This window comes from Thermobia domestica, chromosome 17 (genome assembly GCF_964235325.1).
Source record: "Thermobia domestica chromosome 17, izTheDome1.hap1.1, whole genome shotgun sequence".
NCBI classification, from domain to species: domain Eukaryota; kingdom Metazoa; phylum Arthropoda; class Insecta; order Zygentoma; family Lepismatidae; genus Thermobia; species Thermobia domestica.
The window spans coordinates 141,399,770-141,471,858 of NC_137470.1; the positions used below are offsets into that span (position 1 = coordinate 141,399,770).

Below are 72,089 nucleotides of genomic sequence, written 5' to 3' on the forward strand. Positions count from 1 at the left end.
TGCAAAGACCTCTTCAATCATGTTTGAAAAGAGGAAGAAAGTTTTCAACAGAGAATATGAAACAGACAATTAATCATACTTTTATTTCTTCATTTTCAAGCGCAGTAAACGCCAAAAATTATCTCGTAGGTTATTGGCATCAGGAAATGTTTTTCTGAATCAAACATTTAATACAAGGGATAACGCAAGCAGTTTTGTTTATATAGCATATTATTCTTTTAAGTAATTAAAAGCCACAGCATTAGCACACAATGTTGATCATTAAATCATTTTTCTTTAATTCTTAAGTACAGGGTATATAAGGAGAATTATCATTTCGAGATAGAAAATAGTTTCTTTGCAAAAACCACGTTATCGATTCAATGGCTCATATATATATATAAAAAAAAACACTACATCCTCTGTGAAGTCACAGTCGTTGCTTTCCTTCTAGTTCGGAGGGAAAAGAGAGCACAGAGAACCTACCGTTCATGAAATATAGTGGTGACAGGTATACAAATATAATATTGATGGCGTAGCCGATAATTTTGGAGATATGCTACTCGTGAACCATTAGTGATTATACACTGCCAAACTTATTTTATTCCATTTCACTACGTCGTTTCTTTCCCTCGAACGAAGAGCAACGAAACAACGTTCTTTGAACGTACATGGTTCAATAATGTCCTTAAATCCAGGGCCAGCCCTAGGCAATTTGCCGCCCTGTGCAATGGCATCATTTGCAGCCTCCTTCTCTAAACAGGACAAATCTTAAAAGTCACTATTTCAAATATGCCACCCCATCATGAACAATGAAGGGAAGGGTGAGTGCAATCGCACTCAGAAGGGTCTGAACACTACAAGTACAATTTCGTGTCTGTTTTTTTTTTCTTTTAAATAATGATCTATTATGTTAGTGAAAGATAAAGCAAACACACCTGCAGAGGAAAGATGGTAATCCTTTTTATAGAATTCAATATTGAGCTTCAATCTCAATATATCAGTTTGCAATTTCAATACAACTAGCTCTTTTAGCTTTATTTCTTGACTAGCAGCGTTCACCCCGCTTCGCTGCGGTCACCCCGGAACGCAATAAACTTTGTTACTTAGATAATTTTTACTTTTTCGCTTTCAAATTGCAGTAAATGTTAAAATTATAGCGCCTGTCATTTATGTTAACCCGCCGAGTCACATGGTCATGCGGGTTGCATATAAATACGTTTATTTTTACCTATGATGAACTAATAACAAAGGATTTGTACGTATGGACATTTGAATGGTCAATTATCTCAAGACACTGGTAATTAAAAATTAAAGTGATATGATAAAAACCATCTAGGGTCCAAATCCTAATAACCCCCCAAAAATGAAAGAAATTGGTTCAGCCGTATTAGCGTGATGAGTTCACAAAGGATTTGTGCGTTCTCTTTTATATATATAGATTTTCCTTCTACATCTCTTGAAAAAAAACTTGTTTCCACATTCAATGATAAAAATCTTGTTTGTGTCAAAGAAAATACTAGTTTTCATACTAAAACTGTGATAATTAACTAAATGGAACAGGTGTTTGAGAATAGAGTTCTGGGTATTTGACAGCAATCAAGCAATTCCTGCTGGGTTTTTTTGACCATTTGCTTTAGCACTAGTGACCAATGTGGTAACTTCGTGGCTGCCCGATGTTCCACTTTTGACAGTCCCGTTACCTTCACTACTTTCAGACGTCGTATCTTCAGCATTTTTCAAACTTCAATCATAGAAGCTGGTAATTAGTCTCATGATACATTGGGTCATTTTGACGTAATTTTAATCTCACTAGCTACAATATTTAGATACAAGTGCAAAACATATTAAACCAAAACCTGTATATATTATCTTCTAGTAATACCAATATACAGGTAAAATTAAAGATATTTTGATTAATATTATTTTAAAAATACAGTTAAATTACTATAAATTCAAAATAAAAATAATAAAGTTAGTTTCAAAGAGAACAAAAGTATGGTGATCAGTAAAATATTTTGACTGAAAAAAGTTTTCCACACTTAAAAATTTTAAGAAACACTGACGTATAAAAAACACAGGCCTTTAAAGTTGTGCGTATTACTTATTTTCCTCCTTCCGAAGTTATTGAATAAGGAAAGCATATACAGAGGTTGATTCAGTTATATTGAACAGTACTCAATGTTGAACTGTACCATGCATGCGCAACCCATCGTCGTGAGTTTGCCACGAGGCAAGCAACAGGACCTTGTTAGTCATTCAGTAAACCACTATCGTCGAGCGTAGTCTGAGGATGCCGAAACTGAAAAAGATTCTCGTAGACAAATGCTGTACATCGCAGGCAACAACCAGCCACGCCATTAACAGTGACTTAACCTTTTATCGCACCATTTTTATCCGATCAGACTGATTTTTTCTTTTAATTTGAAATGGTTTCGGTGTAGGAAACACCGGAATTGTTTCAAAAACTACTAGTGCAAGTATTATGGGGTCTATGGGATATTTTACGGTGTTTGCATATAGTGTCTATTCCAAGTTGAGCGTTGACATCTGCAAAGTGCACTAAAACCAGATAGAACCAAGAAAACTCGACGAATGTCAGCGTACTTACACTTTTGCACTCATTTCACGTCTGTATCACACAGAAAAAAATCAACAGTCCAAAACATGTCCACCACCTAAACAAGCAAAGAAAGTTCAAAGTTGACAAGATGACAACTCCGCGTGCAAAAAGTAATACCAAGAGACGAACGCTGCCTTACTACGACATCTAGCGGAAAATTAAGAACTTCATTCGTGAAAGGACATCTTAGCTGATACGCAAAGCTGCTTTTCTATGCCCGGATTAGAAAGTACATGGTACAATACAAATTCAAAGTAAACTTTGCATATATGCAAAGCTGCTCGCTAAAGGATTAATCTTCACTGTCGTTAGCAAGAGCAGTGTGCACGCTCTAAGACAGTGTCATTTGGTTGAGTGAAGAAAGATCTTTAGGAGGCTGTATGAAAGTCTCCTCGTGGGTGATCAGTGGAAGCTTGCTGTTACCCTGCATAATACTTGGACTTATCTCACAGACCGTGGTAAAAAAGTTCGTGCCATTATATACAGAGAAAGTTTCCCAAAAGGGTTCATGATTGTCATGATTCTCATACAGGGATAAACTGTGTCTCCGAAAGGTGAAGCAAAATATCAAAATCTATGCTAAATAGTACCAGGCAATGTCCTGACTGATATGTATCAATATGAAATCCCAGCATTGTACAAGATTGAACTGTATCGAAACAAGAAATCCAGTCACAGCCGTAAACATCGCTGGAATTTTATCACTGTACGAAACAGGAGACTGGAATTGCGGCAATTCCCTTCTCAGCCGTTTCTGTCAGGAGTCTAGATGCCAGATGAATAGACTATTGTGCTTTCGTATTTCTCAAACAGCGTTTGTTCCGTTGTCGAGTCCGTAGCGTTTTCAGCCTGTGGAACGTCTGTAAAGAGGAATTGGATGCAATTTTCATGCTTCAGCTGGAAACGCAGTTTTCTGCCATGGAAATTCCGATGCCTGGCAACGGTGGTAGAAACATGGCGTTTACTATAGTACTCGCGCCGAGTCGTGAAGCTTGACCTAGATTACCGATTTCACCACCGAATAGGACGCGAGGGAGTGTTCCAGTCGTCAACCCCCACCCATCAGATTTTGTCAGTGTCTTCTCTCGCGCTACACGGAAAACATCTCCCGAGAGAGATTGTTACTATTTGAGAAAACGTGTTGTCGGATTGGCGTCAAATTCCGTTTTGTTAATTCTTTTTTGTTGCATTATATTTTCGTTGTTACTATTTGTGCTATTGTTACAATTTTAGAATAGTTGTTACAGTAGTTATTGTTGTGCAGTGTTATTATTGGTAATTTTTAAATGCCTTTTTTTATATACTCGTTTACTATGTCTTCAAAGTTTGGCAACACTATTGGTGAATTTCAGCTGTTCGACATTTCCCCAAGTGTGCGCTCGGGAAGCGGCTCCACGAATTGTACCGAAGTTTTCCGATGTGTTGGAGTTCAAGCAAAATATTTCTATGATTGGTTTAGAGCCCAAGCTTCACGACTGGGCGCGAGTACTATAGGTGAGTGGAACATTCAAATTCGGCTCAATATAACTGAATCAACCTCAGTAGCACGTAGCCTATTATGGATATTAAACTGCATGTGCCCAGCCTGCTGACTGCACTTCATCGGCTACAGTATAGTTCTTCGTGGACTAATACTGGAAAGGCTTATTTGTTCTATGTACTCTTGCTTGCTACTGTACCAGATCTCTTCGGCTACTACCATTGCTAGAAAAAAACAATCCCGAGCATCCATCTTCATTTTTCATCGCAGATGTCTGTCGATTACTGGAGTACCAGAGGAGAGTTTGTTGACATTCCCTGTTGACGAGTTATTTCTGTCTTTTTCTTTCATCATCTTCGAACACGTCAGGAAGCGGAAGAGAGACCATCATTTTTTTTATATATATATCTTTACTTTCCTTTTTTAAATCATAAGGCTGAAGTTGATAGAATAAAAATACTATAAATTGCAAAGACTGTTAAAAGAAAGAAAAAAATGAATAAAAGTAAATGGTGTTAACGAAAAATCAATACACCCTGTCTCCATTGTTCTAAGAGTTTCCAACAGTAATACCAGTTAAAAAGTCAATATAATATTTTGGCGCCAATGATCTTTAATTATAATTTCATTTCTCCTACGAGAGTGAAAATTCATTTATGGTTTTTCTTTTATTTTCTTCTGGTTTGTTTCATATTCCTCGATATTTTTTAGTATTCTTTCTATAGAAAGTTTCATTTTATTTTAGGGGTAGAAAGTTTCATTCTATTTTCGCAGATACTTATAAGCTGAATATTCAGTGTCATTAAACGAAAATCGAAACTAATTCATAGCACTGAAAAAAAAATTGAAAAAGAATTACGGTAAAGATTTTGATGCAGGAGTTGAGGAGATATTTAGGACTTCAGTAATTACAAAAGCAAAGCGTAATGAAAATATTGCAAGTGTGAGTTAATCACCATAATTATAGATATTCTGCCACTAATGACAGGTCATTTGCTGCTACTGGTGAGCCTACATACTCCACGGTCTTCAACTTACCTCTGAACTGTGGAGACACGGTGGCGCAGTGTTAGAGCGTTCACCTCTGGTGCTTGGGGTCCCGGGATCGATTGCAGCCCCGCCAAGTGAACCTTGTGGTGGACAAACACCGTGAGCGTGGGTTTCCTCGGGGTTCTGCCGTTTCCTAACAAATTCTTCATTGCACCATTTCATTCATTTCTCATCATCACCGTTTCCTTTAGCCTAGTCGGCATAATCGTTGGACGTAAAACTCAAAGATTTCATTTCATTTTTTTTTTAATTTTTACCTCTAAACCCTCGAGAGGACGAGCTATCGAAGTTACGAGAACGGTAAAGTGGAGGGGATCTAAGTGAGTCCAATCTATTTATTAAATTTTAAACACATTTATTGCAATATCTTTTTAGAAATACGCAATATTGACATATTTTAAAATTATTTCAATATTTTAAGTCCAAAAAACTTTTGATAATCTTATAACGCAAAGCTTAGGTTAGGCTAGTTATTTTTTTGGCATGCTTGTAGGCCCAATTATTTCCTTTTTCATTCTTCTTTTTTTACATTCAAGGCACTTGATGAATTTTGCGCATTTTCATTCTTTTCTTCACAAACTCAGTTTGGCCGCAACTCACATTTCACTTTGGACTTCTTGTCTTCTTTCCTTGTGCAGAGGAGAAACACCTTCCTTGTTTGGCATTCCAAGCCTAATTTTAACCCGAAGTCACCCATTCTTCTGTTCCTTTGACAACGCATCGGGGAAAGCTTTCTCACTGTCAGTATCTTTCTGGTTATCCTTCTGCAAATTTTGTGTCATTTGTATGCGACAGACCACTGAGGGAAGTGTCAATTCTTTGCATAACTCTCGAATGAATACATTTCTTCTGTCAGATTTTCCCTACCTCCAGTCTGTGAGTGTTTGGTTGTGTAAACGATATAGGTATTTAGAGCTGCAATGTCTATAAGTTCCATAAAAAGGCGAAGGCTCCGTGTTGTTCTTGTACTCTTGTGTCATTTTGTCACCAACGTCAACACTGTCTTTCGTGGAATTGTAGTGCAACACTATGTTTAGTTTTTGTCACTTGTGTCTGAAATTTCATCTGATGTATGTTGTAGAGACCTGCACAGGCCGGGCTCGGCCCGAGGCCCGAGGCCCGAAGCCCGACCCTGCCTCGGGCCGGGCTTGGGCGGGTCGACACTGGTTTCTCTTAATTGAAATTATTTAATAATTATTGACTTTCGTTAAACAATAATTAGAAAAAAGGCAAACGTGAAGAAGTGTGCCCGTGAAAAATGTTACAAAATAAAACTTTTAAAATTTATCGGGCCCGGGCAGGACTTGGGCCAAGAATTTTAAAAAACCTTATTGTTCCGGGCCGGGCCGAACAATATTTTTTGAACATATTTTTTTTTTTAATCTTACATTATTATTCTAAAAAATATTGAGACATATTTAGAAGGAACGAATTTCTGCTAGAAGTTTATAAATTAAGTTGAAATGTTTGGGGGACCTTACATTTAGTGCTCTTACTTATTATGAGGACTCAGAAGTTGAAGAACAAAAAATTGCCTAAAATGACCTATAAAAAAACTAAAATATCTTAAAAATAGACCTAAAAACTGGAAAAAAAGTACGTAAAAATAAGATCCAATTTAATCAGAATTACATATTTAATGAATATAATGCTCAAGAAATACAAGCTTCTGTTAACGGTCTGTCCTTCTTCCATAAACTGAAGTACAAACTAAAATAACAAAACTTCCCCACTCTTATTCCCCCTTGCTGAAAGACATTGTTACGCCTCCTTGTCTGATTTGTGATTGTTGCAGATCTGATCTTATCAGTCCAGTCATTGAAGAATGTCTTATCTTTTGAATTTTCTTTACTAAAGAAAATATGTTTAGGGGGTGATGAAAAAAGGTGCAAAAAAAGACATTAAGACCTATGAAAAGCTTAAAAAAGACCAAACAAACAAAAACGCTGAAAAAGGCAAAAAATAAATAAATAAAATCCACAATTTTCTCGCCTATAATGACACATGTTAAGCCTCGTAATAAAGATGATTTTTCTTCAACTTTCAGGCCCTACTTATTATGAATGAAAAATGTTGGTATCATTAACGTGAAGAACGGGGGACCTAAAGTACCCAAATACGGTTTAAATGTTATTTTGCCGTTAAATGTCGCAGTCCAAACTAAGCACAAGGCTTCCAAGGCTGGAAGATCAATATTTTTCAACATATTTTGTTAGAGTGAATAACGAGAAAGCAGCTGGTGGGGGACCTAAAGTTCTTTGCTTGGCCGTCCGAGGGTTAATTTCCAAGCACAATTTTATTTTTAATATCGTCCGCTAACTATAGATTCTTTCGCCTCTAATTCTTTTTCCTGCCACCATGTTGTCTAGTCCGTCCTTCGTCGCACAGTTCCTTTTCAGCTAACATCCCAAACATTTTTTTTTCTTATTTTTCAATTACATCTAAATTCATTGTTCTCTCCCTCACTATATATATCAGTTACTGATTTGTTTTCTGTTCGACCTAGCAAATTATTTACACTCTTCTTCAGACCCACATTTCGAAAACTTCTGGTCATTTGTTCATTGCTTTTGCGTAATGTTCATATTTCTGTCCCACACAGTGCAATACTCCAAACGAAACATTTTACAAGTCTGCTTTTCATTTATACTCTTCAATCAAGAATCAGAAAAGAAAAATAACGTTTCTTCTTCCAAAATTTTTCTTTCGACATTCATATTTTTCTGTTTATTTTACGTTTTTACTTAATAATATTTCCAGTAATAATGGTGTCACTAATAATAATTTAAAAATAGTCACTTACTTAATTCCAGTCAAGATGTTTTTTTTCTTTTTAAAGTTTATTTTCACCTCATATCTTTCACAGCCCTCCCTTAAGTTTTCTTATATATTTTATTATTTCTTTCTTAAGATTCCACAACAAGTACACATGGAAAAGAAAGTATTTGACAGTTGACAAATTTTCTTTTGCCAATAGCTCGGGAACAAATGAATTAATTTGAATCTTTTTGTTGTTATTCATAGGATAGTTATAATTTGATAACTTACCAAAATCGATACTTTAATTGGTTAATTTATTGTTGAGTTATTAAGAAAATAATTTTGTCAACTGAAGAATACTTTCTTTCGTAACTGTACCAAATCATCAGCAAACTGTATACACTATTCTACCTCCTACGAAACACCCGGGAGCTCAATGGCTCAGTGGTAGAGCGCTTACCTCTGATGTATGGGGTCCCTGGTTCGATCCCTGCGAAGTAAGTTTGTGGTGGACAACATCATGTCCGTGGGTTTTCTCGGGATACTCCCGTTTCCTCCCACTTTCTCATTCAACCAATTCTTCCATCATTATTCACTTGCCTTAAACATCGTCTCCCTCAGCCAAGAAGAGCATAATCGTGTCACTTTAAATTGAAATATTTTATTTTCCTACCGAAACACCGTCTTCAGTATGGCTTAAAAATGAAGTTATATGAAACTATTACAATATGTTGTAGATGTATATACATGTAGAACAATACATTAAGCATATATCTTAGCATGTAGCACAGAGATAAATGAATTGCAATCATATACAGTGTGTCAAAGTTCCCTGGCATAGGGTAACTCTGTTATTATCAGAGTTACAACAAAATGTAAGAGGGGAAACCGTCTGCAAATACGATGTTTTCAATCTAAAATGAAGGATTTTTTTTTAATCGGAAGAACAGTTTGGGCTGTACACTCTTTATGTTAAATATTATGTCCAATGTTAAATGAAAATTCAACATTGTCATTTGCCTGGACCCACAACATAAGTGAATGAAGTTACTATCTTTTACGTTAATGTGTCGATGGCCAGCCCCTATTTCAAACAGTAACTTCATTCACTTATGTTGTGAATCTAAGTAAATGGCAACGTTGCATTTTCATTTGACATTGGGCACATAATGAGTGTCCAAACGGCTCGTCTGATTTAAAAAAGAAAGTTCCTTCACTTTAGATTGAAAACATCATATTTGGAGACGGTTTTCCATCTTACATTTTGTTGTAACTCTGATAATAACAGTTACTTTATGTCAGGGAACTTTTGAGTTACCCTTTATGTACACTATAGAAAACTATTAACAGGTGTACATCTGTCGTGTTCAATATACAATAAATAAATAATAAGTGTTTTAAGTATTTTCGTTAAAAACAGCAAAAATATACAATTATTTATTTTATAGTTATGTTTATTTTTTTATCATATAAACAAACGTACAATTCATATAACAGCTTTGGCAATCTGAGTTGTACACATGGTTTATATCAAAACGTAATACAAACAAGATAACATACGTACATTGAAAGTAGGAACTCTTAACACTCTTCAAATATAACACAAAATGGCAGCTGTGAGAACATACTAATTACAACTACAGTTTCAGTCTTAATGAGTAAATGAGAATTCTTTTACAACTTTATACAGTGGCGGCGAAACTAACTTTGCCTCTAAAAGAATCTCCGTGGGAAAGTAAAATTCGTAGTTTTAAATTGAACCTAGTGATGCTGCATGCTGAATCAAGCTTCCTATATCCTTTCTTTTTTTTTTCAATAATACAAATATGTTTCTCTTTTACAGTGGATAGTCAAATGGACAGCGCGATGATTGGCTACTTTCTCGCATAAACACATACAACAGCTCTGCTTGCATGCTGATGTTTAAAACAGAATTCCAGGTGTTATCCTTACTTCAAATCTGATGTTGCGGCCTGATCCGGACAGAAATCTTTGAACGTTTGTGTTGCCAACCATTATTCGGTACTGAATGAGGAAAATTGATCGTTAAACTCAACATAAACAGGCTGCTCTATGAACAATGAAGGGTGATTCGAGATGGAAAAATTGAAAAAAAGGGATAGATGAAATAGGAAAAATTCGGTATAACTGTACCTTTTGAAATTAATCACTTGAGGGGTCTACTAAAATTAGAAGGTCCCTTACACCACACAGGCTGTGGGGCCGTTATCACCGCCACTGGCTTCACATCATAAATTGAAAGCTACTAAAATATTCTATTAACAAACGACAAGCATACATACATGATTGTTTCCATGAATGACAGATATAATTCCAGTAAAAACAAACAGGTTTAATTTTCACACAAACCGATACAAATTGTACGGAAATTAAATTTGTTTCTTTGACAATGCTAAAAATATATTTAATTAATTTGTTTTTTATAAGATTAAATTAATTGAGAAAATGTGTCAATCACTTCTCTGCTCCAAAAGAAAACTAATTTTGTAATATATTTCTTAAGGTATCTTACCTTTCATGGATAGCAATTTGAAGGTGAGAAACATCAACTCCTGTTTTTAATGTCCTAATAATACTAATAATCAAACTAACTTTTTTGGTGATTTTTCTTGCTGTTCCCGCTCTTTTATCTTCTTCCAGCGAAGCAGAAACCAATTTTACCAGAACCTATTGCCTCATAAATAGTAAGCGTTTGTGGACTATGACGATTAAAACTGTCCTGACATGAGGATGGAATTTGTAAATATAAATTGTTATTACTATTTAGTTTGTGCCTTGATATATTATTAAGTAGATTTTTTTTTTTAAAAAAAAAGAACACTTGATATAAATTTATTTTCTTTAGAAATAGGACATATTTTATCCCCGAAACAAAGAAAAGTTTTCAGTGAAAAAAAAAATAAGAAAGGAAATCGAAATAATTCCTTAACTTGTTAAGTTTCCCAATGAAGATAAGAAGTGGATTACAAATTCTTATAGTTTTGTAAAGGTTTTCTATACTAACGCGTCAAATATGATATTAGATTAAATTAATTACCCAGATAAATTCCATAAAAATAATTTTGATGTGGCTCACAGGGGTGTGATTACTTATATCGTTTTTTTTTTTTTTTTTTTTTTTGTCGAAAATTTTACGTATTAAAAGAGATTATAAGAACACTGCTCAGTCAATTGTTAGTCCTTGATCTGAACATTTCAATAAAATATTTTCGGAAATCTGCCTCAGAAATTTTAACAATATCCAAGTGAACAAGTTATTTTCATTTTTTTAAAAAAAAGTTTCATTTCATATTTTAAAACTGCAGCATACTTTCAAATTAAACGGATCTAAAAATGACAGAAAACTGGTGGCACATAATGGAGTTACTTTTTTAAGTGTTAAATACATATTAAAAACGCATTGCCGTTTCTTACAGTTTTGTCCTCTTAGCTGCCAGTAGACATAAGGACGGACACATTTGTAAGACTTTACATAGTTTGAAAGTCTAAAACATACATAACATTGTTGGAATACAAAAATATTTTGTTTAATTCTACCGTAATACAGAATGATCAAAACTTCACGCAACCTGTGGCACAAATGACTAATATTTGTTTTTTTTTCTGTTGAATGTGTAAAATAGTAATAATATTTAAGGCAAGGCACTTCCAATATAGTACCGCAGCAAGTACTTTATTGCAAAGTACCCGGCCTCATTTTGTCATTTTTTTTTCTTATGGAAATACCTGAAGATATCAGCTTACACAACCCATCCGCATGCTATAGAAGAACTAAATACCAACATTCAACAAACTGTGGACAACATTTCACGTGCTAGAATACTTCCGAAGGTGTTCAGGATTGGAAGGTTGTACACGTGTGAAGCAGTAAATGGTGATCATTTTCAACATCTTTTGTAGTACCCTCATTTGTTCCGTGACTTTCTGATCATTCTTTACAACACTACAAATATTTTAAAATGTTTATATAAATGCTGCTCCCTGAAGTTATACAGACTAGAAACACTTCTTAAACATAGACATTTAGTAAACACATTTTTCTCTTAACGTGACTTTTCTTTCGGTATTTCGCTTAATGTATCTACTAAATTCGAAACACAAATATAACGCTTATATAAACTGAAGCAAAGTTCAAATAATACTGATATGAAACATAGATCGTTTACAAAGGAAAATAACAAAAACATTTAAACCATGTTTGAGCATTTAGACAATAGAGGTACATAATGACATACAATATTTGTTGGATGTTTAAAGTAAGGAATGGTCCTCAGCATGTTTTGTATTGCTATCAAAGTTTATTTGTACATTTTTTTCACTGAATTATACGCTGCATAAGTTCAATATATGTTTTCTTAATATCTTTTAAATCTGTTGTGAATGCCAAATGCATTAGACTTTCTTTTTTTCACAGTTCATCCGCATGTTTTCATATAAACATATTTACTTCGATAAAAGCTTAACTTAGGTTTCGGGTTACATGACTTCCTGAGTTGTTTTTGAATGATGTCAATATCTTGGCATTGCAATTGTGTTCTAATTGTTGTGGAATTCTTCTATTTGTCCTGATGACACAACTAACATACCAGTGACAATCTTTATAAGTATTTGCAGACTATTATAAACTCACTGTTTTTTTTATTTTATTTTCACCAACTTAATAGGGTATTGTTTCATGTATCTGAAAATACAAAACAAGTCAGAATTAGGAATTATGAATGCATGATATGTTATGTTAAGGAATTATACACATTACATTACAAGCTATTCGGAAAAAAATACTTGGGAAATGAATCCTGAGGAAAAAAAATCTTTTAGAAAAATAAAACGAGTACAGTGGCGGATCCAGCCCAGGGCCGTGGGACTTAACCCCAGTTTTGTGAGTGACAAAAATAATTTAAGCTATTATTTATATATTTTTGAAAGTTTATAGTAAACTCATGATATACCTTTCATAGTCTGAGTGCTGGCTGCCCCCCCCAGTTTTTACATTCTAGATCCGCCACTGGATGGGTAGAAAATGCTGCATTTTGGAGCTCTGTCGCCCCCCCCCGAAAACAATGAAATTAAAGCTCATAACTAGATAACAAAATATTGGTTCGAGGTAAGATGAAAGAATGTACTGATTATTTTGAGCCTAGATTTCATTATAATGGCAGTGTGCAACAGTTCCCATAGGCGGGTTCCAAGACGAAGATTCAGCACTTAACCCTTATCTGGGCAAGACATTTTTGTAACGTAAAGGGGCAACCGGGGCCTGTGAGGCCCAGTATATATTTTAAGTGCAGAATACACAAAATCAATGCCTATTGTCACTCACTGTTCAGACTAGTCTAGAATGTACCGGTATATATTTTTGTCAAGTAGCGAAACTTCGTGTCATGCTTTTGTAAGCCGACCAAGCAGAATAGCAAATCCGGTTCAGACATTTTTGTAACGTAAACGGGCAGCCGGGGCCTGTCAGGCTCAGTATATATTTTAAGTGCAGAACACTGAAAATTCAATGTCTGTTGCCGCATACTGTTCCGACTAAAGGTTACAATAGTCACGCGTTCAATATATAATTATGTGACAATTTGATCTAATATTTGACAGGAATTTCACTAAAGTTATACGGGCCCTCCTAGGCCCCGGTTGCCCGGTTACGTCAGGAAAAGATTTTCAAATTTTTAAAAAAAAAGCTTTACCAACTCGATATGTTCATGATTTTAACTTCGACGAACGATAGAATATTTCAGTATTTTATGTCTTCGAAATATGTATGGTTATTGAGAAATTTTAGAAAAATGAAGCTACTGGGCCTGGGAGGCCCCGGTTGGCCAGATAAGGGTTAAGATTATCTGGGAGCCATAATTCTTCATTACAAATGATACAATTAAACAATAGAATGCGGGCAGAAAAGTACAATTGGAGAGCAGAATAGTATATTTCGGCGGGGAAATTCTAAATTAAGGGCAATAATTGTAAATTTGAGGGTAAGAGTTGCGTACAAGCTTGGTAACATAAGTACCAGCGACGGATCTAGCCCACTTAAAAATAATGTAAACTATTTATATATTTTTGAAAGTTTAAAATAAGCTCACGATATACCTATCATAGTCTGGGGTCTGGCTGACTCCCAGTTTTTACCTTGTAGATCCGCCTCTGATGGGTACCTCTGTCAGTCTAAATAGAAAGTGCACACACGCCCACACGCGCATATTCGCTCCTTTAATGGAAAAGTAACACAACTTAAAAATGACCCTTATCGATATAATGTTGAAAATGGTCCTAAAGGTTAGAAAAATTGTGCGTAAAAACATTGCAGGTGAAGGAGCACATTCTTCTCCCCGGGAACAACTGTGTCATATGTCCGCCCTTGTTAACTGCAGTTGTAAATACTCAAATAGTTCTCCTGAAAATTTGACGATTTTGAGTTGGGTTAGTTTTATCCCGGTCAAGCTTGAATCCAGTTTGATTAGAAAACGTGCTAGCATGCCGCAAGCTGGATTCCAGTAACGAAGCAACTTTGGATTCAATGTTCCATTCAAGCTTGAGGCAAACGTTTTGCAAGTCAAATCAAGTCAATAGTCAATGAACGGCCAGTGCTGCTATGACGATCTGCGAAGGGTATACATCATCGCTTGCAAGTACAACAAAAAAAAACAGATTGTATGAAAGCATGCGTTTCAAGTGCAAGCGTAGAAAGCCAAAAGCCAAGCACGCTCCAACTAGCCGAAAACTTTCTTGCTACTAGGGATGTTAAACTAGCAGAATGGCCTTCTTCGCACGGGGAGAATACGTTTCATTTTGGACATAAAGGGTACCAAAACTGTCACCAATTAACTTAGAGCCCCAAAAACTATTAATTGGTGATAATTATGTTTACATGCCACTATCCCCTCCAAAGAGCAATGATGGGGGCTGAATTTGAATTTAAACGGTATAAGAAGTGTCACTGTTCATCTTAGCGACTCCGAAAACTATGAATTCGATAGTACTATAGATCATTATCGATCATTTTATATATCTCCACCACCCTCCCCTACGTTGAAAATTTGATTGAGATAGGGAGGGTGGTTAGTTATTAAGTCATATACAGATAGTTACAGACATATAGATGAGCGATACATATCAAGCATTGCGTAGCAATTACCAGAGGTCAGAAGTATGAGACTGGAAGCCAATGTACTGACTATATGTCACGGGCTAAGACGTGTGGCATATGACAAGATAGTCCTTCCCATGTTCTTATGAAGCGAAGTTCCATATTTTCAGTAAACAGAAATGAAATGAATTGCGAGAGGCAGATATTAAACAGAGCAGATTATAGAGGCAGATACGTTCTTTTCAGTTTCATTTAGTTATTTAGTATAAGAACTTATGGAATTAACTATGATATACAAAGAAATACTAAATTAAAATCCTTGGCTCTATAGTCCATGAACGGTTACGACCGGTCAAATGGCGCAAGTTCAACTAGGTTATACTTCAAGCCGATATTTCTTGCTTTCTGAACCGGAATTCACTACCTCTTTACTGTTTGCAGACTAACTGGTTTACCCAGCAGACAGAAGATTTCAGTTTCTTTTAATTCGTAACAAAAAAAAAAAAAAAACCTCGGTTAGGTTATTATTATTATTTTAAAGAGATATTTAAAAACTACAAAGCTTGCATAAAAATGTAAAACAATGAGAAGGTTATGTCCGTTCCCCGTCTTGTTGTACGTTAGTTCCAGAGGGACGAAGCCTAGTAATCATCCGAATGTGTTATTTCAAGTACCTCTAAAATTGTGGTCAAATATCGGAAAATTTTAGAGCTCCCACTGGGAACAGAACCAGGAACCATACACATGGAAATAACACTCTCAAATAATTCGCCCAAGTAAGAGCTCAAATAAATAAATAAATAAATAAATAAATAAATAAATATATATATATATATATATATATATATATATATATATATATATATATATATATATATATATATATATATATATATATATATTGAATATCCACTTTCATTTTAATACCTATTCGCCGCCACAGGTGATGCATTTCATGTTTTTAATAATGTTAAAGAAATGAAATCTATCAGTTTAACATCCCACGACTATGCCCTTTAGACTAAGGAAGACGGATCCGTACTAGCAAGAAAGCTTGCATCCAGTTGGCACGTGTTTGGCTTTTGGCTTTCTACGCTTGCACTTGAAACGCAAGCTGTCATACAACCTGTCTTTTGTTGTATTGCAAGCGATACTATTGACCCTTCGCAGAGTGTCATAGCATCACTGGTCGTTCATTGGCTATTGGCTTGACTTGACTTGTAAGACGCTTGCATCAAGCCTGAACGAAACACTGAATGCAAGGTTGCCCTCATGTAACTTCGTTACTGGAATCCAGTTTGTCGCATGCTCAGGGCCGGATTTAGCATTTTGGCGCCCGTAGACCCAATAATTTTTTTCCGGCCCCTAGTCTGGTTAAAGTTACTTTCCTACAACCTTTATTAAAATAATATATCAGGCCTATATGTTAATTGTTTAAACGCCACTCCACGATGCAATTTTATCATTGCAAGTTTTTTGAGGAATTTACTTGGTTCTGGGCTTAACAAAATACCGTTAATGTATTAACAAAAGTTTGGTGAATAACTGGTTTTGTTCAATTTAGCCATTTGGGCAAATAAATAAATAAAAAAACTCTGTAATACATTATAAAATAGTTTTCATCTCAGAAACACAGCTTACATGAAGTATTTTGATAACGTGACACAAAAACTTCAAAATCAGAATGCTTTATTAGCCTGATTTTTTTAAATCAATTCAAAAAATATGTTAAGTTGTGGCTATTTATTTTTATTTCCAGATATTTTTTTTATTTTTTTCTCTCGGCCGTGTGCCCCCTGGGAGCTTGCGCCCATAGGCCCGGGTTCACCGGGCCTATTGAGAAATCCGGCCCTGGGCATGCTGGGCACGTTTTCCAATGAAGCTGAATGTAAGGTTTGCATTAAGCGGTTTGCAAGTTGTCTCTCCTAATAGGGATTGCTTTCGTTCAAGAATTATTGCGTAAAGTAACAACCGGGTGTACCAACAGTACAATATCATAATTTCGAACACGTGTTCCCAATAAACTGTAGTAGAACTAAAGAAAGTAGAAAGAATTACGTAAAATGCATATATTTCCACGCATGGGATATGGATAGGAACAGTTAACGTCACCGTTACGCATGAAGATTTTAATGTATTGACTCCATTAATGAAATCGGTCGAGAAAATGGTTCTATAAATCTATTCAAAAAAGAAAAGAAAACAGATAGATAAATAACGTAATTTTAAAAAAGATCGATATTGTTCAAAAGTTATCTTGTGGAGTAACGGACGGACGAACATTACAATCTTGTAAGGTCTACTACCATGATCATAATAAAACACTTGGTTAAACTTTTACTAATTATTATGTGAATTGCTGCACTCATGTATCCAAATGAACCGCAAGAGGAGCACAGTGGTTCAGTTGTAGAGCGCTTATCTTTGGTGAGAAAAATCCCTGGTTCGATCTCTTGCCAAGTAACTTTGTGGTGGACAACATCGTGTCTGTGAGTTTTCCGAGGTACTCCCGTTTCCTCCCACTTTCTCATTCCACCAATTCTTCCATCATCATTCACTTGCTTTAGTCATCGTCTCTCTAGACTAAAGACAATAAAAGTGGGACGTTAAACTAAAATATTTCGTTTCATTTTCTAAATGAACCGCGGATGTCACTAAGTCCTCGTGGTATAGTGGATAACGAAATGGAAGGAAGGTTAGTGTTCCAATCCCTACTTCATATCTTTTCCTACTAGTTTATCAAACTGCAGTCAATTTTGCGTGCTGAGACGCATTGCCTATTAATTATTCAAAATTATTATAGATCTTTGCCGACTATGGACGGCAAACTGTCTCCGACCGCTCACTGGATATTACTTGGTCATATTCACTGAATATTCCATAAATAGTATCTGGAAGCCCAAACTGATGAACTTGAAACAGATTCCGAAAATTGGATTCTAATGATCAGTGACCATTCAAAGAAAACTACTACGCTGTCTTAGGATTACCACTGCAGTTTGTAAACTAGTTACTAAATTTTCTCTATGGACTAGTGGCTAGTCTTTGATGCATGTGGTCCTGGTTCGATCTCCGCTGGGAGGAGATTCAACGCAGGGTAGTGGTTACGATTCTACGATATAATATAGGCCTACGTCTTAAATAGTCTATGTGCTGAAACAAATTATAAATTTCATAAAATAGACAAAAGCAATTACTGGGGATGTCATTTCGTATCGATCTATGCAAATTTGGTCAGATGCTAAGCAACACAAAATATATAATAAAAATTATAACTGCTATAGTAATTGTCCAAAACCTAAAATGTAATTTTTCCTTTCCGTTACGGAAAGCGGTACAGAATTAGGGCCTCTGAAACCAATTTAACCTCCTCAGACCCGAGAAAAAAGACTTGTAAATTTGGATTTCATTTGAAGATTCTCGTTGCTATACATGCAAATGAAGTTATATTGTTCAATTTTGGTCAACTGTGGACATCCTTGACCAGCAGTGGATAGGTCGCTATAACGACCACTAGGCCTCAGAGGTGTCAACTTCCGGAAACAGATGGTCGCTTCAGCGACCACAAATCAAGGCCAGGTCTGAGGAGGTCCGTTTCAAAACAGAATTCAATGTGATTTTGGTTTTTCGTTTCGTGAACAGAACCGATAAGTTATGCTAAAATGTACATTGATTCTTCGAAGCACACCAAATTAAAATGTTTATTTTGATACCTGAATCGTAATGCATAATACTTTCGGTTGCATTACAATTAATAATTATAATTAATAGCAATCTTAAAGTTGTTGTGCGTCAATTTTGTGGTTTCGAAACATTCACAGCCAATCTTTATTATCGAGGGGTTTCTATTTTGCCATGGACGTCCGTAGGATTGGTTTGCTGAAGGAGTCAAGTTTATAGTCCTTTCTTATATTTTAATTATTTTTTTGAAAATAATTATCGGCTCTTGGAAAGTAAAGTTCACCTAGGGATAAGCGAAGAAAGAAGACGAGGAAAGGAGGCGCCCAGATGCTCGTCCTGGTATTCACGGTATAGTTTCAGCAAAAATATATATATATATATATATATATATATATATATATATATATATATATATATATATATATATATATATATATATATATATATATATATATACCTTTCAGTTTAACGTCCCACGATTATACCTTTAGGTTAAGGGATATTATGAATGAGGTAAGTGAATAATGATGGAACAGTTGGAGGAGCGAGAAGGTAGAGGAAACGGGAGTACCCAAAGAAAACCCACAAATAGGATGTTGTCCAGCACAAACTTTTTTGAGCGAGGATCGAACCAGGGACCCCATGCACCATAGGTAATCACTCTACCGCTGAGCTATGGTGTCCCTCTGGTAAAGAGACAAATTTTTGGTCAGCACCTACTATCAAAAGTGGTAGTTTTACAATAGAAGTTCGAAATAAGCTTTCTCGTGGTTACATGTTTTGCATACATGTTTTCGGCGCGGAAGGCCTGGGTTCGATTCACGGTGAAAGTTCTTATATTACGAACCCCGTATTAAGCTGTAGATCAACGTCACATATACCCTCGGTGCTGAGAAGGACGCTAAACTCAAATTCAACAACAACAGGCTACAAACGTAAAGAAGTGAAGAAAGTATTAAAGCATTAAATTCAGAAAACACTACCATAATGCCCGTTCCTCGCTCGGGAAGAATAAGTTTCAATTTTAACATAAGGGGCAACAATCAACTTAGGGACCTCAAAAACTTTGAATTCGACACTAGTATAGGTCATTTTAAATTGTTTTTACGTATCACGATCCCCCCCTTAAAACTAGTAATGGGAGCTGAATTTGGATTCGGACATATATCTCTTACCCTCCCCAAAGTTACAGGACGGAATTTGGATTTAAACTGCATCCGAGATGTCACTGTTCAGCTCAGCGAACCTGAAAACTACGGATTCGACACTAATATCGGTCGTTTTGGATCATATATATATATATATATATATATATATATATATATATATACCCACTCCCCTAAGTTGCACCATCAAACTGATATGATGAAAAACATTCCAGGCCCGAACCTCATCTGTGTGTAAAATCTGATCAACATTCAAGATCGTGGTTCAAGAATTATTAAGTTTTATTTATTTCCTCCTCCTCCCATTCCCGCACTTTGTACCGTCAAAGTAAAATGGTAAAAAACATTGCAGACCCGATTGTCATCTACGTTGACAATTTGATTGAGATTGGTCGGGTGGTTAGAGAGGGGTATGAAACCACAAACACAGTCACTTTATCTCTCTCTCTCTCTCTCTCTCTCTCTCTCTCTCTATATATATATATATATATATATATATATATATATATATATATATATATATATATATATATATGGGTCTTTTCATGTAAAGTGGACCAATTTTGAAAAAAAAAGTTCCCACTCCAATATCTCCGATTTTTTTTTTTCAAATTTTGCACAAATTTTACTTGATACCAACAATGAAGAATGGGTGAATTTGAGTTGAAACTCTGTATTGGTTGCGGTAGTAGGGCGTTTCCAAAATGGTTCCTATCTCAGAAACGACGAATAGCAATCGTCTTCTCCTATTTTTAAGTGATTGCCATTTTGAACTGGAAGCTCTGATAACCTTCAAAATTTGTTTCCTAGGAGAACTTTTACAGTAGATGAAGATCCGTTGGTCACAAATTCCCTTGTGGCTTCAGAATTTGTAAATAAATTGAAAAGGCGGCCAAAATGTGTGTGCACGTTTCATGTGTGCCATATTTAGACCTCCCCCCATAAAGTTGGATGAAGTCAAGTCAGTAGATTGATATTTGAAAGAGAGAAATCATGACATACATACTTTAGAATAGACAAACTATTTAGCCTTTAGCGCATCTGGTTTAAGGGATATCTGGACTTAGAAATGGGAAAAAATAAAGTATGCGAAAAATGGACCCTTTTGGTACCCAAAAATGGCCATGTTGCCAACCCTGCACCAACTTGTCAACATAACCACTGCAAAGAGAATGTCTTGATATAGTTAGGAATGAATTTTGGTGTTCTTGCCTTGTTTGGTCTTTGCATGGTTGTAATTTATGTTCTAGGTCAGTTCAAAAATCACCACACTGAGAAAAATCCATTATCCGGACAGCGGTATATTGTACAAATACAAGGATTCGTTATGTTTACTAAGGAAATCTGTACGGAGCGTACTTTATCCATATACTACATAGGTACTGCCTTTTACCCGCTTAGATATTACATCATGTCGCTGCAGGATGTCTGATATCTAACAATCTTCCGTATTTTACATACGTATACGTATGTTAAATACTTCAGCTATATGTTAAATACGTCCATCTGTGTGTGAGATCCAGGCCGCCTATAGACACCTCTTTCTTTCGCCATGGCTGACGTCATTGAACTACCGTCTTTTGCTTGCGAAACGAGGTTGTTTACAAACTGAAAAGAAGAGAGGAAGGAAACAAGTGCTTGGGTAAGTACACTAGTTAACTATTACTTTAGTTAAATATTCCATTAATTATATATTCTTTTAGTGTAACTTGCTTTAATATAGTACTAAGTAAGTAATGTAGTTTATGACTACAATTCTTACTATTGTAACTCGTAAATGATTGAGGAGAATGGAATGGGTGAATCTGAATTTTGAAAAAACTTTGAATATTAATGTTTTGAAACATATTATGTTTCAAGGTAGCAAAATGAATGTTATGTGTTTATTCATTCCATTTTATATGTGACGATTTATTACTTGGTGCAGATTTACTACAGGACTGCTTAACATAATTGCTAATAAACCGTTTTCAGCGCGGAAATTTCCTTGTGTAGTGAAGATTTAGGATTTAGATTTCTGGGCTTTCGGCATCAATGGCCTTGTTACCCCATATGAGGGATGACTTTCCTCGGCGAGTACACTATCCGGGGAAAGGAAGGGAAGAAAGGATTGGGGAAGGAAGAAAACGGCCTGGGACCTATATGTTAGGTACCACTCCGGCATTTGCCTGCTGTGAATGAGGAAAACCCAAGGAAACCTCATTCAGGATGGCTGGACTTAAAATCTTTTGATACTTTTTCGACCGAGTTCTCCCCCGGGATCGAACCCGGAACCGTTCGCACCGAAGGCGAGAGCGCTAGCGACTACCCTACGCGGGGCCACTTGTGTAGTCTAGAAAACTCATTTTTACTTGGATATTTGCAATTTTTTTTTTTTTTTTTTTTTTTGCTTTTAATTTAACGCCCCATGATTGTACATCAATGTAAGAGAGAAGGTGACAATGAGATACATGATAATGGTGGAATCAAGAAAATGTAAGGAAACTGGAAAGTCTTAAGAATAACCACACCTACAGTGTTCACCAAAAGGCTATTTGTCGGGAGCAGGAATCGAACCAGGGACCTAACGCGTCAGAGGTAAGCGCTCTACTACAAAGCTTTCTTTTGTTTAAAGAACTTGTTTACATTGAAATATATATATTTTACGAAGATACTGACATATTTTACAGCCTCACTGAAAAAAAAAAGTAGTCAGGGAGAGTTTACTTGTCAGATTTTTATTTTTTAATTTAATTTATTTTTATTTTTATTTATTTTTGCTTTGTTATGTTCCCTAGTTAATTAATGTTTGGGTTACTGAAAATTAAAACCTTTTTAGTATTATTGTTATGTCATCACTTTGGAACCAAAAAAGTTAGATTTTTTTTTCTTGTGTTTTCATATAGGAAGTTGGTAAGTTTGTGCCTTAGCATTGGTTTGGTTTCTAGAACGTAATTGAAGGTCATGTTGAGTTGAGTCTTGGCGGGTTTAGAGTTCGTGAAGTGTCAGGCACTGCTTGTGCCCCTGTCTTCTGTCTGTGATGTTTCCTGGCTTTGGGCTGTGAGGTATTTATGTTGAGGAGTACCAACGCAGGCCGCGTGATATACAGGTAGCTTCAACAGCTACGAGTGCCAGGTGTTCATCTTTCGTTACGGCGTGACTAATGCAGTATAGTACTAGGTTCAAATTCTATGGGTGGTAAAAATGGTCGTGGTGTGGTAAGAAATACAACGTAATTGTTATTAGTTTATTAGTGTTTCTTCATAGTATAGTTTCACTATTTCTAGAAGGAATTAAGTATTAACGAAGTAATAAATAAGCAAAAGCACACTTTGATTGGCGTTAACTATTTCTCATACTCCATTGAGAATGTTTTGATCCTCAGTTGCGCAAACATCCAGTGTGCGTTTTTTTGTTTGTTTACACTGCCTTATAGATGAGCTCCCTCGTGGCTAAGTGGTTAGTGAACACGCCTTTGGCGTGGGACACCCGGGTTCGATTCCCGGCCGGGGGCCGCGGTGGCTCAGTGGTAGAAGGTTCACCTCTGGTGCTTGGGGTCCCGGGTTCGATCCCAGCCCCGCCAAGTGAACCTTGTGGTGGACAAACACCGTGTGCGTGGGTTTTCTCGGGGTTCTCCCGTTTCCTCCCACTTTCTTCATTCCACTATTTAATTCATTACTCATCACCGTCTCCATTAGCCTAACCGGCATAACCGTAGGACATAAAACTCAAAGATTTCATTTCATTTTTTCGATTCCCGGCCGGAGCTTATGTGGTTCGGATTCCACGTTAATCTGTAGGTCCACGTCTCATACAGCCTTGCTGCTGAAAGGAACGTTAAAATCAAATCAGCACTGTTTTACAGATGCAATTGTTCGATTCCGAGTTCGAATGAAGCTTTTTACGGGCAGGGGGCGACTTTTATATATACAATCCAAGGATTTTAGTTATTAGTCAGTGATGCAATATATAGACCTATATATATTACAAAATTGAAAGTGACTATGTTTGTGACTCTTAATCTCTTAAGAGCTGCGGTGGCTCAGTGGTAGAGCGTTCACCTCCGGTACTTGGGGTCCCGGGTTCGATCCCAGCCCCCGTCAAATGAACTTTGTGATGGACAAACACCTTGTGCGTGGGTTTCCTCGGGGTTCTCCCGTTTCCTTCCACTTTCTTCATTCCACCATTTCATTCATTGCTTATCATCAGCGTCTCCTTTAGCCTAACCGGCATAACTGTGGGACGTAAAACTCAAAGGTTTCATTTCATTTTTTCTTAATCTCTTTGGAATCTTGTACTTAGGTTCACAGCGGAAGCGACGAAATAACTCGACTCATCCATTGTAGCTCTCTTCGCAACCAGTTTCCAAAATGTTGGCAATAAGTTTGCGAAACGGGATATGACGACTCCAATTTTGGGTGAAAAGTCGCTATAAAAAATAATAGAGAAATTCATTGTCTATAAGCATTGTTTTAAAGTTGTAGATGTAAACTAAACAATATGTTCTACTCACTGGCGCAAATTCGTGGGGGGGGGATGACGGATACATGTCCCCTCCAATCTTGGAACTGAGGGGGACTTCTCCCCAATAATCCGATTTGAAATGTGTTTTTTGGGAGAAATTTGATTATTTTTGTCCGATTGCTACAAAGGAACGTGAGATAAAATAGATGTCCCCCAGAATAAGCCTCAAATCTGCAGCCTCCCAACGCTGAAGACAACTCTGATCCTCCACAACATTGTTTTTCAACTTCATAAGTATTTTGGACATCGCCAAAAATAGTATGGTAACGGTCTTACCCCCCCCCCCTTCCCCCAATGTTGAAGACAGATTTGCGCCGCTGGTTCTACTCACATCTTTGTAAATAGGGCGCAACCAATCCTTTAATTCAGGGATCATTTCAGGTTGTTTCGGGTACTTTTGTTCATATTGTGGTCAAAATAGTTCCGAAATAATTAACACTACAGTACTTACGTTAAGCAATTTTTTTGTAAAAGAAAAAGTGCAGAATAATTAAAAGACCCCAAAGGACAAATATAACAAACATCTTCTTCGCCTTTATTCACGCAATCTATAGCTAATCTTGTTGCTATCGGTAATGATGTATTACGTGTGTTTCTCAACGGAAACTCTGCGAACTAAAGGACATCAAGTTTGTAGTTGTTCTTCGTTAGAGGGCAAGGGTAACATAACAATGCAGGATTGTGGGGCAGTGAGTATGCTGTATTTCCAAACTCTTCATCAGTTGCGCTGATTAAAACAAACAAACAGAAAAAAAGAACGTAAAAACTGTTTTGAACTAATAATGCTTCTCTACAGATGAACATTTTGTTTGGAGCAAAAAGTCGCTAAATGTGTAAGTAGGTAAATCGTCATTTAAAAATCACCCAAAAAAGTCTCCAATCGGAAAAAAAATATTTTTTGTCGCTATCGTAGGGCGACCATACGTCCCGTTTTGACCGGGACAGTCCCGTTTTAGTGGCGTGTCCCGGCCGTCCCGTCAGTAGATGGAAAAAGTAGTATTCGTCCCGTTCTATGTAAATGAAAGAAGTAAATAACAAACCCAGTATCTTTACTCCTTTTAAAAGTATTAATAATTAATAATAACAAAGAGGCAAAAATTGAACTGAAATTCCCTATATTAAACATACTCTATAGTTCGCAGTACTGCTCGAAAGGCAGCAGAGGTTTTAGCAGTTGGTTGTGTGTTGAACAAATTTCAACGTGTCTTTCCTTTTTCATAAGTACCCGCTCTGTAACAAAGAGAGAGAGGAGGAAATCTGATATCAAGGCACAGATAAGAACAAAGGTAGATCTAAAAGTCTAGGGTTGCAAGAACCTGTCCCGTTTTTAACTGAAAATTTTATGGTCAACCTACGCTATCGTTGAGGTCGAATTCCCCTTATTTAGCGACTTTACCCAAAATTGGCAACATTGACCCCCACCGAACAACCAGGGTTGAATTCAGGGGGTAGCCCGGGGGGGAATCTCCCCCCCGAAGAAAATTCATTCCCCCCCGGAGAAACTCCCAAAATTTCAGTCACAAAATGTAGAAATTACTTCACCCAATTATTTGCTTTTCTTTCCGTGTACGTGCAGACGAAATCCGATCTCTCAATATACATATAAATGACGCAGACCCATTCTATATAAATGTTAACATGTAACATCTAAGATAGAATACCAAATAGTGAATAAAACTTGTATTTCTTAACGCTATGACTGAGTTTGGCAGAACATGAAATTGTTAACTGTTGAAGAAAGGTTTGTATTTTAGTAGGTACTATACTCTCGCCCTATATTATATATTAGTAGGTAGCACTAGCACAGGTTGAGATACGAAAGGAAAGATAGGGAAGATCTTTCGATCATTCCATATAATCTCTCATGTCAGCAGACTTCAGTTCTTGAAAATATACAGTTCCTACATTATTTGAAATAGGGCGCCTAAATCCCATTTCTCGCATCGGAAGTAACAGACGTAAATGTGTTTTACGATTGTTAAAGTAAACACATCTTTCTTTAATTAAAAATAATTCAGTTAAAGGGTGAGATTCAGTGGGCGTCATTTAGAGGGATCAGGGAGGAACAGTTATCCCTCCTTGATTAGAGACTTATATAGAATTTATCAATATGATAATAGTATATAAGTGAAAGATTGCTATTGAAGGTGGCCAAGATCCTGCTCAGTGCCGTTCCATGGGGGAGGGGCAAGCGGGGCGACGGCCCCGGGCGCCGAAGTAAGGGGTGAAAAATTCGGGAGGGAAAAAGAAAAGAAAAGAAGGAAAGAAAAACAGAGGAATGAAATACATGTGGACATATATAAAATGAAAGGAAAAAAGTAATGAAAAGTGCTCAAAATCAAGGAAAAGCAGGGTTTACTTTTTAAAATTTTCCCACCTTTGGCGGCTGGTCTGTCGACCTCACTCATATATACGGGGATGCCGTCGTATACTCTCGCGCCAAGCGCTGATTTTCCACGACACGGCACTAATCCTACTGAAGATTTCGTCAACTAAACTATTGATGTATATGCAGTGAAGAAACCAAGGCTAATATGTTTGATTTAGAATCAGAAGTGTGAGAAAGAATGATAACTTTTTATTAAGATATTCCTAAGTATGTTTGTTTTAGGAGAAAAAATATTTCAGTTAATTTAAATCTTTTTAAAAATTTTTATATTAGTAACAAACAGTAATTACTGAATATAGGAAATAATAAAAATAGTTACTGTAAATAGCAGTTAAAGTTTAGTGTAAACTATTTTTGCCAGTCTTTATTTAATGTTTTAGATGAAATCAAACGATTGTTTTCTTAAAATTATAATCTCATTGAATATTTATCAGCAATTAGTCTCAATATTAGGTAAGATGTGTATGTGAATGGAATTGTTAAATATGCTGCTTTCTTGAAAAAAATACAGAAAAATAACCCTCCCCCGAGCAGTTGACATTCCCCCCCCCGGGTGTAAATGTCTGAATTCAACACTGCGAACAACACCCCGTTATCTTTAGCCTAGCCAGCATAATAGTGGGACGTAAAACTTAAAGATTTCATTTCGAACAACACTCCCAGAAACCTATTGTTATACCATTCCCAAAACACCCTTTTGTACAGTTCTCCCTATTCGAAAAAAAAATTGTAAATAGCAGTGTTCATACATAAATATGGAACTCAATTTCCCTGAATTTTCCAGGTTTTCCAGGTATTAATTTTTCAATTTCCAGGTCTAGTGGAAGAAACTAATAGTACGAGAACACATAAATTTTAAGAATACTATATTTATATATTTGAGAATGGCCACCCTTCTCCCCAATGAACGATTGCAATTAAATATTGAGTCACAAGAAAATAAATAATTAAAATAAATAAAATTTAAGTTGAAAAATATGAAGTTGAGAAACCTACTAAGGGAATTATATAATACTTTTGTTCCATACTTGAATACATTCAAAATATACAAAAATATTGGCTTGGGGAAGAAAAAAGGGCCCGCGAGATTTTAACCGATTCTTATAGTACTCGACAACAGAAATAAATTACTGAAAGAATTTTCAAAATCGGCGCAGGTAAACATGCAGAAAATCGCATTTTCATGTACCGGTTCAAAATGGGGAAGAAAAGACGACCGCGAGATTTTAATTGATTCTTGTACACGACGAGAGAAATCGATTAGTGAAGGAATTTTCAAAATCGGCGCAGGCAAACATGGAGAAAATGGCATTTTCATGTACCGGTTCAAAATGGGGAAGGAAAAAGGTTCCGCGAGATTTTAACTGATTCTTGTAGTACTCGTCGAGAGAAATCGATTAGTGAAGGAATTTTCAAAATCGGCGCAGGCAAACATAGAAAAAATCTCATTTTCATGTTCCGGTTCAAAGTGGGGAAGAAAAAAGGGCCGCAAGATTTTAACTGATTCTTGTAATACTCGACGAGAGAAATCGACTAGTGAAGGAATTGTCAAAATCGGCGCAGGCAAGCATGAAGAAAATCGCATTTTCATGTATCAGTTCAAAATGGGGAAGCAAAAAGGGCCCGCGAGATTTTAACTGTTTCTTGTAGTACTCGACGAGAGAAATCGACTAGTGAAGGAATTTTCAAAATCGGCGCAGGCAAACATGGAGAAAATGGCATTTTCATGTACCGGTTCAAAATGGGGAAGGAAAAAGGTTCCGCGAGATTTTAACTGATTCTTGTAGTACTCGTCGAGAGAAATCGATTAGTGAAGGAATTTTCAAAATCGGCGCAGGCAAACATGGAGAAAATGGCATTTTCATGTACCGGTTCAAAATGGAGAAGGAAAAAGGTTCCGCGAGATTTTAACTGATTCTTGTAGTACTCGTCGAGAGAAATCGATTAGTGAAGGAATTTTCAAAATCGGCGCAGGCAAACATAGAGAAAATCGCATTTTCATGTACCAGTTCAAAATGGGGAATGAAAAAGAACCGCGAGATTTTAACTGATTCTTGTAGTACTCGACGAGAGAAATCGACTAGTGAAGAATTGTCAAAATCGGCGCAGGCAAGCATGAAGAAAATCGCATTTTCATGTATCAGTTCAAAATGGGGAAGAAAAAAGGGCCCGCGAGATTTTAACTGTTTCTTGTAGTACTCGACGAGAGAAATCGATTAGTGAAGGAATTTTCAAAATCGGCGCAGGCAAACATGGAGAAAATGGCATTTTCATGTACCGGTTCAAAATGGGGAAGGAAAAAGGTTCCGCGAGTTTGAACCGCTACGATGTATGTTCACGAATGTCCCCGTCTTCTCAAATTTAGTTAATTACTGTGACACTGAAACATGTGACACAGAGTCACATTGTGGATGACTGCAATCGGCAACCACTGCACATATACTCCTCCCGCCCCACAGTTTGATTATTTCGATCCATTCCTCACGTGCTAACGGCATGGTTCAACATCTGCAAGAAAGAGGTAAATGTAACGTTCAATTGGCAATAGCTTTTCACCAAATTAAGCTGCATGAAATCTGATTGCATATTTGACATACTGAGAAAATTCTAGTCCGTGGCCATATGTATCACATATCCCATCAATTCATAAAAATTTTGAACACAAAATTACGGTCGTCCGTGTGACGTACTCCCAAAAGGCCTAATGTGTATCACCCACCTCACATTCAATGAAACCACATCCGTGTAGAATTTAGAAAGGAACTTCTTATGATGTATACAGGATGTCTCAAACGTTCCCTGACATAGGATAACTCTGTTATTATCAGAGTTACAACAAAATGTAAGAGGAAAACATTTCGAAATATGACGTTTTCAATCTAAAGTGAACACTTTTTAAAAAAAATCGGACGAGATGTTTGTGCTGTATACTCTTTATGCACCCAATTTTAAATGAAAATGCAACGTTGTCATTTACCTGGACCCACAACATAAGTGAATGAAGTTACTGTTTGAAACGGGGGCTGGCCATCGACATGTTAGCGTAAAAGACAGTAACTTCACTCACTTACGTTGTGGGTCCAGGTAAATGGCAATGTTATATTTTCATTTCACATTGGACGCATAGCGAGTGTACAGCGCAAACGGGTCATCCGATTTTAAAAATTCCTTCACTTTAGAATGAAAACATTATATTTGGAGACGCTTTCCAAAGTAGTATAATTTAGTTTGTTTAAATTTACAATTTAATACAAGTAGATTCGGATTTATATGCGTAGGATTTTGTATGCATCTAACTAATGAATTCTTTATTTTCTTGCTTAACTTAGTGACTTGGCTTTGAACTGCAACTGATTATTGTAACCCATTATTGCTTGAGAAGAAACAAGATATCCGAATCTTCATTTGGAGAAATCAAACGTCTATTGGAAAGCTGGGGATTTCAATCATTAATTTCTACATTTCAAGGTGTGTAAATTATATATTCTGTGTTTGTTGTTAAATTACTATTACTATTATTGGGTTTAGAATCAATCAAGCACTTCATGATATTTTATGAGGATCAAGATGGGTGCCGGATAGATAAGTATTTGAGCGTCAGGCTCTTATTTCTTTTCAATTTAATATTTAATCAATGATTATTTTTCTCCCTCATTATTCCACCAAATCGTATTCCAAGATCATATATCCATTTTTGATCGATATATCCATATTTTTGATCTCTTTCATATTTCTATATTTTCGATTTTTGATATTGTTTATATTTCGATATTGCTGTATTTTTCGATATTTCGAACAAGTTTCGATAGTTTGTCAATATCGATTATCTATAACTAAATTCGGATATCCCAAAGCCCTATCGAACCCCCTCCGAAATGAAGTTTTTGGCTATGGACCTGATTAGGGATGCGCACGAGACAAGACGAGACAGAATTTTTGTTACGAAATTCGAGACGAGATAGAGCTCTTCCAATAGAAACGGATCCATTTTTCGAGACGAGACATAACTTTCGCGGCACCTTTTCGAGAGGAGACAATCTCAAATCTTTTCTCTTGCGCATCCCTACACTTGATCATGAGGTATCAAAAAAAAAAAATTAATGAGAAATACCGGTAACATGTAAATACAATATAGGTAGCTAAAACATTTTTGTTTTCATTCTTCAATAATGCATTATTATTAATCTCAGGGGGGCGCGGTGGCTCAGTGGTAGAGTGTTAACCTCCGGTGTTTGGGGTCCCTGGTTCGATCCCAACTCGCGCCGTGTGGACTTTGTAGTGGACAAACACCGTGCTCGTGGGTTTTCTCGGGGTTCTCCCGTTTCCTCCCACTTTCTTCATTCCACCATTTCACTCATTTCTCATTATCTCCGTCTCCTGTAGCCTAACCGGCATAATCGTGGGACGTTGAACTTAAAGATTTCATTTTTTATTAATCTCTGTATTTTATAGTGTATTCTCAAGCTTAAGGTGATGTATAATTAAATTTTGAATTCAGTTAACTTATTTTGTTTCTCAGATTGTTTTTAAAATGTATGTACACCTTGTCTCAAAAAGGTTGAGCGCATTCTTTATTGGTGTTTTGAGGCAAAAATTTTCTAAGTCCAGCTTCGGGTATCTTCGGGAAAAAGTAAGCCAGGTTCGAACCTCCAAGCCAGCCTTTGCAATCGGGAAAAAGTTTGCAGATGTGTTTTTCTTCTTTTAAATATAATAAGACTTGTTACCAAGTGTTTAAAAAAGCAACATTGATTGAAATACTTAATGATACAATATTTCGAAACCTTTTTTTTTTTAATGTTAGCACATGCTTGTTTGTCATTTAGCTCTCCATACGTAATGGAACATTTAAATACGTTAAGGAATCTTTCCATATGTAAAAGAATGCTCAAAGTTAAGAAACAGAACATAATTATCGCCTGAGTACTAAAATAAAAGTCAAAGTAGAACAGAAACAGCGTTTGTAATGGATATGAATGTCAAAATTATCTTGAGATCCGTTATACATCGCTAGAAGGTTGTGTTAGCTCATTGGTAAGCTGTCGGATTTCAAATCATAAGGTTGAGGGTTCGAATTCCGTCTAGGCTAATCCTTTTTTTAAAATTATATTTTCCGCAATGCATGAAAAATTATATAAAATAATTACATTAGAATACATAAGTTGTGTATATAAACATAATCATTGCAGAACATAGTAATTATTATGTTTAAAATATAACATCTGGGATAATTTTCACAGTAGGTCGGTATTATATATGAGGATGTAAATACAAGTTAAGAAAATCATTTAATAGCAATAAATAAGTTATGTAGTTTATTTATTTGCATCTATTTGTCATACAGATGTAACTTCTCAATATTCTCATTACAGCATGTCATTTACATTCGTGAAATACAATATATTCCTACGGATATAGAAAGTGTATAAACAGAGTATCCAAAGTCGTATCCTGCTTCAAGACACATAACTTTTCCCGATCCCCTTAACGTCACGGGAAGAAACACAAATTCTCTTTAGAACGGAATGTCGTTACTTAGAGTCTCATTCGAATACGTTGAATATGCTTTTGTATATTCATCTCTCTCTCTCTTTCGCTTTGTTTATGTGTGTGTGTGTGTGTGTGTGTGTGTGTTGCGGAATATCCCAAGTTGAATACAACATTTGCCAAGTATATGAGCATCATCGTCATCGAATACCAGAAATTGAAAATCGTGTTTCTTCAGATTGGGTTTGTGTGTTCATGTTAGCTCACTGGTAGAGTACGGACTTGCCAATAAAGAGGTCTTGAGTTCAAAACCTACAGCTAATTATCATTCTTTTGTTGGTAGGATTGCACAGAAATCGGATACAAGGAGTGGTTTACTTCTAGAAATATTTTCAGAAGCGTTTAGGTAGCCCTGAAAAGGGCTGTTTTCGGGAGTTAAGGCGGGGACATTAATATTGTGTCCAAGACCCTTCTGAATTTATTACACGCTCCATTCTTCTGGGCATGGAATCTATTACATGGGTGACAAATCTATCTCCTTCCCCTACCTCCAGCCATGCTTCGGAAACAAGATGCCACAGGTCATCCTGAGTTCTTGGTGGATCTGCCTCAGGCCAACTTTCCCTTAGAGTACGCTTCACTTCTGCCCACATATTTTCCATGAGATTGAGGTCTGCTCCACGAGCGGCCAGTCGATTAAATCAATCTCAGGGTGCCCTGCGAACCATTCCTGAATCACACGGGAAGTATGTATTGGCGACTGGTATAGCTGGAACTGAATTACACCATCAGGCTGAAATACTCGTACAGATAGCACCATGATATTATTGATAATGTCTAAGTACTGAGCATTGTCCAGATGTCCTTCAATTCTATGAAGCTGTCCTGCTCCGCGACTGGAAATCCAACCCCAACATAAAATAGATACATGGCCACTGCGATTGCAAGCAGCCACATATCCATGGTCATATCGGGTGCCTCTCGGACGATACACAAAACTGCGTCCCTCCTTTGATGTGAATATGGATTAATCTGAGAAAACTACGTTTTCCCAATTGAGACCCACATTCGCCTGTGCAAACGCGAGACGGTAAATTTTGTGGTCGCCGGAGAGTTTTTCCTTCACGGCAGCAACACGGCCACGTAACCCAGCATGACGAAGCCTTCGCAGAGCTGTATGCTTACTACCAGGAAAGAGAGGAACCTCCCTTAGCTGTCTAGACGTCCTTAGTGGGTCTAACCGGGCTTCGTTTACTAATCTCGCATCTTGGGCTTCGGTTGACACATGCGGACGACCAGGAGATCGTAAATTATCAGTCTGACCTGTAGCACCATATTTCCGAATCCATCGCCTTCCTGTAGAGGCCGGGACACCTACTCGCCTGCTAGCTGCAGTTGCAGAATAACCTTCCAACTCCCATAAAGTAATTACTGCTGTACGTCTATCCATAGTTACCAATGTTCTGAGCTGTGAGAAGGAAGCAATAGGTAAAAGCTAGTACCTGACGTGTGATTGGTTACTTGCACGACACGCCTATTGTGGGGAACAGCGTTGCCAGATCTAGCATAATGATGCTAGATCTAGCATAATTTGCATGTCTCTAGCATCTAGCATCTTGCTTTTAGCATCCTGCCCAAATCTAGCACAATTTCAGCAAGTTTGTCAAAAAGCCGTAAAACCTGGAGATGAGAAAGAAGTTGGTCGTGGGAAGAAAAAGAACGGCAGAAATGTATCCTCTTCCATTGATTCATACAGTCGGTAAACCATACAGGCAGTCTTATTTTTCGAAGTAAGTTCGAAACGTCTTTGGGCTTTTTTGTGGCTCCACCCAGGGTTTTCTAATCCTTTAACTCCGACGCATGGGCGGAGCTATGGGGGCCATTCTCCCCCCAACTTTTTGACAACTTCACCATCTTTATTTCTGACTTCATGATCATATTTATTCCTGAAATGACAGCTCCGAGACCGACCAAAAATCTGCCCCCCCCCCCAGCAGACGATTCCCAACTCCGCTTATGCTGCGAAGTAATTTTCTTTCAAAATATGTAAACAAAAACTTTGCATTCATTTATACGACATATACGCCATTGAATCTGGCAACGACTGCATTAATTTAGTTGAGTTAAAATTTTGGTGCGTGAAGTATTGACTTCTATCCATGCATTCTTGCTCTCTGTGTATTTTAAGTTACGTTATCGTATCTCAACTTCGTTTTTTTAAACTCCTGAATTAGTAATTATGAGGATCTAGCATAATTTGACCGAATCTGGCATAAGTTCGATCAGGTTTTGGAATAATTCCGAGCTGTGAGTCTGGCAACGCTGGTGGGGAACGACTTGGTCAACGACTCGCGAAAGAAATCTGAAAATGGTGCGCCGTAATAATAATATTAAAAACAGTTTTTATAAAGGAATATTAATACATACGAAAAGCTGTTTAAAGAATGAATTGTTATACTGACTTTACACGTATAAAAACATATACCATATACCAAACAGATTGAGCGATATGATGATAGCTGTTTTGAGACAAACACTTTCGAAGTCCAACTTCGGGTATCTTCGGAAAACAGTAAACTAAAGCTGCTGGTTCGAACCTCCAAAGCCAACCTTAGTAATCCGGAAACGATGTACAGATATGTTTTTCCTTCTGTTAAATATAATAAGACATGTTGAAATGGTATTAAGTGTAGAAAAAAGTAACATTGAAATACTTAATGATACAATATTTCGAGACTATGTATTCACACTCTCGTTTCGTCATTGTGATTTCCATACGGAAAAGAGCATTTACGTATGAGCTCAGTTATATTTCAGAAGCAGCTTCCGAAAAGCGGTCATATTAGCTCAGTGGTACACCACCGAGCGCTTAAATCGTGAGTTCGATACCCGTTCAGGTGAAATTCTTTTATGATATTCTACTTTCCTCAATGCATGAAAATTATGTAAAATAGTTACATTACAATTCATCAGTTGTATATATCAGTTGAATATATATATTCATATCATCAGTTGTATATATCAGTTGAATATATATATTCATATCATTTCACGACATAAGTAATTCTTATCTTTAAAATATAACATCTGAGGTATTGACAGAACGTCGGTGTGTTATGTGTGAATATTGAATACAAATTTAAAAAATCGTGTAATAGCAATAAATAAGTTATGTAATGTATTTATTTGCAGCTACTTTCATCGCAGATAACTTCTCAATATTCGCATTACAGCATTTAGGTAGAGCATATCGAAAATCGGATCGTGGTCCAAGGCAAAAAACTAGCTAGCCCCAAACTGTCACGCAAGAAATTCGCGAATCGCAAAAGTAAAGTGAAGAGATTGAGAGCGGCAATTCCTTAATCGCTCTCTCTCAACTCTCTCTTATCTGCATTTATACACATAAAAGTGTATGTATGTATGTTCCAAAATAACTCATGTATGCCTAGAGCAGGGTTTCTCAACCTGGGAGTCGCGGCCCCTAGGGGATCGCGAAGATAGGCGGAAGAGATAAATATAGTTAGAATCTAATACCAGAAATTATTTTTAAATATTATTTTTAATTTTGTTCTGATAAGCATACTTTTATTTTTTATACACATTGTAAAGAACAATAAAAAAATAAGTCTACTGAACATTTTCAAAGGGTGTAGAATTCGTGTTACTATTCGGTTCAAAGTCTCTTGTCGTCGCGAATTCTGTCGAGAAATTTGAAGCTTAAAATATACAAAACGATAATCATGCCTGTTGTTCTGTATGGTTGCGAAACATGGTCGCTTACTCTGAGGGAAGAACATAGACTGAAAGTATTTGAGAACAAGATCCTTAGACGAATATTCGGACCCAAGAGGAACGGGAATGGGGAATGGCGGAAACTTCATAACGAGGAACTACATAATTTATACGGTTTACCCAACATTGTTAGGGTCGTCAAGTCTAGAAGGCTTAGGTGGGCAGGTCATGTAGCTACAATGGAAGAAAGTAGAAACGCTTTCAAAATCTTGACTGGAAGACCGATCGGAAAACGACCATTAGGAAGACCTAGGTGCAGATGGGAGGACAATATTAAGATGGATCTCGCTGAGATAAGAATACAAAGTAAAAACTGGATCCAATTGGCTAAGGATAGAAATCAGTGTAGAGCTTTTGTGAACGCGGCATTGAACCTCCGGGTTCCATAGGCCATAGAGTTAGTTAGTTAGTAGAGTTGTTTAAAAATGAATTTAAATCAAAGAGGTATGATATAAAACTAATGAGAGCTGTATATAGAAATACTAGAAAAATACACATGCAACAAAACCTGCACATTGAAATACAATTAAAATTAAAACCTAATGAGATACCTAAGCATGGTGTAATTTCACTAGTTCAGCAATGTCCGGTTCAATCTTCATGACGAACATTATCAAACCATTTTCAACTGATAAGCGATTTCTTATCTTTGTTTTAATGTTTACCATAAAAAAAAACACTTTCGCACAAGTACGATATAGCAAATGGAATTATTACTTTTAAAGCAGCAATCCCCAGACCAGGATATTCTTCTCTCCTTATCAGGCAGAACTTGTCCAAGTCTTCGTTACAAAAAAAACAGTTGCAAAGACTTGTCGCATGATCATTCTATTATTTGGTCAAGAAGTTGTGGGCTTAGATCGAATACGTTAATGGCCTCTTCAATGAAGGAGTTTAACATCCATCTTGAACCAGCACCTTCGTCATTGGGAATATAGATATTACAGTTACTGTATCCACTGTCAGTGCCGGGCGCCGAGAAAAGGGGCCACACATTTCGGAGGAAGTGTGTTACTCATGTTAGGAAAGTACATGTGCACATGTGTAAAATAGAAGGAAAAACGTAATAAAATGTGCTGAAAATTAAGGAAAGGTAGGGTTTATTTTGAAAATGTTATTGAGCTTCGTGCCAACCATGGTGGCGCTTCGTAGCTAGTCTGTCGACGTCACTCATATATACGGTGACATCGTACTATACTCTCGCTCCGGGCACTGATTTTCCATGGCACTGTTCACTATAAACAAAAAAATGGATTCTACTATTATAGAAATAGGTATGTTAAAAATCCCACACAAGCTTATTATAAAACAAATTATAAAACGGTCGCTGGCAAGAGAGTGTGATAAAAGGGGATCGTGACAGAATTAGATTGAGAACCACTGGTCTAGAGTAATTTTAACCACGTTTCTTATAGTTTCAAAAAGATTGCTGTCGGGTTACCTATGGTGAATGGGAGGGGGATACATATAAAAGATTGCTAGAAAATGATCGATATTAGATTCATAGTTTTCGGGGTCGCTTAGATTAATAGTGAGACTTTCAATTTCGCTTAACTCCGATTAAGCTCTCATTAGTAGGGATGGGCACGAACGACTTTTCTTTGAAACTCGACTCGACTCGAAACAGACATCTTTGAGGTCTACTCTTGGACTCGGCGCGAAAAATATCTTCCAACTCGACTCGGATTAGAGTCAAGTCGAACCAAAACGAGCCAAATCCTGTGTGTAGTCCTACCTAGACAATACATAGACAATAATTATTCTATCATCAATTATACTACTATTACTACAAATAATAATAATAATAATAATAATAATAATAATAATAATAATAATAATAATAATAATAATAATAATAATAATAATAATTATTATTATTATTATTATTATTATTATTATTATTATTATTATTATTATTATTATTATGACAACACCGTGTACAAACATGAACAATAGATGGTTAGTAAAGGAATACTAAAAGCTAGTTGACTGCTGACGTCGGTAGTCATGAACTCTACAAGGCAAAGACATCGTTCATTACTCTAAGCTGTAAGCGTCGGTGGACTACAGATGGTCAACTATTGACCTCTCGCCAGAAATTGGTGGCCCCGCAGCGACGATCCGTGGTGGCCCAAGTTCCATTTTGAAAACTTTACCACCAGCAGCAGAGACGCGATGAAACGCCAACGAACCACAAAATTACTCTCCCAAAATATGTCCAAATGCTTATATGTGTGATTTGTTTATATTTAGGTGAATCAAAAAAACACAAAACAAATACCCGGGGTGGACGCAAACTATCAATATTACGATTACTAGGCACGTGTTCTCCTGACTTCCCCACGGAAACGATCATAAAAAGCTTGGTTGTTGAAGGATAAATCATTGACGTCTTAATTTAGCCAACCAGAGAAACCCCTACATCTCGAGTTCTAGAAGGTGATACCGCGAACCGTTTCAGATTTATTGCTTCCTGGTGGAGTACTATCCATGAGCAAAATTTGAGCATAATAGCCGACATGCATCTTCGGTGCCTCTTATCTTTAGTACAATTTTAACCAGAGATGGTGTGGGTCAATGAAAATTTGATCCACAACCCACCATGACCCACTATCACCCACCACCCAAATGCCCCATTGGCCCACTCTGACCCATCAACCATCGTGATCCACTCTGACCCACCACCAACTATGAACCACTCTGAACCATTGCGACCAACTCCGACCCACCAAAACCCATCGACATCAACTCTGACCGATGGCCCACGTCCTCCCCTCCATTGACTAAAGAGGTTACACTTGTAATAAAACAAGACTGTGAAATTATCACTTATCGGAGTTTGAATTTCTACCGTCAATGGCTCAAGCACCTCTCTGTTACAATACTGGTGGGTCTGACCTTTACGATATATAATGGCAAAGTGTTTCTCATCTTCCAAATTAAAATGAATTTAAATTTATCATATATAATTATTTCTTTGTTGCCTTACAGACACATTTCAGTAGAAAATAGGGTGAAATTTGAAAGTTTCAAATCAAGGAAAAGTAGACCAACGTAAAAAAAAAAAAAAAAAAAAAGAGAGAGAGAGAGAGAGAGAGAGAGAGAAACTAATTTTCTATTTAATTAAGCATGCCGTACTAATTGAAAATGCCCATGTAATTAAGTTTAGAATACAAATTTTATGGCCGTTTTTCTCTAACTTTATGGCTTGATTGCCTTATGCTCGGAACGCTCCATACATTAAACACCAGCTTCAGCAATTATAAATAGAAAGCAGTGGGTATAAAATTAAAAAAGAACTTTAGTTTGCATTACTCAATTTTTTTCTCAACTAATATCAATCGTTTTCGATTATTTTTACAAATCAACCCACTACCAATTTCCAATATATAGAAAATGCACCCCCGTCCCCCCGCTCATAAAAGATAATTTTAAAAAATGCCAGGACATATTTTCTTTATTTTTAATAAAGAGTTATATGTTGAATTTCAGCTCTCAGTTGAACGGCTTGTAAGATACTAAATTTTTCGCAAAAATTCGGACTTCTACTCCCCCTAAGGATATGTATTATAATGAAAGTGACAAGCGTATGGTAACTTCCCAGTTGGGAATGGAGCCTGATTATATACCAAACGTCAATTCATTTGACTTTGCAATTTGACCGTGATGATTACGCAGACATAGTTACTTTCAATTTTTTATGATACATATCCTTATTTCATATGTTACAGATGATTCAAAAATATTTTTTCAAGCAGTTAGCTCCTCTAGAATCTCACAGGCTGCATCCCAAAATCCAACTCCTACTATCCTATGACAATCCAAAAGTGACTGAACTTTTTTTATTAGGAACAAATGACAAAAGAAAAATGGAGATCTTGAAAGTAAAATGTAGAAAAGCTCGGTGCCCCCAATAACTACATATTTCTCCACCCCTTCATCCCGAACTTAAAAATAAAACTTAATTCGAATATGGTTAATTAGTGAATTTATTACAGTTAAATTCCACTCACTACATGCTACAGCTACAACTATGTAACAAAAAATAACAACTGTGAAACATGTTCTGAATTACTATTAGATTTCTTACGCTATTATTAAACATATTAGAATAGTAAAAGAGGATTGATCGTGAAATAGTATATTTGCTCTTGATTTATAACTTTTTTCATACGGAAAAAATTAAAATATTATTCAAGTTTTAAACTTTGCACTCTGCAAATATGTTGCCCTCTAGGCAATGGGACTAATGTGAAATGTGGATTAATGTGGACTAATGGGAAATGCTGCACTGTTAGCAGCGCTGAAAACTTACGATTCGATTCTAATATCGAATGATTTCGATATCTTTATGTCGCTACGTAACCACCCTGGGTGCTAATGGAAGCTTAATTGGACTTGAATTGAAAGTAGAACTATTCACCTAAGCGACCACGAAACTATAGATTCGATACTAATATCGACCCGTTTCTAGCATTTTTGATATGTATCCCGACAGTACTCTTTTTCCAGACTGTAAGAAATATAGTTAAAATTGCTCTAGATATATCAGAATTAGGTTGAAATACACACATAAATCCACTTTTATATTCTGTATAAATAGAGAGTGAGCGAGCGAGCGAGCGAGCGAGCGAGAGCGACTCAAGGCATCACCACCTCCACATTGCAAAAGCATATATCAGGAATTGAATTGAAAATCTATGTAAAGACTTTCTGCTGTGGCATGCTTCATAAAGACAATTCCAGTCTGCTCACGTGACCTTTGGGGTTCATGAATTTTTTTTGCGAGCGTTCCGACTTTGGATTCTCTGTTTATACCTTCTGTTTATGCATCGAATAACTTTTCAAGAACATAAATGACATTCTGTATTATGAATGTTGAGAATTACCCTCTATATGACAAATAGTTGCAAATAAATACACTACATGATTTATTTATTGCTATTGAACGAGTTTCTTAACTTGTATTTACATCCTCATACCGACCTACTGTGAAAATCATCTCAGATGTTATATTTTAAACATAATAATTACTATGTTCTGCAATGATTATGTTATATATACACAACTTATGTATTCTAATGTAATTATTTTATATAATTTTTCATGCATTGCGGAAAATATAATTTTAAAAAAAGGATTAGCCTAGACGGGATTCGAACCCTCAACCTCATGATTTGAAATCCGATAGCTTACCAATGAGCTAACACAACCTTCTAGCGATGGATAATGGATCTCAAGATAATTATGACATTCATTTCCATTACAAACGCCGTTTCTGTTCTACTTTGACTTTTATTTTAGTACTCAGGCGATAATTATGTTCTATTTCTTAACTTTGAGCATTCTTTTACATATGGAAAGATTCCTTAACGTATTTAAATGTTCCATTACGTATGGAGAGCTAAAAGACAAACAAGCATGTGCTGACATTGAAAAAAAAAGTTTCGAAATATTGTATCATTAAGTATTTCAATCAATGTTGCTTTTTTAAACACTTGGTAACAAGTCTTATTATATTTAAAAGAAGAAAAACACATCTGCAAACTTTTTCCCGATTGCAAAGGCTGGCTTGGAGGTTCGAACCTGGCTTACTTTTTCCCGAAGATACCCGAAGCTGGACTTAGAAAATTATTGCCTCAAAACACCAGTAAAGAATGCGCTCAACCTTTTTGAGACAAGGTGTACAAACGTTTATTTTCATTCTTGAGAGTTTAAAGTGACGTATAGTTATTAAACATAGTATTTAATATTGTACTCTTAACGTGGAAGTGATATACAGTTAACTTTTGAATTCAGTTAACATTTTTCTCTCTGAAATTGCTTTAAAAAGTATGTAAAAACGTTTTTATTTTATTTCTTGAGTGCTAAAAGTGATGCAAAGTTATTAAGCTTACTACTTTATATTGTATTCTTAACCCTAAACTGATACACAGTGCGTTTTTGAATAAATTATGTCAAGTTATTTGAGTGACGAACACTGGTAGAAAATCCTGACTACTACTGAAACATTTTGATTTTAAGGTGACGACTACTGGTGCAAGGATTTTAAAATATTGTTTTTCCTCCAACGGCTACTCCTTTTTTAATTCTAACTACATGGTCATTATAGGAAGGATCAGTGAGTCTTTCCAACTATGGTACAGCTCCGACAGATTCACGATGCTCAGAGAAGAGACAAAATAGTATGTTTTCAACCTTAAAGTGAGAACCACTGGCGTTTTTACCCTGCTATGCAAAAGTAAGTGAGTACTCCAATGTAGTTCTAATGCGGTACTTAATTTCTGCGTTTTAGATATATGGAAATACATGTCTCTAAAATGTAAAGAACTGATTTTTTTTTTTTTTTTACTGAAAACTGCCACTCGGTAAGCCTTATGGATACCGAGGTATGGGAAATAAACTATAGGTATGTGGGGCTTGCATACTTGACGCTACAATTCGGAAATTGAATTAAAATATGACTAACGGCTATCAAGATGTTGTCAAATAAAGGGAGGACCAACACAGTTAAGGGGTTTTCGTGTTAGATGCTAAAATTTCCGAAATCGGTCATGGAAAGTTAATAAACACCAGTAGTAATTTCATCTTAAAGTAATTAGATATCCTCATGGAGTGTTAGAACATCATGGGGTCTACCAAAATTAAATTTTAAAAGCTTTTGAAAATATAATCTGACATTTGTAAACAGTATTTGAAATATGTGTTTACCCAAAACTTCCAGCTAGTACATCTAACATCTGGAGAAACACTGTGAAATAAAAGCGTACGAGATCTTGAAATTTCGGAAACAATTATTGGTGGCAACAAAATTAAATAAGATGGTACTTCTATGGGTTAAATGAGTACCTCAGTACAATTTCGATCGAAAGATTAGTTCAGTCCTAGGTTTTCTTCAGGCAATTCCAAGGGTTCATCGAGCTGTGCAAAAGAATGAAAATTCGCTGTCAATATCTAAGATAGTAACCAAGATATAAGGAATTATATATTTTATGGCGTAAAAATAGAGATCTTTACGGATTTGTACTTTTGGCTCTTTCCTATAAGAAAAAAAATTCAGAAAACTACTGTATATACCTTAATAGACAATTCAGTGGGCGGGGACACAGTAGCTTAGTGGTAGGGTATTTAACTAATCTTTTTTTTTTTTTTGCAGAAACTATTGGAGTATTCACTTAACCTGTAGAGATACGATCATACTTAACTCCCTATTTAATTTTAAAATTAAATAAAAGGAAATATTTCAGTGTAGCGACCCACGATTATGCATTTTAGTCTCAGGGAGATTATGATTAAAGCAAGTGAATGTTGTTGACAGAATTGATGGAATGCAAAGGTGGGAGGAAAGAGAGTACCCCGAGAAAACCCACGAATACGATGTGCACTACAAACTGACTTGACCGTGGATCGAACCAAGAACCCAATACACTAGAGGTAAGCACTCTACCCCTAAGCCATCGTGCCCTCGCCCATTTAATTGTCTATTAAGGTATATACGGTTGTTTTCTGAAATTTCTTCTTCTTACAGCAAATACTCAAAAGTACAAATCCATGTGGGTCTCTATTTTTACGACGTCATAAAATGCATAATTCCTTATATCTCGCTTGCTATATTAGATATTGACAAAAAATGTTCACTTTATTTCAGAGCCCGATGAACGCTTGGAATTGTCCAAAGAAAATTTAGAGCTGAATTAATCTTTCGATCGAAATTGTACTGACGAGTCTGAGGTACTCACTCAATCCATATAAGTACCATCTTATTTAACTTTTGTTAGGATCAATAATTGTTTTCTGAAATTTCAAGATCTAATACGCTTTTATTGTATGGTGTCTCTCTAGCTGCTAGATGTACTAGCTGGAACTTTTAGGTAAATACATATTTCTAATACTCTTTACAAATGTCAAAATATATTTTACAAAACTTTTAAAATTTAATCTTGGTAGACCCCATGATGTTCTTAAACTCCATGGAAATACCTAATTATTTTAAGATGAAATTGCTACTGATGCTTATTAACTTTACATGACTGGTTTCGGAAATTTTACCACCTAACACGAAAACCCCATAACTATATGGATCCTCCCTTTATTTGACAATATCTTGATAGTCATATTTTAATTAATTTTCTAAATTGTACTGTCTAATATGCAAGCTCCACGTACCTATGGTGTCGCTTTTTATTTCACCATATTTCGGTAACTGTTAGGCGTACCGACTTGCGGTTTCGGTAAACACACACCTCTAACGTTCTTTAAAACGTTATTAAGACATATTTTAGAATATTTAGAAATGAGAGTTCTGGGAATATCATGGTACCCGAAAACCCCCATCAGGGCGTGTGTGTAGTGTATTTAATTGAAACTACTTTTGAGGTTGTTGTAAGCCCTCGTAATTACGTTTCCGAAACTGCACCATCTAGTACGCAAACTCCACAGTTCTGTAGTGTCGCTCTTTATTTTCCCATATCTCGATATCCATAAGGCTTACCGAGTTGAGGTTTTCGGTAAACAGATGTCAGTTCCTTACATTTTAGAGACATATATTTTCATATATCTAAAAAATACAGACATTAGGTACCCCATGGTAGCCCGAACACCATTGAGGTACCCACTTACTTTTGAATGGTAATACATTTTGAGTTGTTGTTCAGCATCAATAAACACTTCATAGTTTTTCTACGTGCAACCCAAAAGTCCATACCTGACCGAACAGATTTTGTCCATTTAATCTCAAAAATGTTAAGATACTTTGTATTGTTAAGTACAACCAAATTAAGCACACTGAATATAACATTTTAAATATTTTCTGATTTTTGTTGCAGGTATTTCGTGCATCAAACCAGGATTCTGCTTGAAAGACAGTCAAAAGAAGCAGTGTAGGTTGTGGCTAAAAGTACGCCCTTTCTGAAGACAGACTCAGTTGTACTTACATTATTTTGTACGAATATATAACCCTAATAAAGATACTGTACTACAAATTATTTCTTTCTTCCATAAATTATAATAAAATATTATCTCTGTTTAAAGAAAATGATTGTTAATGTTAAGTCATTTTAATTCTTTTTCTCTGTAATAAGAACATTATCCCTAGCAATATTTTTTATCTTTGTGCTATTGCGATTGGATGAAGTAAAATTCTATACGAAGCACTATTATTTCAGACATGCATTAATAACTAATGTATTGTTCTGTATGTAAGACAATGTGTATACTGAACATGTCTAGCGAAGGTGTTGTTTTAATACAGAATCTATAACTCAGCTTTTCAGTAGTCAACTTTATTGGGAATCCGAAGAAAGAAGTTAAAAAAAAAAAAAACGTTGGACTTACCAGCGTGTGTGTGTTCGAATTCTGGACTAATCCAAATTATCCAGAGAAATCATTATATATTTCTTTGTTGCTATTTCAGATGTATCCTTTATCCAAGTCGTATTAAACGGAGACTTCATACATCGCTATACTTTGTATGAACTATGTTCCGTATTTACTTAATCACTTTGTAACTTTCTCTAGTGTTGACAAGGCCGCAGGTGTCAATCGAATAGTTTAGTGTTTCACTCATGTCACCTTGTGACTAAGGTACGTCCTGTCGGTATATATATGGTACTGGGTTCAATTAGCGATAAAATACATTTTTAGCGTTAAACAAATGCAAAAATCTACACGAAATGAGATACCGTGATCTCTGACTTACGGATAACACCAAGCAACTAATGGTACTGAGTGTGATTGAGTTTACTAATTACTATTTGGCTAAAATCAGTGTTCCTTTATCTATAGTTCTTTTCGTGCTTTGAATTGCAAAGTTTGAAATAACCGTTTTAAATTATTGTGTATATATATCTTCCGAGTAATTCTGAGAATCATTGCCCTTTCTTTAAGCAATGTATGAGACTGTTAAATTGCTCTTTCCTTAAAATGTTGCACTAAGAAGGATGCATCCAGGAAAGTCCAAATTTGCAGAATGTCTATAGCAGGGAAGAATAAATATGTTTAGTCGATGGCTGCACAACGCCTCCGCTGTCACACAGCGAATACAGCGGACGTTTAAGAGTATTCTGCACTTACTATTAGGTATCGGCCTGGGAACTTTGGCGCATCTACCCAGTCTCCTTCTTGGTGTTGCATTTTTAATGGTGAGTACTGAGTAGGAATCATATTGTAAGCGAATACGTTTCCGGCTGACACCACACTTTTAATTATTGCGACATTTAAAAAAAAAAAAAAAAAGACATACCTGTTAATTAAAATGTACAGAGAAGTTATTTCTGGAAAATTCTATTCAGGCCTCTTGTGGTAACAACTGCACTTTAGTAGAAGATACTATTAAGGAAAAGAATGAGGTAAAATAATCTTTATATCGTACAAGCAATGGATGATAACAGCTTAATAAATGATTGTATGTAAATCTTGTTTGAGTTTGAATATAGGATTGTATAAGGCTGTGCATTTTGCATTATTATTGAGGTGCTGCAACTAACTAACTGCAAACCATATGATAAATTCTTACAGTAATATATCACATATTGATTTACTCTGTATGGAAACGAAAATAGTTTAATATATGGTTAACCTCCTTTGTGCCAGGGGCGGATCCAGAGGGGGGCGATCGGGGCGATCGCCCCCCCCCCCACAAGAGGAAACTTTCTTATTTTATATATAAATAAACCCATCCATAACAAGTTTGGAGCTCTTAAAAGTAGCAGTATTACCGCCGACCGCCCCCCCCAGAAGTCCGTCCTGGATCCGCCCCTGCTTTGTGCCCATAATTTTAAAATTAACGCTTGTGTCACTTTTCAACACTTGACTTTGCAGTAGCTTTCCAACGAATTAGCAGGAAGCCCAAACTTATAGGACATCCTGCAGGTAAATACATTTCTTTGGACAGTTTCACTGCTCCAAACTAAGATTTGAAAAGTGTAGTATTGTTAATTTTATTATTATTGGCACAAAGGAGATCAACCATATTTTAAGCTATTTTTGTTTTCATACAGAGTAAAACAATATTTGACAACATTACAGTAAGAATGTATCATGCACTTTGCAGTATGTTGCAGCACTTTAATAATGGTGCACTATACGTACACTCTAGATCCTGCATATGTCCGATCCATACATTACAAGAAGGCAATACGTATTCGATACAGGTAAAATCTGTATATTTCATATGGACAACCTATTAGCTATATACATCCAATCTATACATTACATATGGCCAACCTGTACGCGACATACGTATAATCTATATGCTGCATGCAGACAGTCTGTAAGCTACATATATGCACTCTGTATGGTGCATACGGATATTCTGTATGATGTATCTGGACAAGCTGTGTGCGACATAAGGAAAATCTGTATAATACATACGTACAATACGTATACTGTATCTAGTCGTACGTATGGGGCACAAGTACAATATAGATGCTGTCTCGGGCTTGAACGCAAGAAACATACGTACAGAACGTATATTGCATACTTCTTGAAATCATGCTCCGTCCTGATAGTCAGTGTATGTCGTCATTATTAACCCACATGCTACATACGACCCTGACGTCACAAAGCTAGATATTACCTCCGTATATACTTGTTACTGCAGATAACGTCACACGAATGACGTCATTGCACTTGTGCAGACAGTACGTATAATACATACTTTTTCAGCTATACGTTTGCTGCAGGATGTTATATACGGTTGTACGTTAAGTCCAGAAACTACAGGAATTACGAATGTAACCTACGTTTTTAAGTATGCCACCTACATTTTTTTTTCTCAGTGCACAGACTTAATTGTAGTATATCCATGCAACTAGTAATTTTATTGAACATTTGCTCTTTGTTATTAAGTTTCAGTTATAAAATTGTTGATTTTTTATTGAGTATATTATGGCCAGATCAAGAAATGTTGATATTCCAGATTGTACTATATAGGAAAAATAAGGGCTCTGGATACCACTGCAAAAGATGGCTCAGTGGTAGATCTTTCACCTCCGGTGCTTGCGGTTCTTGGTTCGATCCCAGCTCGCGCCGTGTGGACTTTGTGGTGGACAAACACCGTGCTCGTGGGTTTTCTCGGGTTTCTCCCGTTTCTTCCCACTTTCTTCATTCCACCATTTCACTCATATCACATATTCACCGTCTCCTTTAGCCTAACCGGCATAAGCGTGGGACGTAAAACTTAAAGATTTCACTTCATTTTTATAAAACTGAAATTAAATAAAATTTATGAGTCTTAATGTTGTATGTTATGCGCGTGATTAATGAAAATGAATGGAATAATTTTGGCAATGTATATGTGGGAGAAAACAGGAGAAAACACCGCCAAGATATTTTCAACCACAAACAAATATAGCTAGGATTGAACCAAGGAATTCTGACACCGGAGGTGAGCGCTCTACCACGCAACCACCGTCTTAAGGTTGTTAACAACAGCTGTGTGGGCTGGAGCATGGTGAAACACATATGGTTTGGATGCCACGTTAAGCTGTACATTCAAGTCTCATATAGCCTCGCTGCTGCATGATAAGCTAAATTAAAATCAATTAAATCCAATTAACAATTAAAAATATGTATGCAGAATTATAAATATGCATGGGTTAAATATATGCATGTATTAAAAATATGAATACATTTGTAGGATAAGTCAAAAGCCCCTTACCACTCCTTGTAAAATGAAAGCGAGGGAGCGGGGGTAGATAGCTGAAATTGGTAATTGTAGGAATACTGTAGCCGAGTGGGAGTCTTTATGGTGCATATCAGGTGAACAGCCGCCATCTTCCTGTCTGCCATTTTGAATCTCATTTTTAAAAAAAATAAAGAAAAAGGGAAAATGTGATATATGAAACAGAGCTATAAGTTTAAGAGCAACTTAAATGGTGTAATCAGTTTTAACATAACTGTAATAATTTTCAGATTATAATCACACGAAACTCAAATTTATTTCCTATTTCCAGATGCTGAAATATTGCATTTGCTAAAGCCGATCGCATTCTAGTAAGATCTTCAAGATGTGATATGGTAGAAGTGCCCGTCCTGAAGCTAGTGATTTCAATGAAAGGCATCCTCAATCTGCTCCAGTTTCACACGTCGCAGTGGCATACTTGACTGAGTTCGAAGATGCAACACAGTCGAGAACAGAACACGATCAGGTAGGCTGAAACAGCCACTGACGAAGGCACAGTTATGGCAGCGCTAGCGTCGTTTAAGTCTCCACAGCGCAGCACATGGCATGCCACCTCAGCCAAACCTCCATTTGCAAAATGTTACAGACGCTTAAGTGGCAGTCTGTTGGCCCCGTATCATTGGTCCTTTTGTTATCTCTGGCGCCTTAATTGCAGAGCGTTACTTGGACATGTTAGAACAACTCATTGTTCCCTCCCCCAGATGTTAACTTTCATTTATTTTACAAACATGATCGAGCGCCACCTCATTATGGACTCCAGGTTAATCAGTATGTGATTGAACAGTTTCCTGGTCGATGTATTGGTCGGCGTGGGTCTGTGAAATGGTCTGCCAGATCACCTGATTTATCACTATTGTAGTTCTACTGTACGGTCACCTAAAGACTAGGGTATGAGGCGAAAAGATTAGGGATCTGGATTAATTGGAGCAACAGACAGAGGATACATGTGGACAAATCACACATGAGACATTGTTTGTATTCATACAGCTTGGGAGATAGGTCTACAAATATGTATAAGCGGAACACGACCGGCGCATTGGACACATTTTGGCAGAAGTAATTTGAGTTTCATGTGATTGTAACTTCATAGTTATTATAGTTATGTTAAATCTGATTGCGCCATTGAATCCCCCCTTCCTATTTTAACTTTCTGAGCGAGATTCGAAATGGAGGACAGGAAGATGACGGCCATTCACCTAACAAGCACAGTAAAGGTTTCTCCTTGGCCTAATATGTCCTTATAATTACCAATTCCGGCTAGCTACAATCGGATCCATTTTAAAACGGGGTGTAGGGGACTTTTGACTCACCCTGTATATATGAAAAAACAACACAGTGTGTGAGTAACGCTAATATGGGAACTTTGAAACATTCAAGAGCTGCGGGTTCCATAAATATCTAGTTGAAAATATTTAGATCTTCGTAATTCTTAGTATAAACGCAAGACGCCTAAGACCAGGGGAGGATCCAGGACGGACTTTTGGTTGGGGCGGTGGATTGTAATACTGCAACTTAGAGTTACTTTTAAGAGTTCCAAGCTCTGAGATAGGTTTTATTTATATATAAAATAAGAAAGTTGCCTCTTCTGGTGGGGATATCGCCCCGATCGCCCCCTGGATCCGCCCGTGCCTAAGACTATCAGGTACGCCAACTCCCAATAGTTCACAATCAGGATAATAGATGTCGCTAGTCACGTTGTCTTCTGCTTGACATCAAGAGATGCCAGGCACCTTGTAGACGCGATAAAGACTTGAAATACAACTATTTTATTTTAAAAAAGGTTTATCACTATCTCTTACAAATTTTGCTCTATGGGCGCCAGCAGGGCGCGAATTAGGCATTTTTTTCAGGGTGGCATAAAGTAAAAAAAAAAAAAACGCCTCGTTTAAACCAACTTGCTATAATCGTGCCAACCCTGCTGACAACAACGATTAAAGCTAACACATTTGGCTTCTGTTTGGGGTAGAGTATACCAGTATTATACCATTTTTATCCTAACCTACAGCAGCAGATCTCACTAAAGTTCCTTAAAAAAAAAAAAAAAAAAAAAAAAAAAAGCAGCTCCCAATACACACCAACTATAACCTAATTTAACCAAATTACTTTTTACAATGAATTTTCTATTAACAATTCTCGAACGGACTTGAATTGAAGAATTTGAATAATACAATAAATATAACTGAGGGGAGGAGGAAATAACATCCCTCTGGGAATTTTTCCTGCTTTCCAACCAGGGATAAAAGCTTTCCAGATGGGAATTTTTCCCTCCATCTTTGGCCGCAATTCGCACCCTGGACGCCAGTGTTCAAACAGGAAGTTATAAAAAAATTACCACTTCCGCTTTTTTTTTTTTAAATTGAAGTACAAGATCTAACGCAGACTCTAATCTTCATATCATGCATCAATATAAAAAAAATATATATATACCACTTTGTGTTGCCGTTTTTCATTTAAGGCGATCAGTGTTAAAACCAGAAAATGTATTTTTACTACTTCCTGTTTGAAAACAGGGACGCAGTTGTAAATACTACCTATTCTTGAGACGCTTAACTCATATCAATTATCAATTTTTCACTATTTGTTATCATATTTGGTGTATGGCGATTAGGTTAAAAGCGGAAATTGTTTATTTTTACAATTTAGGTTTCAGTAGAGAGATAATAGTTAAGATAAAACCTTTTGTTGAAATACTGAATCCAATTAAAGGAATTATTGTTATTAGTCACCGTTTATGCTCCGTTACCTGTTCACTGATGGCTGACCGGCCATATAGTAGTTCAATAAAACTTCTTGTACTTTTGCATATCATAAACATGGAAATGTATTTTCGTGATAAAGTATTATCTTCTAGTTTATGCAGAAAACCTTTGACCTTAAAAAAAAAAGAAAAAGAGCTCAAAGTATCAAAAAATTAGAAATTAAGATTGTTCCAGGCAGAGACAATGTTTATCTTTAAAGAAAATGAAGAGGGGGGCCATGATGGACCAGTGGTAGAACGATTACTACTGATGCGTACTATCCCTTCTTCGATTCTCGGACAAGTAAGTTTGTGATAAACAGTATCATGTCCGTTAGTTTTCTCGGGATACTCCGATTTTCTCCCACTTTCTCATTCCACCCATTCTTCCATCATCATTCACTTTATTTAATCATCGTCTCTCTTAGCCCAAAGGGCACAATCGTCGGACGTTAAACTGAAATATTTTATTTAAAAAAAATATAAAGAAAAACAAATTATATTGGTCTTGTAAGTTTAAAAAAAAATATCCACAAAATCATTCTAAAATTGTGTTAGATAAGAAATTACTATTTTAATTTAGATTTTTACTGAAAAAAAAAATAATGAGAGATCGGTAGTTCGCTTACCTTTTCGAGGACTCAATTCCTGATCATTTTAGTATAACAAGTACATCCAAACAAACTGGTACATGTATCCATTATGTCTCTCATTATCACTAGTATTACTGCTGCGAACGACGACAAACTTCATCGATAATGTACATGAAAGGCTTCTCGACAGCGCATTTACTTAGAGCTGACGTTTCAATATAGGGTATGTTCCATTCATCTGCTTTGGCTTTTGCTTCATAAAATTGAACTTCACGCTCCTCTTCGAGATCGCATTTGTTTCCAACAAGGATCATAGGGACGTCTTCCGTGCCTTGGATGCGAATTACTTCATCCCTGTACTGATCAATCACCTCAAATGTTACAGAGTCATCAAGCGAAAAGACCAGAAGAGCTCCTTCAATTGCAGTAGCCCATTCCTGAGCATCGATATCTTCGTGGCAAGTATCTAAAATATTGATCTCATATGATTTACCGTCAACCCACTCATATGTCTTATAAGTGGCATGACCTGTTTCTTCGTAGTACTCCACGAATTCTTTGAAAAGGTACTGGACACACATAGCCGTTTTTCCTACTTTCATCTCGCCCAGTACAGCAATTGTGTGAACAGGGTCGGTCTCACCCACAAAAGTAGTATACGCGAATTCTGCCATCGTATCTTGCAAGTTCACACTCAAAACTAGTAAAAACTAACTCCCTGGGACTTCAACTTATTCACTCTTTCAGTTCAATGTGTATGGAAACAAAGACAAGCGAATTGTTTTAAATCTTGCACCAAATGCCACGTTGCTTACGCCAGTAGATCCACTCTCACAAAGAGCAAATGAGCATCTGATAACATGAGCGCACCGATTACACCACAAGATGGAGTGTTAGCTGTTGACTAACTGTGTTTGCTAGCACTTCCTCTCGGATTGACGCCATACCTATCCAGTGATGTCATAGTGCCTCGATTCTGTAAGACGTCACTTTTTTTTTCTTTTTTCTTTTCTTTTTTCTTTTTCTTTTTTTACTTTCAAGCTGCGATAAGAGTAAAGAAAGTATGGTAATTGGAGAAAACAAAACCGAACCCGAGGTTTCAATGGATTTATACATTCATAGTCACTACGTCCCGAAAAAGTTAATTTCGTTTTTGAACTATTTTTTCCTGAAAAATCAAGAATACAATATATCGAACGAGTTCAATTGAACGAATTCGATCTGGATCAAGCTTGGCATTATAGTAGATATTGATCCGGTGTACAAGTTTCTAAAATGTTATAATGTGCACAATTTTGATTTCTGAGTTATGGACCATGAAATTTGGGATTAGAGATTTGAACCTGGGATTCACATTTTTGAAAAGAAAAAGGAACATGCGATCTGGATCAAACTTGTTGTAATGGTAGATTTTGAACCACTGTGCAAGATAGTATGAAAGATAGTATGCAGGCTTTTGGTCCCCATTTATAAACCAATAAATGTGGATGGTAAAATAATTTTAGTAAATATTTGCTTTGAAAATTAATTAAAAAATAATTTTTCCCCGCAATATTGCAAATTATGTTTGTCCATTGGTATATATACTTAGTCTTATTATAAATTCTGTCCCAAAGTTTTAAGTACAGTGACACAAAATGGTTAGAGATATGTTAATATCCTAACTGCATGAGTTATATAGAAGAATTATGAACCAAAATCACAAGTAATCATTCAAAATGGCCACCATTAGCATGTGGGGCTTCAAGTTTCGCCTATTAAAGGTTCGCCTAAACGTCAATCAAAGTGATGACACAGAGTTAATTTTTTATTAGGCGAAAGTTGAATGTTTATTAAAACTTGGTACAGCTTGCGTACGTTGGTAGTCCTGCACCTCATTAATAGTTAACATTTTCTCTTGAAATTATTTTCGCGCCCTTATTAAATAATCCAGTATGCAGTGAAAATGTTGGCAAACTCAGCAGAAATTAGTAGCTTAATGAAATTTGCAGGATAGTTTCCATTCATCGAGTATAGTAATATCCTAAAAGGAAGTCCACGAACATCCATCTTGAGTTTCATTCAATATGGCTGCCATATCCAATTTGGCCACCACCTCTATAGAACAACCATGTTTTCCTTGATCTCTTATCTTAGGTTCAATTCTACTCTCCTGGAACTTATACAAAATATTTTGTAAATAAGATTTCCTTTGTTTGATATAGATCCGTGTAATTCATCTGTATATCAGGTGAGATAGGTCTGTAGGTCAGGTAAATATAAAGTTACAAATGATAGGGTAGACTTGTATCCTTTAATCTTCTACCTGTGTTTTATTCAAGCATATTTTTTCTTATTTCCTTGCTTTTTATACATATAATATTTATACAAGTAAAAAAAAAAATCAAAAGTAATATGTCAACATGTCATAATTACAATTGATATACACACAATATGGTATATATTTATATTTGAAAATAACGGGTCGTTATACGGAAGTTTCTATAAACTTATTTAGCAAAATATTTCGTAGCGAAAATGTTATTTAAGGAAAATTCAGTTTTATATAAACGATAGAAATAATTTATAGTAAATAAAGGACAACAATTAACCCATCCCTGGCACGGTGCACTGTTGAGACATAAACGATACGGTAGGGTTGGATCAGACCCAATGCTGCTTTAGATGACAAAAATCATTGAAAGAAGTTTTAAGAAGAGCGTTTATATTTTAGTAATTTACGTTTCATATAGTAAACTCTGTTTCTTTCAGAAAAGGAAATTATCTATTACACTGAAAAACTAGAAAGAAAAGGAAAGAACTTCGAAAGATTCATAAATGCAATGTATAATTTGAGGGTAGTTCAACGCCAATATAAAATTAAGATAAGGCTAATATATCACTTTTATTCTGTTATTTTTTGATTCCCAAAATATGATCTCTCTACTATTAATACACATGTTTAAATAAAACAATCTCGAGCATGAGCAGCTCGACTAAGCACATGAAAGTTTTACATTTGCGATACACCAACTTCAGAAAAGTTTGTTGCTGGTATATTCAAACAAGTAATTGGGTAGCATTCTTCATTTTCTCCTCCGATCTTCAATCAATTGCTGGAACATCTTAAAACAATCTCGAGCATGAGCAGCTCGACTAAGCACATGAAAGTTTTACATTTGCGATACACCAACTTCAGAAAAGTTTGTTGCTGGTATATTCAAACAAGGAATTGGGTAGCATCCAATTGTACTGTACTGTACTTATACTGTATATAAAATTTAGAAGCTAGACATTCTCATTAGACGAATCTTGAATAGGCGAAAGTTGAAGACACCTTAGCATGTACACAGTCCTTAAGTCTTTGTGGCCATTCATTAATTCCATTATGCAACACATCAACTGGAAAATCTGAAGCTTCCTTCCGAAGAGACCGCTTTAAACTTTCAATATTGGGATGTATGTTCTTGAAACCCATCTCCTTAAATTTGGACCACAATTTGTAGTCCAAAGCGTTTAGGTCCAGACTTGCATAAGGCCAATATGAAGTAGAAATGAAGTCCGGAACATTTGTCTTACTGCTGGGTTGTCCTCGCCTTGTGTGCTGGGGCTAAGTCCTGCTGGAAGTTCTAGTTCTGTCCATGGAGGAGCGTGTTGGTAAGATTCTTGACTAGTCTCTCAAGAACTCTCTCCTGGTACACTTTGGCTGACGTTTTGACCAAATTTCACAGAAGCGGACCTCCTTTTTTCCCACATTGCTCACAACCCACCACACCATGACAGAGGCGGGATGTTTACCCCTCTGGATCCTTGGAGCCTTTTCACCAGCTACTCTAGAAGATGTGGCACATGTAATGTCATTTTGGGCATTGGCAGTCACCTCAACATTGACAATCTTTTCATCAGTGAAAAAATATTTGACTGTGCCAATTTACTGCGCAACGCTTAAGTAAGCGCTTTGCTTTTAGGCCGTCAGTTCATTTGTCAAAAGATGTCCTTTGCGTTGTTTGTAAGCATGGAGTTCCAGGTCACTGCCTAATATGTGAGGTGAAACTTAAAAAAAAAAGAAAAAAAAAAGTCTAGAAAACCTCCTCCAATGGTTTTGATTATATTTAATAAATGAATAATATTTTCAGTCCTATCATATTTCTTGAATAGCTGTTACCGTTTAGCTCTAGGACAGTGCAATATTTAACAGGCTTTACGGCCAACCCACATAAAATACAGTGAGCAAAATAAGTATTCGTCCGGCCAGAACTGAAATGTTTGTACGCATATAATTTGCATTCAACTCAATAGTAAAAGGAAGAGCGAAATACAGATATTTCATTACACTACATTTATATATACAAAACATAGAAATGAAGTTATTCCATATTCAAAGCATACGAAAACGTACAAACAAAATGAACTAAACATATTTCACGCCAAAAAAGTATTCGTCTACTAAGAAATACTATTCATCTACAATAGCTTGGGTTGTTGTACCCCAACGTTTAATACTTTGTAGGTTCTCCTTTTCACCGTATTACCTCCTGCAACCTCCTTGGCATTGATCTAACTAGATTTTCTGTTGTTACGCTAGTAATTTTCCTTCATTTTGTCAACAATGCGTTTTAAAGATCAGTCTTATTTGAACTATGGTGCTTCCGTATGTTTGTTTCCAGAGAGTGCCATAGATGCTCAATTAGATTTATGTCCGGTGATCGTGGTAGGGTTTCCATCCACTTCGAAGTATTGTATAAGAGCCTGTCAGCGCAGTGTGTTTCGGGTCGTTCTCTTGGATGAATATGCAATCCCCTGCTAGGCCCATTTGCTCAACACTCGTGGGGAAGATGTGTCTTCAGGATGTTGATATATGCTCTGTGATCCATTATTCTCACAATGAAACAATTTTCCAACTTCGTACGTACTTATGCACCCCCACACAAGAACTGAGCCGCAACTATACTTCACTGTAGCTGTAAGATTATTTTCCTCAAGTTCACAATTCTTCTTTCTTTATACCAGAACTTATCCATCTGATTGAAACAAATGAAATGTGCCTTCATCAGTGAAAGAAAACTTTTCCAGAAGTCGAATATCTCATTTCTGTATGACATTGCACACTCCTGACCCTTCTTTATGTTGATTTTTCTTATATATGGGTCTCTCTGGGCTATTTGGGCTCCATATCCAGCTTCATGGAGGACGTTTCCCACTGACGTTTGGACTGACACTTTCTTTGGAGACTCTTATTCGAGCTCCGCAGCTATGACTGGTGCACTGCTTGCGGATCTTTCTTAAGTTTACGTACGATGAGACGTCTATCTTACTGCGTTAGTTGTGATGAACTTCCAGATCTCTACAGATTTTTATATGCTTTTTTGTCTTTTTCAACTTATATATGGAGCCTTTAATGGTGGTAATAGGCCGACCAATCATAGGGGTCTATCACTGTTCTCACTAAACGATTTGCTCTTACCAAAATATCGTATCATCTTTCGTCTTTCCTTTTCACTTTTTTCTTTTGATTTCTTCGTCTTCCCCTGGTTGCTTTCCGTTCGTTGTTGACTCCAATAGCAGCACACACACACACTCTTTGACTACAGTTCACCAATTGGCACAAGCGTTTGCAACTATAGCACCCAAAGACACGCGTTACGAATAATGTGTTGCTTCAGGTATATATACAAAACGAATATTTTTTTTTGGCAATAAATGTGATGTCTCTCTTCTTTATTGTAACCTGTAGAAAACGAAAGACAAAGTTTCATTTGTTCCTTCATTTATTTTATGCTGGGAAGTATAGTAAAACTTATGAGCATATTATTGTGCGATAGAGTCTTTTTTTTTTCCTTTAATATATGATACGATTTATATTGTGTGCGCTTTGAGACGAATACTTTTTTTTGTTCACTGTATTTAGATTTGAGCAATAACATTTGTGTATCCGTACGTTAGTTGGTGGGCGAACTATAGTCCAGAAGGTGTAACGTCGTTGGCTTTCCGCGCTTGGACCTGCTCGTCACTGGGGGTGTGGTAAGAGGGTAGCCAATCACCACCAACCGTCTACTGCGCTCAGCGAGCCACGAGTAACCAAGCTGACCACTCCCCATAAGCGTCACTACAACTTTTCGCGGGAACGACGTTATAGCTTCTGTACTTTAATAGTAATACTAACTTCTCAGTATATAGCGCAAATTCCTAATGGTTAACAGTCGCCGCTCCGGTCCATTCGCACCGTATCTGCGTACAATATTACTTAAACTAGGTATACAATAATTGCAAATTTAGAGCGAAGCGATGGACATTTATTGGTTATTCATAGACTGTTTTTAGAGCATTAGTTTTTATTTTCGTGAGCGCACACGACATGAAAATAGTTGAATTTAGCATATCAGCGAAAAACATAATGGCTTTGAAACATTGTGTTAGCAGAACAAAACGAAAAAGGCTTCACCTATTTTGTACGACATTCAGCGCACGTTCTCGAATCACCATGTAAAATTTAGTTAAGAACGGTCAAGATATATGGATAAACGAATGCCTAATCCAAGTAATAAGGAGTTTCGCTTCCTAGGTTTTGAAAATTTGTGTTTGCAGAACAAAACCAGTATCACATAGTTCTATTTGTAATGCTGAAAATTCTATTTTCCATTTTTACGATTAGAATTCGCACGCAAACTATTTTCCCAATGTAGTATATGAGCATCCCGTTTTCGGTGATTATTCCTCATTGGTACATCCAATAGGGACAAACGACCCATTACGACACTTAGTGCTTACTCCCGAGCCACCATGACAAATTTCGTGAAGAATGGTTTAGGCATCTCGGAGATACAGTTTTCTGGTGATTATTCCTCAATGGTATGTCCGATCGAGACATGCAATCCCTTGCAACACTCAGCGCGCGCTTTGTAATCATCATATCAAAATAAGTCTAGTTTGAGTCTAGAAAAGAGGAGCTTTACTTCGCTCCACAAATCGATAATGATGATGATGATGATGATGATGTGAATATGAACTTGCTTTTCAGTTTATTATTAAGAGGGATTTCAAATAATTTTCACCGTAAAATATTCTTAGTAGATGGTAGATCACATGAAAATCTTGCCATATCAGTTTGGGAAAGATAAGAAGTTAGACACGAAATACATTTTGTACATGATTTAGTATGAAGAGGAATGTATTTTTTTTTTTTTTAATTTGACCTTTAATTAATACGTCCAGTAAAAGTTATTAATTAATTACATTCTACAATAAAAAGTGATGAGCTGAATTCATGAAACACTATACATTTATCTACAACTATACACTTCTACGGTAGATTAAGAATAATTGTACTACATAATAATTAAATATACCCCATCTTTTGAACACAATAGAACCTTAATACCTTCAAATCTGGAATTCTGTAAGCTACCTTATATTCCTTGTGCAGGCTTTCTTTATGGGGACAATCATTATGGCTATAAATATAGCGTTTTCTCGACATTGTTTGCCTCAAACTGCGTTAGAACTAAAATAATTTTCACTGTAAATTTTTCTCTGATAATGGCCGCAAAACTGTATATATATATATATATATATATATATATATATATATATATATATATATATATATATATATATATATATATATATATATATATATATAAAATCCTAACTATACATAAAACTATATAAACTGATATAAATTAAAGGGGTACTTCCGGTTGACGTGGAAAGTTGAAATTCGGCATTATTGTAGCTTTCCGGGATTAACAGACAAGAAAATTGCCAAGTGTAAATATTTAGGGAATCGAAAGGAGGGATGAAGAATTTCCCCATATTATTTAAATGGGTGTTTTTTGAACATATAACCTCATGTTTTATGCACTTGGAATTAGAATAAAAACTTGAAATTTGGTATGCTTGTACATTTTCTTTAGTACTACCTAATTAAATAAATAAAAGTACAAATTTTCAACTTTAAAGTGGTTTTATGGGTAACTGAAAAATCTTTCCCATGTTATTTATATGGGACGTCTTCTACACCGCAAAATGTTTAGGCACTTTCGGCAGGATTAGAATGATGAAATTTGACATGATTCTAGCCTATCGGCACTAACCGACAGGAAAATTGCCAGAAGTGAATATTTTTAAATTTTAAGGGGCCTAAAGCAAGATGAAAAAATCCCATGTTATTTAAATGGGCGTTTTCTTGAGATAAAAAACCTTATCTTTTAGTTAGTTGAAATAGAAAAAGAAACTTGAAATTTAGTATAATTTTGTGTTTAAGAGATGCAAAGCCGTAGGCCGAACAAAAGCGGGGATCTGGTGGCGGAGTCCCGAGCTAGCCAAAATTAGTACATATATAGATCTATAGGGTCTATCATATAAAATGCCCAGGTTTATAAACGACTGAAACTAAAAAGATAAAGCAAAAGTGAGGGGTAGGGAAATGTCATATGGCGCTCTGAATGTAGATCTACCCTTTTTCCCACAGAACCTCTATCATGGGACACAGGGGGATGATTCGAAAATGTTAAATCAGAAGCTATCTCATTTCACATATCATGGAAAAGATTTTAAATAAGAAAACATCTTTTGCAGGAAATTTTATTCATGTGAGGTACTGTCTATGAAATAATAACTATTTAGATGTGAGTTCTTGCACAATTCAGTTAAAATGTCAAGTGTTATAAATTATTAACGGTTGAAGATAAAAGGATGACACAGGAAGTTAGATAAGGAAGTGTAAACAACGCTTTCAATAGAGGGTGCTGTTTTCTGTGCAGTACCTTCTATCATAGAACACTGGGGGTGACTCAAAATTTTAAATTAGCACGTTAACTGCCAGAGCGAAATCGGGTAAGATGAATTGTGGGGCCACTTTTGTTGAAGGAAAATATGAATCAAAATGATCAAACAATTTCTGGGAAAAAGCTTGGTGTAACGACATTACGCATTTTTTTTTTAAGGATTAGATCGTTGATAAACTCTGTAATCTGTGACTTATTAACGAATAGCAAAAAGTGTTGAAATTGCGCAAATTTCTACCGCGACATTGCCAACAACAGAAGTCACGAAATTTGTTGAAATTTTGCACCGAAATAAAATGTATAAACGCCATTCCTTTGTGAGATAGACTTTACTTGTATTGCATTCTAATATTTACAAAGCATTCTAATATTTCAATCTTGATTGGCTCGTTGTGATTCTCTTTTCTCATTGGCTTGTTATATTATTGTCTTATCATATCCGCAACCAGCACACTAACCACTCATTCTTGTAACAATTTACGAGAATAATGTATAACAAATCTTTCACGCAGCACCTGAGAACAGTAACTAAGATGCAAATGCAAATATAAGGATCACTTATAAAAAGGTGAAAAGGACAGTTACTAAGATACTTGGTAAACACAGCTAAAATATGTAAACGCACCTGGAGATGCTTGTTTGTGATTGGGCAAAACTGGAAAATGTAAACAAATCCTTCTCTGATTGGTCGAAAGCCTGTCCACAATATTTAAAGGGCTTGTTTATTTTATATAGGGGAAACCGGAGTATTCATGAACACTGAGGTAATTTTGTGACAGTCAGTTGAGTAGATTGCCAGGAAGAAGACGTTTTTTTTTTCGATTCTCTTATAACGTTGATTCAACAATCCGGGCAAGATAAATTGACTTTTATCATTCTATATTGTTAAAGATAAGACTATATATTCCCCTATAATTGAGCATTAGTTCTTTGTAATCTTACTAGCCTGTATGCAGTCAACAATTAATTTCAACTTTAACAATAAAATGGTGTCTCATGGGGAAATGCCAGACAGAATGTTTGCCATTAACCCGGAGTGTTCGGGATTGCCCCATGGTGTTAAATAAATTATCAACTTTTTTTATATTTTTATTGAAAAGCAACTAATAAGTTAATGAAATTGGTATGGGAAATAGATAATGTCTTTGTAATAAGCGTTATTACCTTTATTAATTAGAATAGTTTGTTTTATTTATTCTTTTAGACCATTAGTAGCCTACTTTATTATTCTATAGTCAGTAACCGTATTTTAGATATCTAATCCATCATAGTAGGCTGCATTTTTTTCCCGCGTGTGATTCACAGAGTGTTTTACAAATTTATTTAGCCTAGTAGCATCCATTAGCAGTTAGCCAATCTTCTCCAGCCTGTTGAACATTGGATTAATAAGGAACACTGTCCTTTGGAGCAAAACATCATTGTGTATGTCTGTGATTTCTACAATTCCAAATAATGTTTTCATTTTAATGAATATTTTACTTAATGCACGCAGTTATTTCTGAATTTGTTTCATAAGAGTACATTTTGTTTAGCCTATTACCTATTAGCTTTCATTTGTAATAGTTTCAAAGATGATGAGGCCTGGTCATATTTTCATTAACTTGGGTTATGTTTGTAATTATAATTCCTATTAAAGATTTAAATACTAAATTACAGTATATTTTTTAATGTATTTTAATGCATTTTGCTTCTTTCGTAAAGGAAAATTTAAAGTAAACAGTATGTTTGGGATTATCCCGACCACTGTGGCAATTCCGAACATAGGGATATTTTAAAAACATTCCACTGATTTGTTGAAAAATGTTACTTTTGACTTTCCTCCGCACTTTAGTAAACATAAAAAAAAAAAAAACTCCAAGGGATTTATGCACAGTCGTTTTGACGCATGATTAGTGCCCTACCAAAGAGTTCGACTAACATATGTTTCCTGCAGTAGTCAGGCCTTTAGTATGACATTAATCATACGACAAAACGATTCTGCATAAGGCGGCAAACTTTCAATAGACGGGAAATCTTAATTTTATCTCTAAAAACAAGAGTTATTTATAATCAAAGCTTAAGTGTTCGTGAATACCCCGGTCTCCCCTAAGTTTGCTTTCCTTACAGGTATCCAATAACTATTTTCTTACAGTTTTAATCTTAAAGGCAATCTGACAGATAGGTATGTTACAGAAATACTTATAGTAGGGGACATCGGGGCTGGTTGGCAGCAGGGGCTGGATGACGAACTGCATATAACTCCTCCATTAATTAACATAGTGCGCTGTAGCTGCTATCGTAAAGGGGCGACCTGTGGATGCTGCTGACGCTTCATACGGAATTTGTAACTTACGGATAAGGGCATCTATTAGATTAAGAGTGTTTTTCCCAGTATAAAGTTTTTTTTTCAGTTCTCAATTATAACATCACAGAATCGCCACTTCTTGGAGAACAGAGGTAAGTAATATAGCGTTAGTTAGAGTTGAACTTTGTTTTCGTGAATATTCAAACAATAAAACGTAAATGCCGAAGAATTGAGGAGTAATTACGACTTCGTTGCACAATATATGCTTGGGGTTAGCTGGGGTATAGCATTTGGGTGTGGTTGGGAAGTGCGCCAACCAACCCTGTGTAAAATTTTATGTTCTATTACTTTTATTGTTACGTTGTTTTTTATTATTATTTTGTTTACAGTTCTATCAATCTTTTACTACTATGTTATAGAATAACATGCACGTATTGGATTACTGTCAAACTTTCGAAATCGAATAAGAATGGATTTGGGCTCTACTACCTCTGAGACGCAAATGAAAACCATATTCGGCTTGAGGTCTATGTGTGTGTGTCTGTCCATAGATATTTCGCTAACGATAACTCCTGTAAAATTGAATCAATTTAGTTGAAGTTTCGCACATATGATTGTGTTAGTGCCAACACAAGACCTATTGTTTTTGATTGAATTCGGACCATTTAGCTACTTCCGGAAATAAAGAGCGCGCAAGTGTTATTAACATGGAAGGTTCCTCCATTATCGAGAGCTGATGCCAGGAAAGAATCTCGTGCTAATTCCAGGGAGAGAATATCGGCTATTGTAACCGACGCGCCTGTAAAAGATGCCCTCGCTGAGAGAGTAGCAAATTCAAGGCAAACCAAAGCTACTGCTTCCATTGAAGCAAAGAAGAATCTTTTTGGGAAGAAAAATAAACAGAAGAATGGAAGACAGACATCCAGAATGAACAAGAAAAAAGAAGAATCTGATTAATGGGAAGATTTCTGCATTATGTGCTTGTATGCGTACACTAACAGCCATCCAGGCTAGAATGCACCTAATGTGTCTTCAAGAGCATGGGTAATGTAGAGTACACGGATAATTCGCCATTTTACACATGCCATAACTGTGACTCTGAATTTTGTGAATTTTCTCAGTTGTTCAATTCTCAGTGTCAGCAGGAAATAAACTGCATTTTTTGATAGTTCAGTTATTTTAATTACATTTTGAAATAATGTAAAGAATTAGCCTTCATCACATCCTATTAAAAGTGATGTGGTTTGATAATCTCGTAGCTTTCGATGCCATGACAACCAAGCTAGAATAAAAGAAAGAAGTTTTCACATTTCATAATGCTGATTCTTTTAAATGTTCTGAATAAAAGCCATTTGAAAATTCAAACAAATAGCTTACTTGATTGCAATATATAAAGAATTTAGAAGAAAAAAAACTCACGTTTATTACTAATAAATCCCATTTTTGTTTGTGTTTTGTTGTGTACAGTTTTCGAGAAATATATTTAAAAAGTACGGCAACTAGCCCCACAATACAAGCCAACCAGCACCTTACTAGGGGTTGGTTGGCATACTTCATTTTAAAAGAAAGAAAAATTTATTTCTCTAACACCGTAAGCAACAAAACACAAACAAAAATCTGATTTATCAGAGGAAACTTAGGTATTTCCACACACGTCCATTACATTGTAATACAATACACTATCTGCTCAGAAAAAAATGAAGGATGAAAAGTTCGCCAATCAGCCCCGGTCTAGCCTAATGATGGCAACGTTGCACATTTTTTGCGCAATTTCCAATTTTGTTGCCTGCTGATTAAGGTTTAATCTGTGTCAACAGATAAGGGAGTGAAAGTTTGCGCAATTTCATTGCACCCCCCCCCCAAAAAAAAAACTGTCAGAATCTGGAAACCAAGGATGTCGAACATCTTTCTGCGGCCGGAGAATTTATTTCACCATTTAAAACTTCTGTGCTTGGGCATTATCAGTGATTCAGACGGCTTCAAAAACAAGAACGCAAAGCCTGTGAATTGCATATGATGCATATGGCTCCCCAAAGTACATCCGCTGTGAATCACCGGTGATGCACACGGCGGTCAAGTGTTAAAGGTAAATGTGGCTGAACTCATAATTGAAAAAAAAAAATAGAAAGCATGATAAAAGCAAATAACTTTTTTAAGCGAAAGTTTTTTTTTTTCTATTGGGCACGGTTTATGACAAACAGGAAGATACAACGGTTGACTGTGAGATTGTTAGCACTTGAGCAAACCAAGAAACATTTCAAATTTAATAAGAATTACATTCATTTTTCTGGGTATTAGTCTTTAGTTTTATGATTGCCTTAAATAAAAAATGCTACATTTTTTAAATTGAAATGAACAACAAACATAAATAACAAAAAAGGGTTAATTTAGAGAGAATATTCGAATTTCGACGAAGCCCATACGATCTTATGTATGAAGTAAATGCTTAGTACATACCGTATATGCAGGTGTGCACCCAGAAATTTTTGTTCGGGGTCCAAACTTTCGGGGATCCAATACAACAAACCACAACGTCTATGAAGTATTGAATTAGTAATATTCAGCACCCGAAAAGACGATAAGTAATTGTAAAATACTTTCACCTATATTTTCAGGAAAAAATGATAGAAATAGATTGTTTTTATAAGAAAAAGAGTACAGATTCAGCACGAAATATCGATTTTTACACTGGACACCTCTGCACGATAGTATAAATTTTATGACTACACATGAAAGCACATGGTGACCACGTCGAAAAATAGACAAGATATGTACTTGTATATCAGTTACAAAAAAAAAAAAAAACTGATTTCTTCTGTCCTTTTCTTATTTTTTTTAAATCGGCTTTTTTTGACATGTACCTTGTATATATATCAGGTGAACAAGATCTCGGTTGATTTCACGCAGCTTTCTATTCTTTTCTGTCCCGAGCTAAATTTTGCATTTCATTGTAGCTTTTCATCCTTATTTGAATTATTTGGCTCGTATATCTAAATTGTCTTTCTCATGTATTTATCCTTCTGCAATTCCCTCTATAGCTACTAATGGCATTCATTTATATCTCATAGTGTGCCCAATCATCTTGTCTCGTCTTTTTGAAATATTCTACAAAATGTTCTTCTTTTTTATCCTACCATCTGCGATACTCTCTCATTTGCAACCTGGTCCGCCCATCTAAGTTTCAACATTCTTGTGTATCATCACATTTCAAAGGTTTCTATTTCCCGTTTTCACTCTTTCCCTACTGTCCATAACTCACACCCATACAATGCTAAACTTTACACATATGTTTTAATCAACGTTTCCTTCAGTTCCATTCCAATGCTTTCGGTTAGAACCTTCTGTTATACTTCAAATGCTTTTTTTTTCTGCCTCAACTATTCTGGATTCTGCAACTTCTTTACACCAGTTATGGTTCATTACTTTATTCTATAAGTAACAGAATTCCTTCATCTCTTCTACCAGATAGTCTCCTATTTTGATCTTAATTTATTTTATTCTTTGTTTTCTGGCATATAAATTTAGATTAGGTCCTGTTAATCTTGATGTCGAAATAGGTCCAGAGTACCTATTGTATCTGTCTCAAAATTTTTCTCACTGTCTGTCAGTATTACAATATAGTCTGCAAAGCTAAGCGTGTTGACTTTTCCCCCGCGAACAATTATTCCTATGCTATGAATATCCTTGATTTCTTTTATTGTTTCTTTAATGTAAAGATTATAAAAATTGGTGACAATAAGAATTATTGTCTAACCCCTTTCTGAATTGCAGCTGTGTCTCCTCTCTCACTTTCTACCTCAATTGTGGCAATTTGTTCTTTGTTCATATTATACATTTTTATTCGCTTCTTATAGTTTATTCCTGTTTCATTCAGAGTCTTCAGTGTTTTGTTCCACTCTACTTATCAAATGTTTTTTTTTCAGGTATCCAAATACTCTTCCCACCCAAATTTGCCCTTCTAGCAATCCTTTCAATGCAAGTTCTTCCCTCGTTCCGGTATTCTTTCTTAATTCAAACTGGTCATCTACTAGTAATTGTTCTATTTTGGATTCCAATCTTCTATAGATTATCTTTTCAAGAGCTTTGAAGCATGCGTAAGCAAGCTTATCGTTCTGCAATTCCCATATTTCTAAGCATTTACGTTTTCTGGCAATTCTCACTATCTTTCTCATCTGGAATTTTGGACGCACTTTCTCGTCTTCAAAAAAGTTATTAGTTAATAAATGTATATAGTATTTCCTAAACTTTCTGCCCAGCACTGCAAAATTTCTTCTGCTTTCTCTTCTACACTTGGAGCTTTTCTATGTGTTAGGTCTTCTAATGATTTGTCCTACTCGGATCAGAGTATGTTTCTTTTCGCCTCTTTTTTCTATTTCTTTTATGTTTTTTAAGTATTCTAATCGTTGGTCGCTTCCATAGAGATTTTCTAAATAGTTCTCTCTCATATTTTCACTTTATTTCCAACTTCAGTCCTGGGTCTTCCTTCTTTATATTTTAGTGCATTGGTTTAGTCTCCACGGTTTGACGTTCCTCTTAAACTTCTTCTGATAAGCCAGTGTTCATACTCTTCTTGTGTTCATTTCCTTCTTCTATTTCTTTATATTGCTGTCCTGTTCACTTTATCTTTGTAAATCTTCATTTACGAATGGTCTGACTTCATAACCTTTTATACCGCGTCTTAGGTTCATTGTTGTTGTTATTCTTCAATTTCATACTCTCATCCATTTAATACAGAAGTTCCTCTGTAATCCATCCTTTCCTTGCAGTTATTTTTTTCTTTGTGACCTAATAGTGAGCAAACCAAAGTTTACACCTAAGCATTCCTTAGTAATTTCTCCCTTCGTTGGTGGTTGCGCTATTTTATCTAGCGTCATTGTTGCGTTACTTTCTCGAACTTTTTTGTACTTCAGCTTGTCTCTATCAAGTTTTCCGTTTTCGTTTTCTTCCTAACTTCTTAAAGTTCAACTCACTTTTTGTCATGACTAAGTTGTAGTCACTGATCACATCCGCTCCTTGGTAGCAACCACAGTTCCTAATTTGACTTCTGAACCTCTCCTTAGTGAGTATGTAATAGTGCGTGAGTGCCATGTATCTGCTGTCATTTTCGCGTAACTTTCCCGATTTTCTATATTCTTTTGATTACCTGTATCAAGCCTTTCATTTTCTTTCTTTTTCTCCTAACTTCTTTAATTGCAACTCATTTTTCATAATTACTAAGTTGTCGTCACTGCCCACATCCATTCCTGGGTAAATTTCACAGTTACTAATTTGGTTTCTGCACATCTCTCTAGCGACTATAAATATATAAATAAATGAATGAATGTGTATATATAGCTTAACAAGATGAGTACATAAAGTAACAGAGCTTTTACAAAAAACATCTATTATCCTTAACAATGCATGCAAAATTGCATGCAATATGGACATCTGTAAATCCTACTAAGAACAAATAGCTTGCAAAATCAGATGAATCGGAAAGAGACACATAATATTGAGATACATTGCATATAACATAGACATACTTGAACACTGCCTAGGTACAAATAGCTTCCAAAATTAGATGAGTCGGGTCAGCAAACGATAATATTGAGACAGATTGAATGCAATATGTACCTCCTTGGATACTACTTACTGATCAACACATGATAATATTGAGATATATTGCATGCAATATGGACATCCACGGGCACTACTCACGGATCAGTACACGAATATTGAGACAGATTGCACGTAATGTGGACGTCCATGGGCACTTCTTAATACAAATAACTTGTCAAATCAGATAAATCAGATCAGCACGCGATAATATTTGGACAGATTGCATGCAGTGTGGACATCCATGGACAGTACTCAATATAAAGAGATTGCAAAATCAGGTGAATCTGATCAGCACATTATAATATTAAGATAAATTGCATGCAATATGAACGTCCATGGACACTACTGAATACAAATACCTTGCAAAATCAATGAATCGGGACAACATGGGATCATATTGGAGCAGATTGCATGCAATTATTGATTAATGAATAAATACTACAACGAAAGCTGAAGTAAACTAAAATTTGTAGGATGCTAAACTTCGTGAAAGGAATCACTTTCTTTTTTTTAGTTCTGCTATCTCAAAGATAAAATAATTGAGCTGAGCGAAGCGAAGCTCTTATACTCGGGTTAGCCGTTTGGTTGTCCGCAAACTCCTCCTAGACCGTTTGGCCGATCTCAACCAAACTTAGCACGCTGATAGAGTATGTCGTGCTGAGTGACAACATGGGTCGAAATCAAAAATCCGATGTACCATCGAGGAATAATCACCGAAAAACGCTTCCTCCTAGACCGTTTGGCCGATCTCAACCAAACTTAGCACGCTGATAGAGTATGTCGTGCTGAGTGACAACATAGGTCGAAATCACAAATCCGATGTACCATTGAGGAATAATCACCGAAAAACGCTTGCATAGACTTAACATGGGGGAAAAGTTTTCACGCGATTTTTTTGTCAACAATTAAAAATGGCATTTATTATTGCATAATGGCCAGGAATGATTACGTAGTTTAAGCTCGCTCAGCTCATTTCATTGCAATCGGGTACATCCATTGCATTCCTAGTTAAGTAATGAAAATGAATAATACCCATTATGTTACGTTTAAAGGAAAGTTATTCTTTTTCATCAAAAATTTGAATAAAAGCAATAGATTCATTTTGGTTTATTTCTCTTATTTTACTAATGGTTTACTAGTGCATTAGAACTTTAATATTCTGCTTCCTTTTGAATTACTAAAGAAATAAGTAGCAGAGGGTAATATTTTGTTCAATTTATAATCTTATTATAGACACAATGACTGGATGCAACATAATTACATCAGCTACTTTCAGTATTATTTTGTGCCGTATTACTTAGTACACGTCTCATAAAATATAACGCTGTGTTTGAAGTACAATATAACCCCACCGACCCAAGCAGCAGAGACAACTTGCAAAACGCTTGCTGTAAGCTTGCATTGCAAGTCATCAACCTTGCTTCCCGCTTGATTGAAAAAAAATGGAACAATGCCGCTAGCTGGAGTACAGTAACAAGGTGGCAACCTTACATTCAGTGTTCTATTCAAGCTTGACTCAAGAGTTTTACAAGTCAAGAGAAGTCAATATCCAATGAAGGGCCAGTGATGCTGTGATGCTCTGCAAAGGGTCTATAGCATCGCTTGGAAGTACAACAAAAGGCAGATTGTGTAAAAACACGCATTGAAAATGCAAGCGTAGAGAGCCAAAAGCCAAGTACGCACTAACTAGCCGAAAGCTTTGCTATTTGCGTAGACATTTTGATCATTTCTACTTTCGAGCGTCGACAGGAAAGAAGAAATTATGGTGATCATGAAAAAAAGTATAACTTGAGATTTCAGCAACTTTACACGTTCCATAAATCCTACATACAAAAAAAAAAAAAATAGCTAATTTTGGATGTCTGTCTATCTGCTCGTTCATCTGTTCGTCCCTATGTAGACATGTTCAATCCTCTAGAGGTCGTACCGTTCAACATATCTACCAGAGATGGCTTGGGCCAATGAAAACTTGATCCATGACCCACTGAACCATCCCCACTTTGACCTACTCTGACTCACTATCAACCACGACCCACTCTGACCATCACCCAATAAAACCTATCGTCATCAACTCTGACTCATGATCCACGCCCTCCTCTCCACTGATTAAAGTGTTTACACTTGAAATAAATCAAATGTGTGAAATTATCATTAAGCAAAATTTGAATTTCTATGGTCAATCGTTCACGCACCGCTCTTTTACAATACCGGTGTATTTAACCTTTACGATATCAAATAGTAAACTATTTATTACGATGAATCTCAGTTGAAAATAAAATGAAATTTGAAAGTCTCAAATGAAAGTAAAGTAGGCTAACATAAATAAAAAAGTGTAAAATTCGACTATGTATCGAAATCCAAATATTAATTCCTATTCCTATTATTACAACTACAAATATCAATACCTAAAAGTGCCTGAAGTTCTTTTTCCATCTAGATATACTCACCTCAGGTAAGTAAATAGAAATAAATGAAAGAGGAAGAAAAATGGAAGCCTTCAAATTCACCAGTGTTCAGAAGATACTGTCTACAACGCACTGAGCAGAGTGTGTCAGTAGGTGAGTGAGGGTCACGTCCTGTTGAGTGACGACCCACTGACCCACTCACAAATCTTGACCCACTTGACCCATGACCCACTCCACCTCTGGTATCTGCACCAAATTTTAAACTTAAGGATTTTTTATAGTTTCAATATTTTTTAAAAATTTTCTCCTAACCCCAAAATTAACAGTAATTTACTGAAAAATGATAGTCATAAATTGCAATTTCTGTGAGAACTGCTCTAATGATGTTGATTGTTTCATACACTGGGTGCGCGATGGCTCATTGGTAGAGCGTTCACCTCCGGTGCTTGGGGTCTCTGGTTCGATTCCAGCTCGCGCCGTGTGGACTTTGTGGTAGACAAACACCGTTCTTGTGGGCTTTCTCGGGGTTCTTCCGTTTCCTCCCACTTTCTTCATTCCACCATTTCTCTCATCATCACCGTCTCCTTTAGCCTAACCGGCATAATCGTGGGACGTAAAACTTAAAGATTTCATTTCATTTCATTTTTTTTTCATACATCAATATTTAATTAGCAACCCCATAGTGTGGTATAAGTCTTTCCTCTGGAAAATTCGGAAGAGAAAGTTTACTACTTGGCGTGAGGTTTTCTCGGACGTCTCTATTGAAAAAGACCCAGACGATTTCGTTCATACATATATTGCATTACATATATTGCATTACAAACATATATTGCATTACAAACATGAGAATGTGCTGTGACTAATTTCACAATTTCTGAAAAACTCCACAAGATGCAATTTGCCCTTGGAGTTATTTTTTGATACAGTTTCCTGATAGCTCTTTTATAATTTTCTTCATATTTCGTAAATAAATGTTTCTGTAATAAATACAGAATAATATAACTTAATTC

At 36.1% G+C, this 72,089-nt stretch overlaps 1 pseudogene across 1 annotated transcript; it reads right to left on the reverse strand.

Moving 5' to 3' along the window:
* Positions 1-9,381: 9,381 nt before the first annotated feature.
* LOC145674377 (ras-related protein Ral-A pseudogene) lies at positions 9,382-52,893 on the reverse strand (annotated as a pseudogene). Its single transcript, XR_014128916.1, has 2 exons — positions 52,064-52,893; positions 9,382-12,594 (listed from the first exon to the last, which is right to left on the reverse strand). The product of XR_014128916.1 is annotated as a ras-related protein Ral-A pseudogene (transcript).
* Between the last annotated feature and the right edge of the window lie 19,196 nt (positions 52,894-72,089).